This window comes from Phascolarctos cinereus, unplaced genomic scaffold (assembly GCF_003287225.1).
Source record: "Phascolarctos cinereus isolate Bilbo 61053 unplaced genomic scaffold, phaCin_HiC Scaffold_4;HRSCAF=312, whole genome shotgun sequence".
Classification (NCBI taxonomy): domain Eukaryota; kingdom Metazoa; phylum Chordata; class Mammalia; order Diprotodontia; family Phascolarctidae; genus Phascolarctos; species Phascolarctos cinereus.
Window position 1 is genome coordinate 433,960,401 of NW_027555847.1, and position 72,089 is coordinate 434,032,489.

The 72,089-nt window shown below is 34.3% G+C and overlaps 1 pseudogene; it reads right to left on the minus strand.

Annotated features, from left to right (window-relative positions):
- Positions 1-16,041: 16,041 nt before the first annotated feature.
- LOC110217949 (heterogeneous nuclear ribonucleoprotein D-like pseudogene) lies at positions 16,042-45,516 on the minus strand (annotated as a pseudogene).
- Positions 45,517-72,089: the final 26,573 nt, after the last annotated feature.

Here is a 72,089-nt window from a genome sequence, read left to right on the forward strand (position 1 = left end):
GTTTAAATGGATCCAAATAAGTGGATCAATCTGATCTTAGAAAAGTACTGAGAAAGGAGGAGGCAGACAAGGGTAAATTACATTACAGGAAAAGACACAAAATCCTATTACAGCAGAGGGAAAGGGGGGGGAGCATTGTTTGAACCTTACTCTCATCAGATTAGGCTCAAGAAGGGCATAATATAATCAGTTAGGTATAGAAATCTAACTATAGGCAGTAGGAGGGAAAAGGGGAAAGAAAAGGGAGGGGGAAAGAAAAGGGGGGGGGAAAGAAGGGAGGAAGCAGCAGTAAGAATAAAGGGGAAGAAAAGGGAAAGGGATAATAAAAGGGGGAAGGGACTGAAGGAGGTGGTGGTCAAAAGCAAAACACTAGTGAAGGGGAGAAAGGAAAAAGGAGAAAGAAAAGCATAAATAGGGGGAAAAGGATGGAGAAAAAGACACAGATAGTAATCATAACTGTGAATGTGAATGGGATGAACTCTCCCATAAAACGGAAACAGATTGCAGAATGGATTAAAAACCATAATCCTACAATATGTTGTTTACAGGAAACACATTTGTAAAACAGTGACACATACAGGGTAAAGGTAAAAGGCTGGAGCAGAATATATTATGCGTCAGCTGAAGTAAAAAAAGCAGGGGTAGCAATCCTGATCTCAGACAAAGCAAAAGCAAAAATAGATCTAATCAAAAGAGATAAGGAAGAAACTACATCCTGCTAAAAGGCACCATAGACAAAGAAGTAATATCATTACTAAATATATATGCACCAAATGGTATAGCACCCAAATTCTTACAGGAGAAGCATTATATGTAATAGGGACAGGATAGAAGCATTTCCAATAAGATCAGGGGTGAAACAAGGATGTCCATTATCACCACTGTTATTCAATATTGTACTGGAAATGTTAGCTTTAGCAATAAGAGAAGAAAAAGAAATTGAAGGCATTAGAATAGGCAAAGAAGAAATAAAGCTATCACTCTTTGCAGATGACATGATGATATACTTAGAGAATCCCAGAGAATCAAGTAAAAAACTACTTGAAATAATAAACAACTTTAGCAGAGTTGCAGGCTATAAAATAAACCCACATAAATCATCCGCATTTCTATATATTACCAACAAAGCCCAACAGCAAGAGATAGAAAGAGAAATCCCATTTAAACTTACTGTAGACATTATAAAATATTTAGGAGTCTACCTCCCGAAACAAACCCAGGAACTCTATGAACACAATTACAAAACACTTTTCACACAAATAAATTCAGATCTAAATAATTGGAAAAACATCAGTTGCTCATAGGTAGGCTGAGCTAATATAATAAACATGACAATCCTACCTAAGCTAATTTACTTATTCAGTGCCATACCAATCAAACTACCAAAATATTATTTGATAGAGTTAGAAAAAATAATAACAAGGTTCATTTGGAAAAACAAAAGGCCCAGAATATCAAAGGAACTAATGAAAAGAAATGCAGGGGAAGGTGGCCTAGCAATTCCAGATCTTAAATTGTATTATAAAGCAGCAGTCATCAAAACTGCTTGGTACTGGCTAAGAAATAGGGAGGTGTTTCATTGGAATAGGTTAAATATGCAAGACACAGTAGTCAATGACTTTAGTAATCTATTATTTGATAAACCCAAAGACCCCAGCTTCTGGGATAAGAACCCACTCTTTGAAAAAAACTGCTGGGAAAACTGGAAAAGAGTATGGCAGAAACTAGGCATAGACCCAAATCTCATACCATATACCAAAATAAAGTCAAAATGGGTTCAGGACTTAGATATAAAGGCTGATACCATAAGTAAACTGGGAGAACAAGGAATAGTTTACCTATCAGATCTATGGAGAACAGAAGAATTCATGACCAAACAGGAGATAGAGAACATTATGAAAAGCAAAATGGATAATTTTGATTACATTAAATTGAAAAGTTTTTGCACAAACAAAGCCAATGCAACTAAGATTAGAAGGAAGGTAGAAAATTGGGAAAGAATTTTTACAACCAGTCTTTCTGATAAAGGCCTCATTTCTAAAATATATAGAGAATTAAGACAAATTTATAAGAACACAAGCCATTCCCCAATTGATAAATGGTCAAAGGATATGAACAGGCAGTTCTCAGATGAAGAAATTAAAGCCATCTATAGTCATATGAAAAAATGCTCTAAATCATTATTGATTAGAGAAATGCAAATCAAAACAACTCTGAGGTACCACATCACACCTATCAGATTGGCCAACATGACAAAACAGGAAAATGATAAATGTTGGAGAGGATGTGGGAAAATTGGAACGCTAATACATTGTTGGTGGAGTTGTGAAATGATCCAACCATTTTGGAGAACAATTTGGAACTATGCCCAAAGGGCTACAAAAATGTGCATACCCTTTGATCCAGCAATAGCACTTCTAGGGCTATATCCCAAAGAGATCAAACAAATGGGAAAAGGACCCACATGTACAAAAATATTCATAGCAGCTCTTTTTGTGGTGGCAAAGAATTGGAAATTGAGAGGATGCCCATCAATTGGGGAATGGCTGAGCAAGTTGTGGTATATGAATGTAATGGAATACTATTGTGCTATAAGAAATGATGAACAGGCTGACTTCAGAAAAACCTGGGAAGACTTATATGGTCTGATGCTGAGTGAAGTGAGCAGAACCAAGAGGACTTTGTATACAATAGCAGCCACGTTATGCAATGACTAAGAATGTTAAACTGATCCCTTCTCAGCATTACGAGGATCTAAGACATCTCCAGAGGCCTCGGGATGGAAAATGCTGTCCACATCCAAAGAAAGAACTATGGAAGTCGAATCGCTCTCACTTATTTTTACCTTCAGTTTGAGTTTTGTTTCATCTTTCTGATGGTTCCTCCTATTGATTTAATTTTTACTTACAACTTCACTAATGTGAAAATATGTTTAATGGGTATGTAAATGTAAAGCCTATGTTAGATTGTGTGCTTTCTTGGGGAGGGTGGGGGGAGAGAAAAAGGGAGAAAAAATTTTCAACTCAAAAGCATATGGAAAAAAAATTTAAAAAAATTAAAAAAAAATTTTTGATGGGATGGGGATGAGGGATTTTAACAATTTTAACAGTCTGAGGATGAAGTTGTCCATGGAGAATCAGAGGCGTCAGATGGAATCCCTGGACAAATATCAGGGGTCTTTTGGGCATTCTGAATGAATATAGGGAATAAAGAGGGAGTGTCAGAGAGTTGCAAGGACAGAGATCCATCAAGAAGCAGGGAATAGTGGCTCTACGTTTGCAAAGATCACAACTTAAGAGGTTGATAGAAGAATTGGGCATAAGGAAGAAAAGAATTCTCTCCTGAGAGATAACCAACAGTTTCCACACAGGAAAACAATTTGCGTAAAGCCTGACACCAGTTAGAGATACAATAAAAATACAATTAGTATCTGATTTGTACATCAAAACCAAATTAGAAGCTCAGGTATCTAGTAATCATAAATCATGTCACCAACTTTAAGGGAGACACAGGTTCACCAGTGCAGGAAGAGGAAAAGACTGAGATAGTTGGGACAGAGACATTTTAGGATCAAGAAAAATGAAAAGACCCTTATCAGTTTGGTTCTCACACAGCTGATACTTTATTTACTTCATATGGGCATATAACTATATTTAAACCCATAGGGTATTTTTTGATGGTGCTATAAATCTAAGTGATAATACTAAACATATACAATTATCAAGTATATAAAAATAAAAGGTTGTAAAGCTGTCCTAAACTTTTAGAAAGAAAATAAAGCTCTGTGTCTTTTAAAAAAAATAAATAAAAATTAAGTCTTGGAAATAGATGTCCTCTGAGGTTCTTTTCCCTTCTAGATCTATAATACTATGTGCTCTGGGATCAAACAAAATATTTATGTACAATTCCTCTTTCTCTCACCAACCAGTCAAATATTTGAATAAACTAATCTTGTTCCTTCTCCAGGCTCAACATCCCCAAATCTTTCAAGTGACCCTCATTTTGCAAGGTCCTGAATCTCCTCAAATTCCTGGTCGCCCTCGTCTAGACACAGATCAACTTTTCACTGCCCCTGCTAAAGTTTGGTACACAGAATTGAACACAGTGCTGCAGATGGGGTCTGAATAGAGCACAATACATCAGGATAATCAACTACCTCATGTTTTAAACTCTTCCAAACTGCAAAGATAACACTAGAGTTGTACAATGTCATATTAAACTCTATCCAAATTTAGCTACCAATACATTAAAGCCCTCAGGTTATTACTGCACACAAGCTGTTATGTAGCTAAGTCTCCCCTAATATACTTTTGAGACTATTTATCCCAAGTGCACATCTCTACATTAATCACCATTACATTTAATCATTCAATTCAGCCTATAATTTTAGCTTTTCAAGATGATCTCATTTTTTCTCTGTTTCCCTAGTACCTTTAAAAGGCAAACATTAGGTACTAAATAAATATTTATAGAATTTCATTTGTTGATTGAATAAAACATATGCTTCATCTTGTCATTAAAGGCCCCTTATAATTAGGCTCCAAATAAACTTTCTTCCCCTTTATCATACTACTAATCTTCATATTTTCTCAATTCCAGCCAAAGTAGAGTACTCACCAGCCTGCTTCTCATACTGCCTTTTCCCAATGCCAACTCCTTTAACACAATGTCCTCTGTGGGTTGAATTCATTCCTCTCTCCCTGTTTGAAATTCTATATTTCCTTGATGGTACAACTAAGCACACAATTTCTCCATGAGAATTTCTTTTATTGTCATAGTTTAAGTTAATCTCTCCCTTTTCAAACTTTTTTTTGCCATTTATTATAGTAATATGTTTATTTCAAATTAGTCTATGCCTTCTTTGAGGTTATGAGTTGATAAAGGGCAAGGATTTGTTTTTATCAGTTTATTCAAATGCTTATAACAATGGAAGATAAAAATATGTGCTTAAAAATGTTTGTTGAATTGAACCTCAAGATTGAAAGAGATATGAAAAGTAATCCATTCCACCCCATGCCCATAATATAAACCCAACAATTTGATATCAGACCCCACTTGAAGATTTCTAGTAAAGCCCCTTAAGGCAGCCAGTTTTATTTCTAAGAAATCCTAATTTGTAGGAAGTGTTTCCTTTTATCAATTCTAAATTTGCCTTTCTGGAACTTTTATTCATTACTCCTAGTTTTGCCCTCAGGATATGAGCAAATTGAAACCTTCAATACATGACAACCTTTCAAATTCTTGAAGACAGCTAACCAAGTTCCCCCTAAATCTTTTTCTCCAGGCTAAATAACCAGAGTTTCCTCAACTTATTACCATAAGTTGTGTTACTCAGTCTTCTAATGACTAGAGTCACCTTCCTCTGGACCACTCATCAAGGTCCATCCCAAGCTGTAGCACCAAGAAGTGAACACAATAATCCAAATGTATTATGGCTAAAGGGGAAAAGGAATAATCATTTATTAAACATTTATGATCCATCTGTCAGGTACTCTGCTAAGTACTTTGAAAATATTTTCTCATTTGATCCTAAAGCAGAGGATGGTAGGACTACCATCTCCTTTTACTTATCTCATACAAATATTCAGTTAGTTGGACCTAAAGTTACACAGGAGAAATTGGCCTAGATTATATAATGAAGATAAATCAAATAAATTAACATAAAGAAGTCAGATATAAGGGATAGAATTTCGTCAGAAAAAATTGATTAGATAATGGATCCGATGAAAGTGAACCTAAGGAGACAAGGGAAGGTACAAGAGAATTTCTTTGGAGAACATCATCTGTTAGCGAACAACAAAAGGAAAAGAATTCAGCAAGGGGAGACAAAAGAGAGGCCAGATGTAAGAAAAGAGTCACCAAAATTCAGTGTCACAGAACTCAAGAGAGGAAAGATTTTGAAGGTCAATAATATCAAATACCTCATCTCATGTCCAACACAGAAAAACCTGTATACTTTGTCTGATATGACTTCCTACTCTTTATCCATCTCCACACTCCCACCATATTTGCTTAGAGAAATCCTAATCATTCATTTCCCCAGTTGAAATGTCATTTCTTCTGTGATTTTTGTAATCTTACTCTTGTATGAAGTTTTATAGCACTTTGTATCTATCATAGATTAGCCTTCTTTGTATAATGTAGGTTTTTTTTTCTCTAGTTTCACCTGCAAGTTGATGAGTTCCTTGAAGTTAAGAAATAATAATTTATACACTATTGGATACTTCAATCTTATATGGTTTAATAAATAAATTAATTTAATGAATATTGAATTCATGGATGAATTTAATGATTTTTTTTTTGTGGCTCCATTACCTGGCTTAGGCCCTTGATTCCTATATCTATAAAAAAGCATGTTTTGAAAGTAAAACTACCAAATATATTCCTAAAACAATTATGTTAAGTACCTTTCTTTGTATATTATTCTCTTTGGGGTAAACACAACTAGGTAGCATTTTAAGGGTTATAAACCACTCTCATTTGATCTTCTCAATAATCTTGTCAACTAGATGCTATTATTATCATGATTCTATAGATAAGGAAACTGAGATGTATAAGATTAAATGACTTGCCAAAGAATAATACCTACCAAGTTTCTAAGAAAATGTTTTGAACTCAGTTCTTCCTGACTTGAAGTCCACCATTCTATGTACTATATCATGTAGCTGCTTCTAGTATAGTCTGCCTAAGTTTATGTCTGCCAGTGTTAGATCATAAGTAGAGCTATATTGAATACCAAAAAAAAAATCAAATCTAGTGGATGTCTAATTTTTCAATTATGTTTTCTTCATTGTATTACTTATAGTTACAAAGAAGTTATGCTTTTTTCTGATTAGATTTGCTTCCATGCCCCAGTAAGACATTTTCATAATAAATAAATGTTAAAATCAGATTATTTTTTATTATAGCACAAACATCAATTCTTGCTGATTATCACAGGATACTGGAGCAAAATTCATGACCCTTTAGCTATTACTCTACAGAGATAAAGGCTGATAAAATTCATTAAGCATAGGTTAAGTTTAGTCCTTATGTTTTACATCAATAATAAATAGGGTTTCAGGAAATACACTAATTAGTAAGTGTCAAATACCACACTATTGATATTTAGTTTGCCTCTTCCATGGTTGTTTATTTCTAATCGCTATACATTGTAAACGAACCCAGAAAGAATATTTTATTTTTTCCCATATGTTTGGGTTTATTCAATATCCCTTGTACAAGATAAATGCTTAATTGATGAAGAAACACTATATGAAAATACACATGTTTGATTTGATGTTTGCCATTAATTAGCATATAGAGTGCTTCTTAGCAAGAGATATTCTTGAAGAATGGCATTAAATCATTTTATATATAACAGCGTATTAAATAGCTATCTATATAATGAAGGATCACAAGGAGAAATTCAGGGGAATAATTAGATTCCTACTTAGGGCCTAATTATGCATTCCTAATGGGCCTTTTAACCACCTACTGAAGTTGATGGGAACCACACCTGCAGAAAGGGATATGTTAAGTATGGCTCTACTATAGTACTAACTGGTTGGTAAAGATTCTACATTTGCAGATTTTTTTTTTGTCACTTAAAGTATGGAAGCATCTTCATTGGGCTAGATTAGGAAGCAATAGAAACGAGAACGGGAAGCATTCTTTACAACCAAGAGTTTAGATTTATATTCAAAACTATAATACCTTTTTGCATTTATTATCCCTTCACAGCTTGGTTTTGCAATTAAAAGGGAAGAGGGTTTACATCTCTAAAAAGATTCTCTGTATTTCATATACAATCTCCAATGTTACCCATTTTGGGGGTCCAGTTCCTCAGTGTCATAGTCAATAGAGAGCAAGACTCAGAATTAGGAAGATCTGTTTTCATATCCTGAATCTGACATTTAACCTCTTTGAGTCTGTTTCTCGATCTGGAAAATGGAGACACACACACACACACACACACACACACACACACACACACATACACACACACACATATACACACACACACTGGGGCAGGGGTGGGGAGAGAGACAGACAGACAGACAGACACAGACATAGAGAGAAATAGCACATAGAAAGCTTCTCTTGAGGTCAGGAAGAACTAGGTTCATATATGTTTTCTGGCTGTTTGATTCTGGGCAAAGACATGTAACCTAGGCAACTCCCTAAGAATATAAGTTTCAGAGACGATGCTAACTTTTATTGGTAGAGAGTTTCCGGAAGTGCCTTACAGAAATGAAATTACAAGTTCAGTACCTTCCTTCCTATTCCTTTGCTTCCTCACTATTTGTAAATTCTACTTTACAGTTTTGTTCTGAGGATTAATTGAAATTATATATGCTAAGTGCTTCACAAACTTTAACATATTTTAAAAATCACAATTATTGTCTTAATTTAACTAAAATAATTTTTGTTTTATTAGAATGTCTCAGTTGGTCAAGATTTTTGAGGAGGGAGGGAGGGAACTACATAAAGGCACCAAATTGCTAATGAGAGCTACATTCTTCAGTGGGGAATCATCAGACAATTCTTGCTTTATGTAAATTGGAATTAGGCAAATTTGACTTCACAGCAGGTAAGACCTTGCTCTCACAGCAGCAGAAGAGGGAGCAACAGTGGCATCCATCCGTTGCTCTGTGGGAAGGTCCGTTTGCGCTAAAAGAAACATGTCTAATAGGGCAAAATTGGATCTTGTTTAGGAGTGATGTCTGGGTATGCAATTAGGAAATCAATAAGGTCCAACTTATCTAGGTATTAACTTTAAACTTTCAAACTGTAGATATGACAGCTATGACTTGAAAGGCGATATTTATAGGTAAATTTAATTTTCCTCTCATAATTAAAGATATCCACCTTTCTACAATCCCAGAATTCTAGAATTTATCTAGTTCAGTTACTATTATTGATAGCTGTTGTGCTTGTAAGAATGGGTGAACTGTCAATATGCTTTGGTCAGGGAAAAGTACATTCAGTGTCCTTCCTTTGAAGAGCATTTTCTTCTTTCAGATCCATTTTCTTTTAGGATAAAGCTTTTGTAATTTTTTTTTTTTACTCTAGACCAAAAAAAAATGACAGCCATCAGTGATTTGAAAGTGAAATTAAAATTACCTTCTTTTTCTCCTCTTGTAAATAGGGGATTATAATTAGTTTACATCTTAGGAAGAATCTGGCCCTGTACATTATTCCTTTCTTCTATTTAATAAAATATATTACTAATTAAATATGTGACCTGAGACTGTAGTCAGTCATAAAAGTACATCCAAATAGGGTTTGTCAAACCTCAATACTTTCAGTTTGCTTCTCTAACTCATTTTTTCTTCACTCCATTCCCAATCTAATCTTTACCATTCCGGATAGAAGAATTGGCACATATCGAGATGGTTGTCAGGATTTTCATTCATTTATTATTACACATATACTGAGAAAACAGAGCAATTTAAAAAGATTGCAATTTTAAGTAACCATAGCCTATAGACACATGCGGGGAGAAGGAAATAGGTCACAAGCTTCCATTCTTGCACAGCAGTGCAGAATTCACCCCAAACAAATGGATGATGTTTACATCATCCTCATTACGTTAGTTCAGTACTTCCCACAGTAGCTCTTGACTTCTCATCTGTCACCAGACAGGTCTCTCTTTTTTTGCTTTTTCACATGTCCTTTGCATAAGCTTGATTTCATTTATTTCATCCAACTCCTGCTTATGTTGAGATCAGTTACTCAGAGTAATTTGACCTTAAGTCAAGTCAGAACATCCTCAGAACTTAGCAAATTCTGGAAGGTGTCTGACCAGCAAAGAGTCTTGTATAGCTTTTATTCCATGTCCAAGACTTTTGGGAGAGTTCCAAAAGGTGGGTTGTATAAGTGGGATAGGAAGAATTTGCAATGTTACATTAGCAAATTTAGTTTTGTTATAATAAACAAGTTAATGTTCAATTGTCTGCAGTCATAGAATTATTGAAGTTCCCAATTAAATCTTTGCTACTCTTTCTGGTCAAAGTTTCACCTTGCTTACCTAAAATCATCAGTACCTGTTATTGATTAATGTACTGTTTACACATCACCACTCATTACAAATTATTCATAGCCTATTGTTGTCATTTTGGAATTTCTGCTTCTTGGGAATTTCCCAGTAATTCATGGAGTCCCCATTTTGTTTTTGTTTTTCTGTTTGTTTTTTCTTGAGGGGAGGTTACTCCCACATCTGATTGGGAAATCGACAGAGAATTTGCATATAGAAAGGTTTCAAAAAGTCTTATATCACTCTGATATCTTAGAATGAACCCAAATGAATGTCAATGTCAGCCTATGTTACAATGTTACAATATATATGAAATTCTTCTCATTGATTTTTAATTTCCATTGCTGGAACTATTCTCAGTAGCAAAACATTCAATAGAAGTTAAGCACCACATTCTTACTCTTCAAGAGAAATGGCATTTTAAAAAACGGGAATAGCTGAAAATGTTACATATAGATATGCAAACACATCTACATTCATATCTATCTATATCTAGCTTTATGTCTCTATATGTAGACACACACATACACATGTATATGTACAAATATATCACACGTACATATGTATATACATATGCTTATACATATACTTACACACATACTCACGCATATCCAGATTTCAAAATACCTTCTAGGTAATTACAGGTATATTCCACCATGCCTGGCAATAAAAATGTTTCATGCATGCTCTCTCTCTGTCTCTTTCTCTGTCTCTGTCTCTCTCTCTATATTGTGTGTGTGTGTATATATATGTATATATATATACGTATATATAATGTGTGTACATATATATACACATATATACACACATATATAGATATGTACACAAAATTCATACATTTTATAAAAAATTTACTTGTATATGTATAATTATTTCTAATAATAATAGCATTTATGTAACCTCTAGTATTTAGCAAGCACTGTGCTAATCACTTTACAAGTATTATCTCATTTAATCCTTACAATAAACCCTAGCTTTAGAGGGCATTTGACAAGGTGAGGAGAAGGTGGCAGGGCACCTGAAGACAAGTCTGGGTTGATTCAGATTGCCCCTTAGAGGATGAGAGTAGGAGGCATCTATCTACTCCTTAATCCCCACTTCTAGAGCCCCTTCTATGCGAATCACTTAGTAACCCTTGAAGTTTACTCTATCTATATTACCTCATCCAGATTCTTGTTTCTCTCATCTATAGTGACTTCACTCTAAGGACACTTTTCCTTTTTCCCAAGACATTCAGTATCTAGCTCACAGATTCCCTCTCGACCCCAGTCCTTATGCTCATAGTTGGGAATCATTGTTGTATCTTCAAATCTTATGGCCATATAGATCATCATATTCCTCAACTGCCATGATATACATTTTCATTCTACTAGAAGGTAGAGGTTGGATACAGAACTAGGCTGAAATTAGTCAATCAAGGATGCACTAAATAATTATTAAATGCCCCAAACTTCTAGAAATAAAATGGGATGTTTCATGAGTCAAGACAGGGATGTTCTTGGCTTGTTGGCTCTGAAGCAGAAATGAATAAAGCTACCTCAGAGAAGCACAGATGCTTCCCTGGCCTTAGAGTTCCCAGCCTCCTTTCATCAGAGTCTATGAGAAGGGAAGAACTATAATAGGGAATATGTGCAGAAGCACTTCTAGTGGGCAAAGAAAGAAATGGAATTAGTCAGTTAGTCATGTACACTTCTACTTTCTAAGACTTGCCTTTTGTTTCTCAAACTTCCCTTTGGTTTAGAGAGTAGCATGTCTGGGGCTATGGTATACAGGGATCAGGCACTATCTACTCTCCTTGCCCAGCTGCTTTGTTCTCAGGCATGATACCAAGATTTGTTACTCAGGATGGACTAGGCCCATAGAGAAAGTCTACTTCTCAACAACTCTACTGAAAAAAGAACTGGACTCTAAATAAATAAACCTGGGCTTTAATTAAGGTTTTGAAACCAACTCTTTTCTTCTTTCTTTCTCTATTAAAATGAGAAGATTTAACAAGGTGATCTCTAAGATCCCTTCTAGCTTTGTCTGTGCAGCTATGAGTATTAGACCTATCTCAACTTTGCTCTGATCTGTGACCTGGGAGAAATCACTTTAATCATCTGGGGGTTCAGTTTCTTCCCCTGTAAAATAGAGTTAATCTAAATGATCCCAAGTTTTTGCCCATCTCTAAAATGATACTTAGAGGGTATGATGAGGGGATGGCCTAAAGTTCTCTTTTTGTTTGTTTGTTTACTATGTTAAAGCATGTATCTGTTTGGTATAAGAATTACCCTTTTACCACTTCCCTCCCAGAAATGTTCTTGTTACATTTCAGTTATAGGGGAAAATGATATGTTAGTCTGTTAATCAACAAAAATTAATTAAAATAGGAAATCAGCATTTGTTTTTCCTCTGACATGGAGTGGGCATCCTCTCTAAGAACAAACTTGTACTGTTTTATGTTCCACCCATTGGTCAGAGCGTCCAGGGCTCTCAGAGTCCAACCCTCCCACCCCTACCCCTTCTCTGAAAGAGCCTCTGAACTGCCCATTTTCGGAGAGTAGTGTGTAGTACTTGCCCCAGATGCAAAAAAAAAAAATTGTTACAACTATGCTTTCCCTTCTCTCTGTCATTTAAGTTTCTTGAAGTAGGGGCTTTTTGTTTGTCTGTTTGTTTGTTTGTTTTTATATTTGTACCTCTAAGAGCTAGTGTAGCATTTTGTTCAGGGCAGATATTTACTAGATGTTTGTTGATTTGAATTGGAGAACATTGACAATGGTTATGATTATCCATTTGTCTATAATATTAGAATCATACTATAAAATATCTCAAGTTCTCTGCCACTGTTGATTTCAGATTATACTGTTACATCATAAACCTCCTTACTCATCTTTTTAATCAAATTAAATGACGTTATCACTTCATAAAGTAATTAATAAAGATTGTCAATTGGCCAATGTCTTAAACCTTGGTGTGGAAGTGTTGTCCAACTAAGATACTGCCGGAGTAATTCATTTTATTACTATATTTTTAAGATACCCACTGTACTATAACTTCAAGTTTTCTGCCATAAAGAATGCTTTTTATAGAAAGTACTCCATTACCAAATGATGAATGTCATAATCCTCTTGTCACATGTAGAAAAATGGCAATTCTTTTCAGGAAAGTAATGAAAAGATATTTCTGCCACAAGGCTTAACACAGCTGCCTCCTTCCCTTCTCCAGGAAATAAGAAGATCAGTTAAGTCCCAGTTGAACAGGTCAGAAAACCATATCCATTTACTTGGAATAATTGATTTTGATAGTCAAAAGACAATAAAAGAGTGCAGCATATGATATGCTGATGTATACAGTATAACTTACCACATCAGCCATTTTTCTATGAGAAATGACCAAGAAATCTCAGTCACAATTATGTATTGATTCTATAAGACTATCTCAAGAAAATAATTTGATTTTTTTGAATCTATGCCTCTACTTTTCAGTTCTAAGAAACATCCAAAGAAAAACTGTAAAGAAAGCAACAATTTCATAACCACTGGTACTAGTGAAGTGAAAACACCTGTTATTTCTTTACTCCCTAGCATCATAAAGACACAGTTTATCCAAAGACACAAATTTATCCAATTTATCCATCAATAGTTAAAAGACAACATGAACTAAGTAAAAGTTGTGATGTGAATGCCAGGGATACTATGGTGAAATGTTAATATGTTTGCTGTTTGCTTGTTTGTTTTTTAAGTTTTCTTTGGAATTTCTGTTTGTGTTTTTTTCCCAAGCCAAAGTCAAAAGTCTTTTTATCTGGAGCTGCACAAATTGTACCCTAAAATCTATTCATTTTGCATTTAGATTTGTATGAGTACAACAATTTCTCCCATTAGTAGTCAATCATATTCATAAAGTGAAGAGCATTCTCCAGACACTGTGCTAAGTGCTAGGTATGCAAACAGGTTTAAAAAAAAAAAAGTGCCTGCCCTCAAACAACTCAGTCTAATAGAGGAAACAATATGCAAATAACTGTGCTGATAAGACAAATACAAGATGAATTAGGGGTAGTTTAAGAAAGAGGGCACTAAGATTAAAGAGGACTAGGAAAGGCTTTTTGCAGAAGGAAGGAATTTAGCTTATGTGTTTTAAAATGTAAGATCTTTGAAGACATATTTTGTTTCTATATTTGCATCCCAGGTACCTAGTGGAGTGCTTGGCATATCATGGGCACTAAGTAAATGCTTGTTGAATGAATAAAATAAATGTTTTAAGATAGGGAGAGCAGGGAAGTGCTTCTGGAACAGGCTCATCAAATGGCATTATAATTCAGTCTCTAGGGCAAGCCTGCATTATCATGTCTTATTTTTTTTTCTCCTTTCTTAGAGAGAACATCGGTGCACATAATTATTCAAAGATGACATCCATTCAATCCTGTTCAGTGACAGTTTGTTAAGAAAACACTCTCAATAGCTTTGTGCTCTAGAAGAGCATCCCAGTTCTTTAACATATTTCATATTTGTAGATTTTTTCATCGTATCTTTTATTTAATTTCATAATCATATATGTTGTTCTATCACAGAAGTGAATTTCTTGTTTCCTTTATATACTTTCAGATACCAATAGTTTGAGATTATTTAATGACCTTGCCTACTTTAGATTTTTTTCTTTAATGAGGTCCTTGAATATTTTTTCAGAATGACTTTGAGTTAACAAATTATTTTGTCTATTATAAATATCCAAATTAACTTTAAAGGACATATGAAGAAAAAATGACATCTACATCCAGAGAAAGAAGAACTGATAAATAAAAATATGTTTAGAATAATTTTACATATATATAAATATAAATATATGTGTATGTATGTACGTGTATATATATATATATATATATATATATATATATATATATTTGAGTCTAATGTAGCCAATTCTAGGTGAGAGGGAAAAAAGAAAAAAAGAAATTATGATAATTTTGTGGTATATTTGAAAGAAATAGAAAGTTGTACATAGTAGATTTGAAGTTTCATGTGCAATCATATTTTTCATTGTATTATGTTATGGCAATGCCTGTTTTATTCCACTTAAAAATAAAGTAAAAAAAAATCAATCAATACATTTAAAAAACAGGCCTTTGAATACTATGTGTAACATCTTATTTTTCTTAATTGTCTTTTTTTCAATGTGTTCTAGTATCTTAAACTAATATTATAATTTTCCCTTTTCCAGAAATTATATTATGCTTTACATATATAAAACCACTTAGTTCTAAGTTGAGCATTCTTTTTTAATTTTTGTTACTTTTTACTCTTGCTTTAACTTCAGCTATTTTATTTATTTGCCATATTAATATTTTTGTTATTTGGATATAATTTTATAATTTTCCCCAATCCCTCATCTTTTTTGTGCTTTTTCATCAAACAAAAATTAAATTATATGATAAATAAATCACATATCACAAATATCAAAAGAATCTTTTTATCTTCTTTTAACATTTGCAATACAATTTAATTTGTCATTTGGCACTTCTTCCATCATATCCAGTGATATTTCAATGTGATCTGAGAGAATTCTCCACCTTAGTTGTCTATTATTGAAGAATTTCTTTAATGAAAATTTTGAGTTTTTGTATTTGTTTCATTTCTTATGCATTGCACTGTGCTGGGATGGGTAAGGTGTAAAGAGCAAGTTAGAAAAAAACCTAAAAACTGCTGTTCCCCTTTAGTGAACCATGCAAGACTTTTTTTTCTCAGTTTCTTTCTTTCTTTTTTAAACAATCATAAGTAATTTATTTTTGAGAATCGTTTAACATGAATTTATATAAATAAAATTTATATAAACAAATCCACATTTGTCATAACACAGATGGCAAAGGACAAACCAAAAACAAGAAAACCAAATCGGCCGCTATATACAACTGGACGCAGTAGTGTCACATACACTAAAAAAATCTTTTACAAAATAGTCATTCCAGATCAATAGGAGATCACTCACCATTGAACATCTTCATCCTGCGGGATAGGCTGCAGTAGCATCTGCACCTGTTTTCTCCGCGGCCTTTAATATGGCTAGTAATTGTTTTGGTGATCATCACCCTCTTGGGATGCTTTGCCATACGTGCTTTGCTGACCTTGGCCACGACCCCTAGTCCCACCTCGTCTACCAGCTGCAGCACCCTTCCAAGCCTTTCTGTTGTTGCTGTTGCTGCCTGTATACCTCTCTGGGTTGGGCGACTTTGATTTCACACTTCCCAGAAACAATCTGATGATATCTGTTGTTTTTTTTTTTATTAATTTCTTTATTGGTTCTTCATCTGTATATGTGATAAAACAAATTCGTCTTCTTTCGTTTGTTTTTGTGTCCATAGGAAGGTTGATATTCTCAATCTCGCCAAACGCTAAGAAATACTCTTTGATTTGTTCTTCAGATGTTATCTGGGCTCAGTCCGCCGACAAACACTTTTCTGGGGGGCTCCTTTCCCCTTAAAGCTTTGGCACTCTTGGGGTGTATCAACTTGCCATCCAGCTTGTGTTCTTTCAGCTCCAAGACCTTGACCACATTGACATCTTTGAAAAGCACAAACCCAAATCCCCACGATCTTCCTGTGACGGGATCTGTTTTTACTGTGCAGTAAACAACCTCTCCAAAACAAGAGAGGTATTCAGCGAGATCTTTTTTGCTGGTATCCCAGCTTGGTCCTCCAAAAACATTTTGCCATGGTCCTGCTGGTTCTTGCTCTCGCTGATTTTGGAGCTCTTAGCGAACTGCTCCATGTTGCCCCACTCATTCACGTCCTCCACGGCAGCTGTGCTGTAGGCTGGGAGCAGGTGGCGCGGAGAGCAAGGCGCATTGGCAGCTACTTGAAGAGTGCCCGATTTAAAATGGCAGCAGAAGAGACTTTTTGTCAGTTTCAAGGAAGGCTATGGAGCTGGGTCCCTTCTTTTCAACTAATAATATTAGGGAATAGAGATAGAAGGAGGTTTGGAATCACCTTAGCACAAGATGAAGGAGGGCTACAAATATCTTAGCTCAAGGTAGCTTTGTCAAGGGTGATAGAAGGGCTAGAAAGATCTATTAATTTCTTACATCCAGTCAAGTAAAATAAGAGAAAGCAATAGTTTTGTCTCTAGATAGTCAACATAAAGTATCACCGGGCACTCAAACTATCATCCAAATTTCTAGATGATGACATATTTTACAGAGAGCTACAGACAGACTTGCCTTTAGAGAGTTTAGAAGAGAGGCTGATTTTCAGCTGAGATTTGTATTATGGCTCTCAGGGAATCTGAGGAATTCCTAATGACTATGAGGATTCATAGGGCTGAGTAACAATTGGTGAAGAGTAAGTAGGTTCAAACATAAGGAAACAATAAAGCGAGGGGGTTGTAGAAGTGAGGCTGAAATGTGGGATTTCATATAAATTTTCTTGGGGGGTAGATGGAATTTTCAAGACTTTATTTAGCCAGGAAAGAGGAAAATGGCAGAGGGTATCAATCAAAACTTCTGTCAGGTAATGAGATTAGAGAGTTGGAAGAAACTTCTTGGTTGTAGCACCTCAAGAAGAAGAAGAAGAAGAAGCATGGACAGTGGGTAATGATCAGAGCCAGTATAATAGGAAAGAAATTATGTGGGAGACAACTGTAATGCCTTGACCCACTGCAGCAGTGAGGCCTGGTTTGGAGAACCATTATCCAAACAGTAGACTCCTTGAAAATATAATGGATCAAACAAAATTCAATGGCTACATAAGACAAGAAATATTTTTTAAAAAATAGCATTGAAAAGATTGAAAAATTAAGCAAAACTTAATAAAGAAAAAACTGACTCAGTAAACTGATTGAGAAGACATTTTAAAGTGATCATGTTTTTAAATACCGTTAGTAAATAAAACAAAAAGAAATTCGATAACAAATTTTAAGCAATCACGAAACTGCCCAGATCTATTAGAACCAAATGGCAAAGAGCAAATAGGAAGAATCCATTGATCGCTGTTTGAAAAAAGAAAAGACAAAAAATCTCCAAGAACGATATAGGCAAAATCGAGAGCTTTGAAGAAAATAAAAAAAAATACTGAAAGCACATAGAAAAATAATTTAATATCAAGAACCATTCTAGAATTGACTTTGAAGCAGTTGATTTGGGAGTGTATGTCAAAAGGCAAAATGTAAAGGAGTCCAACCAAGAATAATTTGTCCTGCATGACATTCCTAAAGGAGAAAATGAATGAACTTTTAGAGGAAGAGAGGATTTTATGGCATTCCATGTAAATAACATAATGAGGCAGAATCATTTAAATGAAAACACAAGAGACAAGAGAATCCTAGTCAGATAAATATACACTTGAAAAATCAGAAGTGACTAATTGATGAAGAAATATTATAATAAAGAAAAAAGCATCCCATCAGAATTCCACTGATTTCTAGGGTCAGAGAGGAAAATATTGTGAGACAAATGTAGGCTTAAAGGTGAGGTTGTTTTATATTATGACTTTTAAGAAGGGAAGGAAAAGCAAATATATTAGAGAAAATGAGGATGAAATGAGAACTTAGCTTCACATAATTGACATATAAGAGAAGAATATCCTAATACAATAAATGAAATTTCATGAATCTTAGTCCTATCAGAACTTGGGAAAGAAATGTTGAACATACAAATAAAAAATTTTCAGAGAAATATGTTATAGTCAAAATCAAAACATTCAGGGACAAAGAAAGAAGAGAGTGAGTTTAAGAGTCAGGAAAAAGTAAAGATGGGAGGTGTGATAGTCACAGACAAACATAATTTAACTTTTGAGGGTGAATTATAAGGAGGAAGGAAATTGTCAAAAGGAGAGGAGGAATTAAAAAATATAGATAAGGCCATTTATCTCAACTAGGACAGGTAGAACAAGGGAATAGGATCAGACCAGTATAGTCATAGATTTCTAATGTTCATCACAATCATACTTCCTTTTGTTTAAAGAGTGGGTTGGTGGCAAAGAGGAAGAAACTATATAAACTAATATGGTAGAGGAAAGTTTCCCCTCCCCCCAAAAAAAAGCATAATTGTAAATGTGGATAAGATGAATTTACCCCAAAAACAGGGTGGGATAGTATAATAGATTATTTCTTTGGTGATTATTCAGCAGTAGCTTTGCGAAAAGAAAAAAAATGACTATATGATGGAGCACAAAAACTTTGTAAGCAAATAGAAAACAACCTAAAGTATTAAACATACCCTTTATTGACTATAGTATAATGCAAAATTTAGTCAATAAAGGGAATTTGAAGAAAGGGTTCAAACTAAAAAGAGGACTAAATAATTTTAGACTAAATAATTGATTAGTCAAAGGACAAATGAAAGAAGCATACAATTAAACAATATGTCAAAACTTTGGGTATACGATGAAATCGTTCCAATGAGGCAATTAAAAAAAATGAAAAAGTTTTCTTCAACAAGAGAGGACCTTTACGATATTAATGAATTTGGTATAAAGCTAAAAAAAGTCTTTAAAAGATACAAATCAGCAGTACACAACAACACAAATCAGTTTGGAATATTAAACAAAAGATGAACAACTGAAAAGCTATTGACTTATAAATAAAACTTGAAACTGTTATTTTGAAATACCTGCTAAGTTAAACAAAACATTATCAAATCTTAGTTTTTTTAATTTTTTTTTTGCCAGAGGAAAAATAAAAATGGAAGCCTCTAAAAAGATGCATAAGGACTCAAGAAAATTATTAGAAATTACTGTATCCAAATATATGTCTTGAAAATTTTAACTTTAAAAAAACATATATTTTAAAAATAAATATATAAAATATGTAGGTTATCTGAATAAAAATGAAGAAATTAAATATGTAACCTGGGCACAGAAAAATCAATTGAATAGGCCATAAATGAATTGCCAGTGGGGTAGGAAGGAAACAGGAGTAAATGGTATTAAAAAATGAATTTTATTAGAGAATAATTAATCCCAAGTTTATATCAATTCTTTGAAAAAAAAGGAAATATGACATCTACCTAAACATTTTATGAATTAAGGAAACATTTATTAAGCACTTACTATATGCCAAGCACTGTGCTTAGTGCTTTACAAGTATTATGTTATTTGATCCTCATGACAAGCTTGTGAGGTTAGTAATATTATTATCTCCATTTTAAAGTTCAGGAAACTGAGGGAGATAAACTTTAAATGATTTGCAGAGGATCACACACACAGATACCTGAGGCTAGATTTGAACTCAGGTCTTCCTAATTCTATACCCTGTCATTGATCCACTCAGCTATCTTTTTCAGACTTCAAAGTTTTGCTTTCTTCAATGAAAAACATAAGCTCCTGATATGTAAAACAGGGACAGACAAATCAGAAAAAGAAAATTATATACCAAGATCTCTAAAGAATAGTTACAAAAATATTGATATGATACTTTATATAGAAAATATAAAAATACAACTAAAATAATAGAAATAATTAGTAATTTCAATAAAGTATCTGGTATAAAATAGGTCCCAGAAAGAAAAAAAAAAAGAAATACCTCTCTGAATTTGCCAAGAAGAATAAAGAAATTGAAAGGGAAATTTCTTTCAAAATAACTATAAAATGTCTAAAATATCTGAGAGTCCACTTACCCCAGCACTCATAGTCAGTCAGTCAATATCCATTTATCAAGTACCTCCCAAACATAGGAATTATTGTTGTTGTTGAATAATAACATGGTTATTCAACAACAATAATAATTCCTGTAGTTTTAGCACAGTCTTTACAAAATAAAGACAAACAGAGATCAATCAACTGGTTTTTTGGAGGGTTAAGTTAATATAATAAAAATGACAATTTTTCCTAAATTAATTTACATTTTCAGTGCTGTACAAATTAGAAAAATTAACAAAATAATGTTTTATGTAATTATAATAAAGGTCCAATTCATTTAGAGAGGCAAAATTTTATGACTCGTAAGAGAATTAGTGAAAAAAAAAAGTGGGAAGCAAGAAAACCAGATGTGAAATTATAGTATGAAGCAATAGTCATACAAAATACATAGTACAGGTATATAATTTGTAAAAGCAATTGAGCACAGTTGAATTGCTTTTGGTAAACCCACAGATAAACATTATTTTAGTGAGGATACACTATTAGAAAAAAAAATGGAAAATTTGGGATGCATTTTGGCAAAAAAAAAAAATTAGGGTTACATTAACCTCACACCATACACCTCAGTTAGTTCCAAAAGGATATATTATCTTACCATAAAAAGTCTTTTATAAGTAAATTAGAAGAAAAAGGAAGGAAATACTTTTTATAAATATGTAAAGGGAAGATTTTCTGACCAAAGAATATGAATGTTCACAAACAAATAAAATTTAAAATTCTAAATACACAAAAATGAAACTTTTCACATTGTTTTGTTTTGTGGAAACAAAATCTATAGTTAAATGAGAAAGGAAACAAGTAATTGGTAAAATATCTTACAGTTAAGTTATCTTTTAAAAAAAGCTGATATTCAAGGTATATGGGGAATTTGTTAAAATGTAGAAAAGGAAGAAAACTCTATAATAAATAAATGGTCAAAGGTCATTAACAGAAAATTTTAGGAGAAATCTAAGTTATTTCCAACCATATAAAAATTTTCCCAATCACAAATAAAAATGGAACTGCAAATGTAAATAAATTTGATATTCCATCTCACCCTTATCTAATTGGCAAAATTGACCCTAATTGGAGAGATTGGAGGTGGATATGCACGTTAATGCAAAGTTGTGAAATGATTAAAAAACAATTTGAAACTATAACGAAAATGTTACTAAATTGTCTGCTTTTGATGCCATGAGACCATTACTAGGTATATACTTCCAAAAGGTCAAAGATAGAGGGAAATAAACCACATGTACAAAAACAGATATAGTAACAATTTTTATTGTAGAAAAGATCTAGAAACAAAGTGGACGCCCATCAATAGTGGAATAACTGAAGAAATTATGGTATATGAAAGTTAAGTAATATTATTGGAAAGGATTCAAATAATACTGGTAAGACCTGTATGAAGTGATGTGAGTAATAACAGAATATTCATACAGAGATCACAGGAGCATAAAATAAACACCTCTGAAAACCTAAAGAATTTTTGTCAGTACAATTATCAATTAATCATATCTTCAGATCATTAACAAAGAAGCAAGCCTCCCATATCTTGATGTAGAGGAAATAAAATGAGGGGTGGAATGAGTTGAAATTGGGACATGAACAATAAAATGCAAATTTATTTTGTTAGACTATTCTGATTTGTTATATACGATGGGGCACTTTTAATTGTTGGGTTTGTGTTTGTAGATAGTAGAGGGATTGTAATAGCAAAGATTAAAAAAAAGATCAACAAACAATAAAACACTGAATAGTGCAGAATAAAATGGGTCAATATTAGTACTGCCATGTGAAGTTTTAATATTATATATGTGCAATATTTAATAAATATATTTGAATTTTATAGTAAGATCTCCATTAGATTTATATACATATACAACCTAAATTATAAGTTTTATTTATATTATAAATATATGTAAATATACTTACAAATATATATATATGTATATATATATACATATATAATATATATATATATATATATATATCAAGCTGTGTAATTCAGTTTCCTATGTAATTCTCATTATATGCCTTTCTGTATGTTTAAAAATGGTCATGTTTTTGATGTTTCTAATTCATTGGAAAAATATACACACACATCATTGCTCCTCATGTTGACTTGTGTACAGATTTATAAAGAAGGTTAAAGAAGTGATTTCCTATTTTTCACCTTCCAATGCTAACTTTTGCCTTATTTAGAATTGGAAGATGTAAAATACAGTCATCTTAGGCAAGGATAGTTTACAGATGTAATTGAAAATTAGAGAGGAAATGGAGAAAAATTAACACTAAAGAGTTGTTGGGAGGTATTGAGGATATTTGAAAAAATAATTATGGGTAAATTGATATTTTTAATCTTATTTCTTTGCTCAGCTCATTTTATCCCTCAACGTAATATAAAAAAGCCAAGAAATTTGTGTTTAATTATTTGCAAAATTAACTAAATCTATAAAAAACAAATGGACTTTTTATGAAATTCATGTACTTTTTATAGAATTCAAGGCTTATGCATGTGTTCAAACAGGATCGTTATGGTTTGATTCAGTGTTTGATAGGTTTTTTTTTTTTGTTTAAGTGCCAAGTACTTCTATCAGTAGTTAGTCCTACTCTCACTATCATTTCCTTTCTTGGCACTTTTTAGCAACATTAACATCTCTTGAATTTTCCCTTTTTATGTTTGAATATCCAGCTGTTATTTTAATTAAGTCTGCCACAGGCAAGGATTTGGCTTCCTATACCTGTGGAGAGACTCCTCATGGCATTTTAATGACTTTCTGTGCAGCTAGAGGAAAGGGACTTTAGAAATAGCATAAAACCATTAGTTCAAATAAGAGCTGAAACTGTCAATTTCTAATTAAGATATTTATTTTTTTTCTACTATAGCTTACCCCTAGAATTTTGTTTTAGAATTATTCACTAATCTTCTCTCATCTACAAAGAAAAGTAAATCAAAAGAATTACAATTTTCTCTTTCAGAATACAAAATTATTAATTATTGGATTCTATCAAATTTTGATATAAAGACCTATGTCAAACAAAAACTATATATTTTAGGAGCAAAATATGTGGGTGACCCATGATACATCTCAGACAAACAGAAATGTATGATGGGAGATGGAGTTACAGAATAGAGTTTTTAACTTAGAGTCCGAAAGAACTGTTCAATTCCAATTCAGACAGGAAGTCATTTAAACTCTCTGGTCCTCGGTTTATTCATGTAGACTTGATGTTTTAATTTTTTTTTCATTATCTTCTAGCTCTAAGTCTGTGATCTGTGACAGAATGAGTTCTGATGTAAGAATGGAATCTTTTAACTTATTATGATGAAGATGAACATTAGAAACCCTGAGGTAGAAGAACAATGGGGTGAAGGTGAGATAAGTAGAATTCCTGCAGAGGAAGGCTGGAAGAATAGAGGACAACTACAAGTAACTTCAAAAAGAATGAAGTGGCTGGGCAAAAGCTGAAAGGAAGCTTAGATGTTGATGTGTCTGGTGTTGAAAGCAAGGTTTGATGCTGTAAAGATCAATATTGCATAGGAACCTGGAATGCAAGATCTATGAACCAAGGTAAACTGGATGTGGTCAGACAGGAGATGGAAAAATTAAACATTAAACATATATATGTTGGGTGTTAGTAAACTTAAATGAATGAAAATGGATTAATTTAATTCAGGTGATAATTTCATGTAGTACTATGGATAAGAGTCTTTCAGAAGAAATGAAGTAGTCCTCATAGTCAATGAAAGGGTGAGAAAAGCAGTACTGGGGTATAATCTCAAAAATGACAGAATGATATCTGTTTGAATCCAAAGAAAACCACTCATCATCACAGTAATTCAATCCTACATTCTAACCACTGATGCTAAAGAGGCCACATTTGATCAGTTCTATGAAGATCTACAATATCTTCTAGAAATCACACCCTGCCCCCCCCAAAATATCATTTGTCATAAGGGATTGGAATGCTAACAACAAACCAGGACACATAAAGAGTATTTTTTTTTCACTTTCCATTTCAGTGGCAGACGAAAGGAAAGAGAAAAAGCCAGCAAGAGTGAAGGCCTAATATTAAGTTTGATCAGGGGATTAGAGATTGGGTAGGGGGTTGCCATTCAAACATATCTCTCTATTGCTAGCAGGACATATTGGGATCCAAGAGAAGGTAAGGCTAGAATGGATTAAGTTTTATAGGATTTCTCTCAGAGAGATCTGAGAAAGAATGTTAAGTGTCTTCTCTCCATAGTCCATCTCTTAGAGATGGCAGATATTTACTCCAAACCTTTACTATTCTTCTTTTCCTCCATTCTTCTCTCTTCCTTACCCCTTTTCCCCCAGTTCCCACCCCAAAAGAAAGGTCTCTGGGAGTGTAGAATTGAGGACTGTGACTAAGGAAAAGGAAGGAAGAGAAAGGTATTGTTTAGACAATATAGGTAACCCCTGAATTCTAAGCTTGGGGGTCAGAAGAAGGTGCACGTACATGTTCCTTTCACTTTTACTTTTAATCTAAAAATTCATTACAAAGTCTCCATATGACAGTAATGCCACCAATTTATCAAAACTTAGAGACCTCAAACTATGAATCTGACATCCCCAATGTCATATTCAATGAGACAAAGGTGTTTTACTTTTTTGTTAAAGAAAGAAAAATAAGAGAGAGGGATTTTTACATTTTTATGCCCTGACATTTAGAACTGTAATATTAAATATTCACAAATATAGCTTTTAGGCTTCCTGATTTTCCATAAGATCATTAAGGAAAAGTGGCATCTGGCACTATGTGCATTTCATGGGTAAGGTGGTGAGGAGAACAGGGAAGGATGGAGCAGTAAGAAATGAAAAGGAAATTCAATGTTCCAATGAATTCCATGTCATCCAATTAGTTCTTTAACAATCCCTTGGAATTCAGGAGTCAATTTAAGACAGTGGAGTCTGAGAGTAAATGAGGCATGGAGTGAAGTGACTTCAAGACACCTATATCACACTGAGTGGCCTCACAATAGCACTAAAAATATTAAATATCCAAGTTCTTACTAAATTTTGCATAGAGTTATTATAGGCCATTACTCTAATACATTGGCTTAAGCACTCAGCTATAACACATATTCTCTCTCCCCCCCCCTTCTTCCCTTTCTGTATGTATATTCCCACACATGACAAGAGGCCTAAGGACCATTTTCATACATGCATAGTGTATTTCCATAGCTGTCATCTTATTCAATTTTTATATAATTATGGAAAATAAATTACTATATTTTTTAGATTTATAAGGGAAAATGCAGCAAATTGAGATATAATATTTCTCCTCCCTTCATAATAAAGATCCTATAAGTGTTCATATCACAATTAATATTTTAAGTGATAAAGTTGAGAGCAATTACCAGTAGAGGCTGAACTTATTGAAAATGTTTTCAGATCTTAAAAATTATTTTTGCCTAAATGACTTCTAGGCAGGGTTTTTACAAGAAAATACATCTTTTCTAGGAAATTAATTCCCTCTCCAAATAACATTAAGTCGATAAGGTGACTGGTAAACCTTACTTATGCTTCTCAAGCTTGACCATTTTTCTCCATGCCTTCTTTCTATTTTAAGGAATGAAAGCTGCTTAAAGGGAAAAGAAAATATTTTTCCCTCTTCTAGAGTTGTAGGGCAGTTGCTTTCTTCTTTTAGGTATGAATGAATCTTTGCTGCTGCAAAGGCTTATGCCTACACTTCATATAGGAAGTTTAACAATGATTTTCAGGTTCCCTAGGACAGAAGACCAAGGTACCTCGATTAGTTATTTTTAAGTTAAATTTCATTTTTTTCTCCAAATGACAAAAATCTATTTTTTTCTAGCCCATCCAACCCTACCCCCAACTAAGCACAAAATAAAAACAAAATTTTTATTATACACATGTATAGCAGAGAGCAAATTTGTGTTTTTACCATGCACAAAGATATGTGTATATAAACATGTATGCATGCACATGCACGCATATATATGTATATATACACATATACACACGTGTGTACATTTAGGTGTGTATATCTCTGTGTTTACATACACACGTGTGTGTGTCTCTATATATGTGTCTGGACTCATGGTTGGTAATTACCCTGATCAGAGTTCCTAGGTCTTTCAAAGTTCTTTGTCTTTGCATGACTGCTGTCATATAAATTCTTCAATAGGTTTTAATCAGTTGATGCTGCATCAGTTCATAAAGGCTTCCAGTTTCCCTGAACTTACACCTTCATGATTTGTAATGTCAATAGTATTCCATCAAAATTATATAGCATAGATTGTTCAGCCATTCCTCAAATGATGGGCATGAAGAAAGAGTTGTTATAAATATTTTTTGTTGCATTCCTAGAATTTATTTGCTTAGAACTGATCATTCTTATTCTCTCTGCTTCTAATCTCCACTTTCCCTCCTATTTCCCTGTTGAGCAAATTCAGTTTTTTTAGCCAATATTGTGTTTGTGTGTGTGTGTGTGTGTGTGTGTGTGTGTGTGTGTGTGTGTGTGTGTATTCCTTAAATCTTTGAACCACTTTAGATGAGAATGGGGTTAAACTATCAGCTGTGTTCCCCATCACTTCCTCTGTGTGTGTTGTGTGATATTTTTCCCTAATCTTCTTTTTACTTCCTACCCTAATGCAGTCCTCCTTTGCATTCTTCTTTTAAGATCATCAAGATGGAAGAATATAACTCTGATGATTTTTCTCTAATTACATGCACCACGTTTCCCCATGATTCCTTATGATGATAGGCCTCCGAGGGAACACTTGCACCATTTACTGATAGTGGAATATACCCAGTTCAAACTTCTTTTAGTTTCTTATGAGTGTTCATTCAATTTTACTTTTTTATGGTTTTCCTTATTTTTCAACCCCATTTCAATGTTTCTATGCAAGTGTGTTCTTTTCATTAGGAATACTTAGAAATACTTGAATTCATTAAAAATCTACTTTTTCCCGTAGTACAACTATATTCATTTTTTCTAAGTAAGCTATTGTTGGTTGTAAGTGGAGTGTGTGTATATATATATACACATATATATATATGTATATATATATGTATATATATATACATATATATATATGTATATATATATATACATATATATGTATATATATGTATATATATATGCATATATATGTATATATGTATATATATGCATATATATGTATATATATGTATGTATATACATATATATGCATATATATATATGTGTGTGTGCATGTATGTATGTATGAATGTATATGTGTATGTTTTGTTTTATTTTTGACCTGGATACTGTTTTTCTGCCTATAATTTTCCTAAGAGTTTTCATTTTAATATTTATTCAAGAGTGAACTGTGGATTATATTTCTTAAGGTGGACAGAACAATTTATTTCATTTAGCATTTTATTTTCCCAGTTAGATGTAAAAACAATTTTAAATATTCATTTTCAAAACTTTGAGCTTCAAATTTTCTCCCTTCCTACTTCCCCATTCCACCCCCCATTGAGAAGGGAAGCAATTCAATATAGATTATACATATGTAGTGATGCAAAACATTTCCATATTAGTCATATTGTGAAAGAAAACATAGAAAAAAAACCTCAAGAAAATTAAAGTTAAAAAAAAGTTGCTTTAGTCTATATTCAGACACCATCAGTTCTTTCTCTGGAGATGGATACAATTTTTCATCATAAGTCTTTCAGAGTTGTCTTGGATTGCTCAATTGCTGAGAATAGCTAAGTCATTCATAGCCAGTCATCTTACTTATTGCTCTTATTTTGTATACAGTACATTTAACTTTGCATCAAATCATATATGTTTTTTTTTAGTTTTTTTTTTTTCTGAGAGCATCCTGCTCATCATTCCTTATAACACAACAGCATTCCGTAATAATCACATAACACAATTTGTTCAGCCATTCCCAATTAATTGGCATACCCTCAATTTCCTATTTTTTGCCTCTGGAAAAGAGCTGCTATAAATATTTTTATCCTTTTCCATTTTTTTTATCTCTTTGGGAATACAGACCTGGTAATGGTATTGCTAGGTCAAAGGGAATGAGCAGTTTTATTGCTCTTTGGGCATAGTTACAAATTGATCTACAGAATGGTTGAATCAATTTACAACTTCACCAACAGCACACTGTTATTTTCCTTTTCTGTACTATTAGCCAATCTAATAGATATGATTTAGTAAACAGAATTGTTTTAATTTGCATTTTTCCAATCAATAGTGCATTAGAGCATTTTTTTTCAATATGGCTATATCTAGCTTTCCTGACTTCATCTGAAAACTGTTGAATGCCTATTTTTTTTTATCAATTTGACTCAGTTTTCTATCCATTTGAGAAAGGAGGACTTTATTAGAGAAACTTGTTTCAGATTTTTTTTACAGTTATTATAAAACTCTATTTCCCTCCATCCTATTCCCCCATTTATTCTATTCACTCTCTCCTTTTACCCTGCCCCTCCTCAAAAGTGTTTTGCTTCTGATTCCCCACTCCCTCAATCTTCCCTTTCTTTCAGTTTCTCCCCTTATCTTATCTCCTTCCCCTCCCATTTTCCCATAGGGTAAGACAGATTTCTGTAACCAATTGAATGTGTGCATTATTCCTTCTTTGAGCCAGTTCTGATGAGAGTGAGGTTCACACACTGCCCCTCATCTCTGACATGTTCCCTTCTACTGTAAAAGCTTTTCTCTTGCCTCTTCTATATGAGATAATTTACCCCATTGTACCTCACCCTTTCCCTTTCTCCCAGTGCATTCCTTTCTTAACTGAATTTAATTTTACTATTTTAAGTATCATCCTTTCATATTCAACTCACACCTGTGTTCTTTGTCTATATATCCTCTTTCTAACTGTCTTAAAAATAAGAAAGTTTACATGGATTACAAGTATCTTTTTCCCATGTAGCGATGTAAACAGTTTAACCATATTAAATCTATGATGATTTCTCTTTCCTTTTTATCTTTTTATGCTTCTCTTGAGTCTTGTATTTGAAAGACAAAATTTCTATTTAGCTCTGGTCTTTTCATCCATAATGTGTGAAAGCAAATTTTGCTGAATGTCTATTCTTTTCCCCTAGAGAATTATAGTCAGTTTTGCTGCATAGGTGTTTCATGGTAGTAATCCTAGCTCCTTTGCCCTTCATAATATCATATTCCAAGCCCTCTGATCCTTTAATATAGAAGCTGCTAAATTTTGTGTTGTCCTGACTGTGGCTCCATGATGCTTGAATTGTTTCTATCTGGATGTTTGCAATATTTTCCCCTTTACTGGTTGTTCTTGAATTTGGCTATAGTGTGGCTGGTAATTTTCATATTGAGATCTCTTTCAGGAGGTGATTGTCAAATTCTTTCAATTTGTATTTTAACTTCTGGTTCTAGAATATCAGGATAGTTTTCCTTGTTAATTTCTTGAAATATGTCTAGGCTCTTTTTTTCATCATGGCTTTTGGGTAATTCAATAATTTTCAAATTCTCTCTCATAGATCTATTTTCTAGGTCAGTTATTCTTCCAATGGGATAGTTCACATTGTCTTCTATCTTCTTTTTTCCCATTCTTTTAGTTTTGTTTTATTGTTTCTTGATTTCTTACAAAGTCATTAGCTTCCATTTGATCAATTTTAATTTTTAAGGAATTATTTTCTTCAGAGAGTTTTTGTGCTTCCTTTTCCATTTGGCCAATTCTACACTTTAAGGATTTTTTTGTCCTTCAGTAATTTTTTGTGTCTCTTTTTCCATTTGACCTATTCTGCTTTTTAAGACATTCTTCTCCTCTTCGGCTTTTTGTAGCTTTTTACCATATAGCTAAGTCTGTTTCTTGAAGTGTTGTTTTATTCAATATTTTTCGTGTCTCCTTTAACAAGCTGTTTTCTCATTTTTCATGATTTTCTTCCATTACTCTCATTTCTCTTTCCAATTTTTCCTCTACCTCCCCTACCTGATTTTCAAAATCTTTTTTGAGCTCCTCCATGGCCTGGTAGTAATTCATATTTTTTCTTGGAGGCTTTGGATGTAGGAGCTTTTACTTTGTTATCTTCTTCTGAGTGTGTGTTTAGATCTTTCTTGTCACCATAGTAACTTTCTATGGTCAGAATTTTTTTTCTGTGTTTTTGCTCATTTTCCCAGCCTTTTACTTGACTTTTAACTCTGTTAGACTAGGGTTCTGCTTCCGGGGTGGAAACCACACTGTCCCAAGCTTCAGGGGTTTTGTCCAGCTGTTTTGAGGTATTTCTAAAGGACGTTTAAGTTTTCAGTTCTTCCAAGGTGATATGATCTAGGGAGAGGTGTGTTTACTACTCTCCTTGCCTGTGCTCTGGTCTGTGAGTGACACAGGCACTCTTTTCGGCCTTGGAACTGGGAGGAGGGTTCCCACTCCCTTGTGGCCACAAGCTCAGATGTGCTAATGTTCCTAATTGCCCTGGGACTGCCACCCAGAATTACAATCTATGTTTGAGTATGGGCAAAGCAAGAGAGTCCTACCTCAGTGCTAGAAACAGACCCCTGTAATCTTCTTCTGACCTTGCGTTCAACCCTCTTACCATCTGTCAGGAGAGAGCTCATAAAGTAGCCACTGCTGCTGATTCAGTGGCTCCCAAGGCCTGCTCCTGGCTTTCTGGTGCTGCGGCTATGCTGGTGTGGTCTGTGGTAGACTATGTTCCACACTTACTCCAATGTGACAAACCTTTCCTACTGATCTTCTAAATTGCCTTTGTTGTCTTTGGGTTAAGAGATCTGTAAACTGCCATTGCTGTCACTGATTTAGTTGTCCTCAAGACTGCTACAGGTTTGCTAGGGCCTAGTGTGCCCTGATGTGGCCTTCACTCCTCTCTCACCCTGGTGCACCAGACCTTTCCTGCCAAGCTTCCAAGTTTTCTTGGGCTAGAAAATTATTTCACTCCATCTTTTTGTGGCTTCGGCTACTCCAGAATTTTATAGCCATTATTTAAAGGCATTTGTAGGGGTTTGAGAGTGAGCTTAGGCAAGTCCCTATCTTTACTCTGTCCTCTTGGCTCTGCCTCTGTATTGTATTTCTACTTTGCCTTCTGGATCTAAGCAATCTAGGCTTTAAAAAAAATTCTTGAAATAAATCTAGGGTTTTTTTTTTTAATCATGGCTTTCTGATACTATAATGATTCTTAAATTTCTGTCTACAGCTCAATTGTTCTGAGTACAGATTGAAGCATATTTCAACAACAACAGCACTTCCTCTGTGTGCTATGGTAAAGAAGGAAATGGCAAACAACTGCAGTATCTTTGACAAGAAAAGTCCATAGATAAGATGGGCCATGGGGTCAGGAAGAGTCAGACACAACTGAATGACTGAACAACAACAGCAACAACAACATGGTCTATGCATCTGATTCTTCAGACTTTGTCAGCTGAATTCAGCTGCTTACTTGACCTGGAATTTCTCTCAGCACATAGTAATGATTCACTGTAGAATATCTCTTTACTATGCAGTCTCCTTTTGTCTAGGGATATTTTCCTTCTGGTGCCTCCATTTTTGGGGGTGAATTTAGGATAGCCTGCTTCATTTCCCTCAGGCTGTACTTCTTACTGTCAGTACTTTATCTCCACCCAAGGCACCTGGCCTACCTCAGACTACTTACAACTCCTTAATTCCATGGGATCTTTTCACTGTCCCTCTTGGGTAAAAGCATCAGTGTCATTCTCATTAGTCTGCAGTTTCCCCAAGAACCTCACCCACTTTATTGGCATTACAATAAACTTTGCCACTTGAGTGGAAGATGGTTTGAGTGCATGAATTAATTCCAGGAAGAAACCACCCTTTTCCCTGACATTTCCTGATTCCCAGCAACCCTAAACTGCATCACATGTGTTTGTATATGCATAAAATATGAGTGTTCAAGTTTATGTATCTGCACTGCATATATATGCAAATATGTTCATAGGTAACTGTTCAGTAATACATGCAAGCACATATGTAACATGCACACATACATATGCATTTCTCAGTACCTCTCCTCAAATAATTTTAAGAATACTTCTGAATATATTTGTATGCCAGGTGTCATACAAATATATTGTGTAACACAGATTTCTCTGGTCGTACTGAGGGCCAAGATTATTATATTTTGCCCCTCCCTAAGGGTTTTCAAGTATCTGGTGGTGGTTTCATCTGTGATATTAGCTTAAACTCTCACCATTTGTATTCAATTTTAGGTACCTAATGAATACCTTTCAATTTCATTCAGCAGTTTTAAATCTGGTCAACTTTTACAAAGAGAATTTAGGTGGCTCAGTGAATAAAGTGTTGGGCTGGGAATCAGGAAGACTCACCTTCATGTATTCAGATTTGCCTCAGACACTTACTAGCTGCATGACCCTGACCAAGTCACTTAATCCTATTTTCTCAGTTCCTCATCTGTAAAATGAGTTAGAGAAGGAAATGATGAACCACTTTAGTATCTTGGCCAAGAAAACCCCAAATGGGGTCAAAAAGAATCTGCTATGATTAAACAGCAAAAATGCTTAGGCCGCTTTAAAGATGAAAACCATTCAAGCTACGCAGCTAATGGAAAAAATGCTGATCCCAAATACATAATAGTTGACACTGGAACTAGGTCCCACTAGAGGTTCATGGGATGATGCCATCTTAGGTGTCCTAAGTATGTATTAAATCTTCATTACATATGTATGCTTGTATCATTTAAACTCACATGCATTTGTAAATATATATGAAATGCATACACCAAATTAAATTTGTCACTCTCTTTTCTCAAAAAACATTATATTCTTAAATTTTATCCAGTAACTATAAAGCAGGAAGGCATTCACATAGATTTAGAAGGCTTCTTGGATCTATCAACCTCAATATTTCCAGGTAATATGTATGGACATTATATAGCTTTATTCAGAGTTCTCAGTTCTCAAATTTCACTTATATTTCTAAGTATTAGATGTAGTTTTTTTTAATCCTTGTTTACATTGAATATCTGAAACCAAATTTCCGTCCTTTATGGACAAGATCAGGAATCCAGGAATCAGCCAGATGTCTGCTTAAATTTAATATAGGATTTTCATAATTATTATTAAAATAAAAAGACTTAAAATAAATGTAATCATATTGTATATGTACTCCTAAGAAATTAAAAAAGAAAACTAAAGATTTGAAAGTCATGGCTATTTATATCATAACCATACAGGCTATCTTGAAGAATGTGAGAAAAGAAAAATAAAAATTTCCATGGGAACAAAATGCCTCATCTCACAATGGAGAATAAGACATTGGAAGAGGGAAAAAAATGATGGCTCTTTAATAAAACCTTTCTTTATTATAAAAAAAAAGTGGAGTAAGTTTCATGCGTGTGTTTTTTTAGAAAGTTCCATGAGTTCCATTAATCATATTAATCCATTCATTAAAATCATCTTACGGGTTTTCTAAATACAACCAAGTAAACCCACTTGAATTAAAAAAAAAATGAGGCATGGATTACTTTTAATAAAAAAAAAAAGACTCTTCCTACATATGACTTCCAGAGCAGAGTGCAATGTGTTAGGAAGGTGTAATTAACCAGTGTATTATGCCTCTTTGACAAACTGTTCATGTCATGATAGATGGCTATGCTGGGATACTGCTTTCCATTCTTCATTTACTCACTGACTTCCTATATTCCATTCAGGTTTTTGTATCATTAAGTAAGAATCTGTAACCTATTATTGGTCTATCTTACAGATATCATGGACCATGAATACTGAAAATGAAGACATTTAAAATAAGTTAAACAAGGAAATAATGCTATAATTTGCATTAAAATATGCACACCTATATGGAATTCAGTTACATTCAGCAAACCATTTCATTTTTCCAAATACTTATTAATTTTTTAGACAAAAAAGTCAGTGTTAAGTGCTGAGGAAATAAAGATAAAATGGCATAGTCTTACCCTTCCAGGAGCTTATATTCTACTCAGGATTGGGGTTATAATAGGGAGCAATGACAAGATTGAAAGTGCTTAAAAAAATTAAAGTGGGACAAAATATTTTCACTGGGGAAGAGACAGGATAAATGAAGGCTCCCTGTAAGCCTTAACATATGTACTCAGTTTCAAAATAAGACAGGAGTTCAAAAATACAGAAATAAAGGGGAAATGAATCCCAGTCACCGTGGTCAACTCCCATGAATGCAGGAGGCAAGATGTTACATGATGAATTCAAGAAACATTTAGCACTGATTTAGCTAGGATTCAGAGTCTGTGAAGAAGTCTAATGAGAAAGTTTGAAAGAGAGGTTGGAACCAAATTGTCAGCAGTGTTTACCCAGTTAGTGAAGAAAAGATGTAAACAATATCAAAGTCAGCGAGCTAGGAGATATATGTGATAAATAACTTGTTCTCAAGGAAAAACTAATGAGGAGGGAGTAATTTACATAGTGATTAGGATACAATGGAAAGTCTAATATATATGAAAAGACACATCTATTTTTTTTTAGTTTTAACCTTATTTTGACATGAGGGTGTCATTAGGGGCCATAGAAAGAACTATTTCAGTAGCAAAGCTCAGAAAAATCAAGGTTGCAAGGAATTGTAGAATATCTGGATGGAGGAGGACAGCACGTAATAGGTGTAAGGCATTATTTTTATAGTTTAGGTAGTGAGAAGTAGAAAAAAAAAGTCATGAAGATTTAGATCTAGACCTAGAACAGGACTCAAAGGCCATCAAGCCCAGTTCCCTCATTTTGCATATGAGGAAACTAAAGCCCCGGTTATGTTAAGTGACATCTAAGGTTACAGAGGTTTTAAAAGGCAAAGATGAGGTGTGACAACAGATTGATAGGGTAACAGGGTCAAGGAAGGATTTGTATGTGTGTTGGTATGTGCGATTGTGTAAGTACATATGAAATTTTAGGATTAGAGACAATCAGCTTTCAAGTTATAGGGAAGGTCATATAAGAAAGTAAGAGACCTCAGATGAATGAGAAGAGTGATAGATGGACCAAAGTCAGGTAGGTGTGGATGACATAGGAATAACAAGACCCTAGAGTATCAAACTTGTCTTGGGGGTTTATTAAGTCCACCAGAAAGGGAGTCCCACCCACAAAGATGGGGGAAGGCTTCAGCAGAAAGAGATTGGGAAGATTGCAAGATTGGATAAGATATCTTGACCTAGCTGATTACGTTATCATACAGAATGTTCTTATAGAGAAGTTATTGGAGGTGAGGAGTATAGCAAGGAGGTCCTTCAATTGGTGAGCTGATGTTGGACAAGAGATAGAGGGAGTTGTGCTCAGTTTGTGATCCAAATAGACAATGGAGAAGGATGGGATCCAAAATACTTGTGGAGGGATTAGCATTACCAAGGAAGATTGCTACTTTCTCCAAGATTAGAGAGTATGAGGAAAAAATAGTAAAGGAAATAAGGATGTGTACAGGAATGGAAGACAACTAAGATAGTTCCTATCATATACCTTCACATTTCTCAGTAAAAATGGGTAAAGCTGGTTTTGTAATTTTATGGCCTTGAGTAGAAAAGAAAATATTAGCATGAATTATGATAGAAATGAGATAAGCAAGTTTAAACTGTCAAGATGGATTAACTAACACATGGTCAAACAAAACTCGTATTGCTTCCTTACAAATGATATCTTAGAATAGTATGAGCTATTTTAAGCTGATTATTCCATCATATTGGTGATGATGATGGGATTCCAAATGAATAACTAGCAAAAAGGCAACTAGAAACAAAACAAAACACTCTTTTATTCTGTGAACTAAAAACAAAACAAAACAGCCCATTAACTTTTAATATTAATGAGACAAACAACACAAAAAGAAGAATCACTGGAGACAAATATCAAATAGATAAAGTACCATGTGATTATGGATGTGACAACATAAAATTAATGGAAGATTAAGTATTGAAAATGTTGCTGCTGGAGGTGGAGCCAAGCTGGCAGAGAAAAGCTAAGAAGTTGTCTGAGCTCATTCTAATTTTCCTCAAAAACAACATTAAATCAAGTCCCTAAACAGATTCTAGAGAGACAGAATCCACAAAAAGAAGGAGTGAGGGGGCAGCTAGGTGGCACAGTGGATAGAGCACTGGCCCTAGATTCAGGAGGAACTGAGTTCAAATCTGGCCTCAGACACATAACACTTACTAGCTATGTGACCTTGGGCAAGTCACTTAACCCCATTGCCTATCCGGAAAAAAAAAAAGAAACAAAAAAGGAGTGAAACAATTTTCCAGCTTAAGATAACTAAGGACTTCAAGAAAATTCTGTCTCATTTGAGTGAAAGCAGAGCATAGCCCAGTGCAGAGATTGTGTCTAGTGAAGTCAGCAAGATGCTTTTAGCCATAGCGCACATCAGCAACTGAGGCCTATTGCTCCTGGCTCAGCTGGCTAGTGAAACAACAGAGCAGCTGTGACACCTCCAGCCCCAGGGAAAAAGGCAAATTACCAGGCCCAGATCCCAGGGAATAACAGGTGAGACTAGGCTAGGACACCTTAGTGCAGTGGGCAGGCCAACAGCACCTGAGGCCATGGTGCAGAAAGCCAATTGACGAGGCCCTCCTCCCCCCAAACAAGAAGTTTAGGACAGTGCCCCCTGTGCCATAGGAGCAGAGCTTAATTTTTAAAAATGAGCAAAAAAGAAAAAAGTGCTGATCATAGAAAGCTACTATGATGACAGGCATGATCCAAACACAAACTCAGAAGAGGAAAACAATGTAAAAGGCCTGTATGTTAAGTCTCAAAGGGGAATATGAATTGGTATGAGGCCCAAAAGTCCTCTTGGAAGAGCTCAAAAAAGTATCTCTTAGTTTTCAGTCTTTTAGACAGAAAGGAAGAGCTCAAAAATTAAGTAAGAGAGGCAGAACAAAAATTGGGAAAAAGAAATGAGAGTTATACAAGAAAATAATGGGGGGAAAAGAGCCAACATCTTGGAAAAGGAAACACAAAACTTGGCAGAGGAAAACAACACCTTAAAAAATAGAATTGGCCAAATAGAAAAACAATCCACTGAAGAAAACAATCCCTTTAAAAGTTGAATTGGTCAAATGGAAAAGAAGGTACAAAAGCTAACTTACGAAAATTATTCTTTAAAAATTAGAAAATTGGGTAAGTGAAAGCTAAAGACTCTATAAGACCTCAAGAATCCTTCAAACAAAATCAAAAGAATGAAAAAAAATAGAAAAACATAATTTACCTCATTGGAGAAACAACTGACCAGGAAAATTCCAGGAGAGATAATTTAGGAATTATTGGACTACCTGAAGACCATGATTAAAAAAAAGAGCCTGGACATCATTTTTAAAGAAATTATTAAGGAAAATTGTCCTGATATCCTGGAAACAGAGGGTAAAATAGTAGTTGAAAGAATCCACTGATCATCTCCTGAAAGAGATTCCAAAATGAAAACTCCAAGGAATATTGTAGACAAATTCCAGAATTATCAGGTCAAGTAGAAAATATTGCAAGTAGCAAAAAAGAAACAATTCAAATGTCAAGGAACCACAGTAAGGTTTACACAGAATGTGACAGCTACATTACATTGAGGGGCTTGTAATTTCATATTCCGGTAGGCAAAGGATATTGGATAACAACCAAGAATCAACTATGCAGCAAAAAGGAGAATAATCTTTCAAGGTAAATGATAGATATTCAATGAAATAGAGGACTTTCAAACTTCCTTGATGAAAACACCAGAGCTGGGCAGAAAGTTTGATATTCAAATACAAAACTTAAGAGAAGCATAAAAATTAAACAGGAAAAAAAAAAACACATGATATTCAATCAGCTTAAACTGTTTATATTCCTACAAGAGAAGACAATATTTGTAACTTTTGAGAAATGCATTTGTATTAGGGTAGTTAGAAAGAATATAAATAGATAGAGTGTCTGGGTGCAAGTTGACCTTAATGTGATGATTTAAAAAAAAATGGGTTAAAAAAGGGATTTTACTGAAAGAGAAGGAAAGGAGAGGCAGAATAGGGTAAATTTTATCACACGAAGAAGCACAAAAAATTTATTAGAGTGGAGTGAAAGAAAGGAGGGGTGAGCATTGTTTGAACCTTATTCTCATTGTATTTGGCTCAAAGAGGGAAAAACATACATATTTAGTTGGGTATGGTTATTTATCTTACCCTATCAAGAAACAGGAAGAGAAAGGGAAAAGAAAAGGGAGGGGAGTAGGATAGAAGGAAGGGCAGAAATAATAGAGTAAAGGTGAAAGAAAAGGGAGAGGAGCTGATAGAAAAAAAGGCAGACTGAGGAAGGTGGTGCTCAGAAGCCAAACACTGGTGAGGAAGGATATGGTGAAAGAAGAGAGAAAAGTATAAAAATGAGAGGGGAAATAGAATGGAGGGAAATACACAGCTAGTGTATATAATAACTGTAAATGTGAACGGAATGAACTCTCCTGCCAAAATGGAAGCAAATAGCAGAGTGTGTTAAAAACCAAAATCCTACAATATATTGTCTACAAGAAACACCTCTGAAGCAGAGAGATACACATAGAGTAAAGGGAAAAGGCCAGAGCAGAATATATTATACTCCCGCTGAAGTAAAAACAAAACAAAAAAAGAACAAACAAAAAACCAGTGGTAGCAATCCTGATCTCAGAAAAAACAAAAGCAAAAATATATCTAAAGAAAAAGAAAGGGAAGGAAGCTACATCTTGCTAAAAGATACCATAGATAATGAAGTAATATCAGCATTAAATATATATGCACCAGGTGGCATAGCATCCAAATTCTTAGAGATGAAGTTAAATGAGTTGCAGGAAGAAACAGACAGCAAAACTATATTAGTGGAGGACCTCATCCCTCCACAGAACTAGATAGATCTAATTACAAAATAAATAAAAAAGAAGCTAAGGAGGTGAATAGAATTTTAGAAAAGTTAGATATGATAGACCTTTGGAGAAAACTCAATGGAGACAGAAAGGAATATAACTTTTTTCTCAGTGATACATGGCACCTAGACAAAAATTTACCATGTATTAGAACATAAAAACCTCACAATCAAATGCAGAAAGATTGAAACATTAAATGCATCTTTTTCAAATCATGATGCAATAAAAAATTGCAAGTAATAAAGGCCCATGGAAAGATAGATTAAAAAGTAATTGGAAACTAAATAATCAAATCCTAAAGAATGAGTGGATCAAATAAAAAAAAATCATAGAAACAACTAACAGTTTCATTAAAGAGAATGACAATAATTAGGCCACATGCCAAAACTTATGGATGCTACCAAAGCAGTTGTTAGGGAAAATATATATATCTCTAAATGCTTACATTAACAAAATAGGGAAAGAAGAGATCCATAAATTTGGCACACAGCTAAAAAAGCTAGAGAAATTACAAAGTAAAAATCCCCACCTAATTCTGAATTTAAATTTCTGAAAATCAAAGGAGAGATTAATAAAATTGAAAGTAAGAAAACTATTGAACTTACAAAGAAAACAAAGATCTGGTTTTATGAAAAAATAATCATTTGGCTCATTTTATTTAAAAAAGAAAGAAAAAAATCAAATTACCAGTACCAAAAATTAAAAGGGTAAATTCAAGACAAATGAAGAGGAAATTAAAGCAATAATCAGGTGCTATTTTCCCCAACTGTATGCCAATAAATCTGACAATCTAAATAAAATGGATTATTATTTAGAAAAAATTTAAATTGCCCAGATTAACAGAAGAGAAAATAAAATACTTAAGGTTATTTTAGAAAAAAAAGAAATTGAACAAGCCATCAATTATCTTCCTAAGGAAAAAAAATCTCCAGGGCCAGATGGATTTATAAGTGAATTACACAAAATTTTTAAAGAACAATTAATTCCAATACTGTATAAACTATTTGGAAAAATAGGCAAAGAAGGAGTCCTACCAAATTCATTTTACGACACAAATATGGTGATGATACCTAAACTAGGGAGAGCCAAATCAGAGAAAGATAATTATACACCAATTTCCCTAATGAATATTGGTGCAAACATTTTAAATAAAATATTAGCAAAGACATTACATCAATTTATCATGAAGATAAATTCACTGTGAACAGGTGGGATTTATACCAGGAATTCAGGGCTGCTTCAACATCAGGAAAACTATCACATAATTGACAGTATCTAACAGAATTGACCAAAACTAACAAAAATTATACAGATTCAATAGATGCAGAAAAAAGCTCTTGACAAAATACATTACCCATTCTTATTTGAAACACTAAAAAGTATAAAAGTAAGTGGAGGTTTCCTTAAAATGATAAGCAGTAACTATCTAAAATCAACAGCAAGCATTATATATAATCAGGACAGGCAAGACACATTCCCAATAAGATCATGGTTGAAACAAAGATGGCCATTATCACCACTGTTATTCAATATTATACTAGAAATATTAATATTAGCAATAAGAGAAGAAAAAGGAAATTAAAGGAATTAGAATAGGCAAGGAGGAAATAAAATTATCAATCTTTGCAGGTGATATGATGATATACTTGGAGTATCCTAGAGAATCAACTAAAAAACGACTTGAGACACTTAACTTTGGCAAAGTGGCAGGATATATAATAAACCCACATAAACCACTGGCATTTCTACATATTGCCAAAAAAGCCCAGCAGCAAGAGATAGAAAGAGAACTTCCATTTAAAATAACTGTACACAATGTAAAATATATGAGAGTCAACTTGCCAAGACAAACCTAGAACTATATGAAGACAATTACATTCAGACCCAAACAATTGGAAATATATATATATATATATATATATGAATTACTCAAGGGTAAAAAATAAAAATGAAATTCTACCTAAATTAATTTACTTATTTAGTGCTATATTAATCAAACTACCAAAAACTGTTTTATAGAGCTAGAAAAAAGTAATAACAAAATTCATTTGGAGGACAAAACATCAAGGATATCAAATGGATTAATGAAAGAAGAAATGCAAAGGAAGGTGGGCTAGCTGTACCAGATCTACACCTACATTATAAAGTGGCAACCAACAAGATTATTTGATACTGGCTAAGAAATACAGTGGTGGATTTGTGAAATAAGTTATGTCCATAAGACACAGTAGAAAATGACTCTACTAACCTCTCTACTTGATAAACCCATAGGTCTATGGAGAAGGAAAGAATGTATGACTAAACAAAAGATAGAGAACATTCTGAAACGCAAAATGGATAATTTTGATTACTTTCAATTAAATGTTTTTGCTGAAGCAATGCCAATAAAACCAAAATTAGAAGGAAGGCAGAAAACTAAGAAACACTTCCTACTGCTAGTATTTCTTATAAAGGCTTCATGTCTCAAATACATAGGGAACTGAGTCAAATTTATAAGAATATACATCATTCCCCAATTGATAACTGATCAAAAGGTCGAACAGGCATTTTTCACATGAAGAAATTAGAACTATCTATAGTCACAAAAATGCTCTAAATCACTATTTCTCTAATCAGAGAAATGCAAATTAAAACAACTCTGAGGTTCCACCTCATATCTATCAGTTTGGCTAATATGACAGTAAAGGAAAATGATAAATGCTGGAGAACTTGTGGGAAAACTGCAACAGTAATGAATTGTTGGAGGAGTTGTGAACTAATCCAACAATTCTGGAGAGCAATTTGGAACTACTCACAAAGGGCAATCAAAATATGCCTATTCTTTGATCCAGCAATACCACTAGTAGGTCTATATCCCAAAAAGATCCTAAAAAAATGGAAAAGCTCCCACATGTACAAAAATATTTACAGCATCCCTTTTGTTGGTGGCAAAGAATTGGAAATTGAAAGCATGTCCATCATTTGGGAATGGCTGAACAAGTTGTGGTGTATGCATGTAATGGAATACTATTGCTCAATAAGAAATGATGGGCATGAAAATTTCAGAAAAAAAACAAAACCTGGAAAGATTTACACGAACTGATGTTGAGGAAAGTGAGCAGAACCAGGTGAATATTGTACACAGTAACGGCAACATTGTGCAATGATCAAATGTGATAGATTTAGGTCTCATCAATACAACGATTCAAGACAATTTTAAAAGCCTCATGAGGGAAAATGCTATCCACAGCTAGAGAAGGAAGTATGGAGTCTTAATGTAGATCAAAACACACTATTTTTATTTTTTATTCTTTTTTTGTTGTTTTTTCTTTCTCAGGTTTTTTCTCCTTTGGTTCTGAATCTGCTTTCACAACATGACTAAGAAGGGAATATGTTTAACACGATTGTGCATGTATTACCGAAATCAGATGTTTGCTGTCTTGGTCAGCTGAGGAAAAGGACAGAGGGACAAAAGTTTGAAATGCAAACTCTTAGAAAAACAAATGTTGAAAACTACCTTTACATGTCATTGGAAAAAAATAAAATATTATTAATTCAAAAAAAGAGAGAAAATGTTGATGCTATTTCACTTAAAATAGACAGCCTGTGAATTTTAATTGGTGCAAGTAAGGCAAGCAGGTTTTCTTCAACAAATTGAAAGATTGGAAATTTTGATACAAGTTGGTTGTTCTGCCCCTAAAAAACACTTTAGTACCAACAGTCTTCTTCTCAGAAAGTTCCTACCTGACCTGAGAAGAAAATTCATATATTTTTGTATTAATTGACTGCTCATAGCCCTTCAGGATAACTTCAAGGATTTGAAACTATATGAGCTTGAGGATGGATTAAGAGCTCTGAGCAACCCAGACAAACCATAGATTAGAGAGATGTGTAAAATTTATTTATTTGTTAACCTCATTCAATGTAATGATATTAATTACTAATTAGACTCTTATAATTTTTATTGGGCAGAGAGGTGGTACAATGGATAGAGCATTAGTCTTGGAATCAGGAAGACTCATCTTCATGAGTTCAAATCCAGCCTCAGACACTTACTAGCTGTGTGACTCTGGGCAAATCACTTAGCCCTATTTTACTCAGGTTCTTCAACAACAACATCAACAGAATTATAGAATTTCTACTTGAACATAAAGCCACAGGAAGTGATACAATTTGTGAAATAAGCTTGCAGAGATAACAAATAATACTATTTAATGACATATAAAATGATCTACATTTAATTAAAACTTCATCTGAAATATCCTCCCTTACCTGGTAATATTTTTCTATTTAACTGGCTAAGAAATGACACCTTGCAAAGATGAGCAAGAAGGAATATTTTGGAATTTTATATAAGTACTTTTATATCTTACATACAGTACAGCACTGTGACCTCTGAGGTTTTCATTTTTTTCACTTTGGTAGTGCTTGTCCGAAGCCCTTTAAAAAATGCAAAGAACAAGGCTTTGCTTTTACTATTTTTTTAAGGAGCTCAAGCATTTCAAAGGAAATTCAAGAAAAAGGGTGGCTGATTTATTACTTAATTAATTTTATATATCTCTTATCTCAAACCAGACATTGGCAGAGTCTAGAAGTAATTGTAAGTATAACTATTTAAGAGTAATTTTCAAATTCAAGATTTTCCATTTTCCATTAATTAAAATCATCTAAGTATGCTATGAGGTAATTATATTTTTATTATGTTCATTAGTATTATATGTATTTCAGAGTTTGTTATAGATCCATCCATTTTAAATAAGGGATAGATAACAGAGTGGAAATTGCTTATAGTCTCAATGTTTTAGATGAACTATGTTAAATACCATTTTAATTATGAAATAAATGATGGATTTTTGTAGCTATTAGCACGCCAAAGTGGTAAGGGAAAAAAAAGTCTGTTTATCAATTGTAATATAACACTTATTTTTTAAAGTCAAGAACTTCTCTCTCTGTGTCAATTATTACAGGCTTTAATCATTGCTCTCATACGTGTAAATGTAATATGTCAAATTATTATACCTGGTTTAATGTTGGAATTCTATAGATAAAATTCAAGATGTCTTCCTACTTGAATAAGGGGGGGGGAAGAAAAGGAATAACAGAAGTGCTGTTTCCATAGGGAAAGCTTTGTTTCATGAAAAGTGATGGCTTGTCTGACATTTATCTTTATTTTTTAAAAGAACAAAATAAGAAAATTGATTAATTCTAAAAGATTTAGTGTTAGCAGACTAGCTAGCTAAAAAGAACTTCACACCATATCTCTCTAGCGGTCTTCTTTAACTCCACTTAAGGCCAAATACAATATCTATCTATAATTAAGAAACTAAGAGCTTTAATTGTCGCTCAAAATAAAACAACCTATTTAGAATCACTTTTCTTTTACTTTTGAATATAAGAGATGAAGCATTGTTGCTCACTGGATAGACACATATAGTTCATGTGACCCTAGGAAAGTCACTTAGCTCTCAGTGTTCCGGGAAATTCTCTAGGACTATAGGAAGCAAAAAGTTGCCAGTCTGTATTGGTAGAGGTAGTTTTTTCACCAGAACTTTCAGATTTGTTGGTTGTTCTCCATTCTCAAAGAGGACCAAAATGACATCAACATGTTGCAGTCAAAGTACTAACTGACTGATCATACCAATACAGGCTTGGATTGCTATACCACAGGCTGGGCACAAATATTCCATACAAATATTTGATATGGAGATGTCTCTCAGTTGGCATATTTCACCTTTGTTTTGAGCTACTGCAACTATGCTTTGCTTATAGAGCTTAGCACCTTCTTTAATCTGGTCTTTTGGCAGCATCTCCCAAGGCATGCAATTGAATCCAAAGTCCTTCAGACAGACCTTGACAATGTCCTTTTATTGCTTCTTCTGACCACCATACGAGCACTTTCCTTACACAGGTCATCTGTAAAATAGTCTTTTAGGCTAATGTACATTTGGCATTTGAACAACATTTACAGCCCAGCTGAGTTGCACTCTCTGCAGTAGAATTTGAATGAATTTTCCATAAGCCCTCGTGACTGACCATATCAAAAACCTTGGTCAGATCAACGAACATTGTGTATAGACTCCTTTTCTGCTCCTGGCATTGTTTCTGAAGTTGTTGGGCAGCAAACGCCATATTGACTATTCCTTGGCCCTTTCTAAAGCCACACTTGCTCTCAAACAGATGACCATCTTGCAGGTGAAGAATCAGCCTATCTAGGAGGACTCCAGCAAGAATCTTGCTGACAATGACTATTAAAGAGATCCCTCCCCAACCCTGTACTTGTCAAAGGGCAGTCTATTTTCTTTACCTTTATAGAGATGGACAATGGAGGCATCCTTGAACTCCTGGGGGATAACCTCTTCTTGCCATATAACCCAGAAAGTTTCAGTCAGCTTTTGCATGAGCAAAGAATCCCTCACCTTGGAATAGAATCACCAAATTTGCCAAAGGAAAGGAGCCTAATGGCATTCAAAACCTGTTCTTCACTTGGAAATTTGATAAAAGAGGAAGTGACTTAAGCCTGAGGTAAATGTTCATGTTCATTGATTAATGACAGTCTGTTAAGAATACTGTGGAAGTATGCATTCCATCTCTTCAGATCATGTTCTTATCACTACTCAATGTGGCTCCATTAGCAATGTGTAGTTGAGATGCAGCATAGATAATTGGACCATACAGAGACATCAGGGAATCATAAAAACACTTTGGATTGTTCTTATCAATGAAAAACTGAATTTCATCTGCTTTCTTAATGAGACAAGAATCCTGCTTCTCTCTAAGCTTTGCTTGCACTTTACATTTAATAGACTAAATGCCACCTTTTTAGAAATGGATGTACAATCCTGCTGGTAAACTCTATTGGTTTCATGTTTTTGTTTATTTGCTTCTGAATTTTCCCATCATTTTCATTAAACCAACCTTGATATTTGTGAGTTTAATGGCCTTGATGAGTAAATGTAATGCTGTGTACCAAATCTCTGAAAGTTACCTACTCCTTTTCTGCTACATAGCTGACAAATGTGTGTTGGGTCAGTTTTCCCCCAAGTTAGCAAGAAGTTATTCCCACTTGGAGAATTGCTCTAATCTGTTGACATTAAATCTTCAGGTAGTTGTCTTGCCTTGGAGCCATGCTTTTGTTTAATGCTGATATTTAGCTTGGAGAGGATAAATCTATGATTAGTTCAGCATTCTATACCATACATTGCCTTTCTCACTCTCACATCCTGTCTGTCTCTTCTTCGTACAATGCCATCATTTATTAAATGCCAATGTTTGCTGTGAGGGTGCATCCATGAAGTTTTATTACATTTAGGTAAACAGAAGACAGTGTTGGTGATAAGAAGGTCATGAGATGTACAAATCTTTAGTAGTAAGTGACCATTGCTCTTGCTTTTTCTGACTTTATTCCTTTCAAAGACTCCCTGCCATATCTAGTAGTCTATGGCTACACTTGCGTTAAAGTCACCCAGAATTACAAGTTTGTCCTCTTTTAGCACATTGATAATGAGGGTCTCCAGGTCTTCAGGTTTTTTTTTCTTTGATTTCATCAGGGCTCATCATGTGGAAGCATATGCACTGATGATTGTGGCATGGCTTTCTCATGTAAGAGGCAATCACATTGTCATGAAGCTGCCATTCACTACTTGTGGTAGGCACACAAGTTTGTTGACTAGATTACTTTTGATTGCAAAACCTACTCCTGCTTCATGGCACTCCACTGTGGCTACTCCAGAAAGTGTGTATTCAGCTCCAACTTTGGTAAGTTGGCCTTCATTTGCCAGCCTTCTTTCACTTAGGGTTGCTATTTGGATATGATACCTGCTGAGTTTTCTTACAGCAAGAGCTGTTTGTCCTGCAGATCTACTGAATTTTATATTGTGCATAAGCATGTGCATATTCCATGTACCAATGGTGAGTAGAAACATCTTTGCAGAAAGTTTTGTACATTTTTTGTGTGTTTCCTGTAAAGGGTGGCAAGACAAAGTCAAGATTACTGGTGATGGCTCAGGATGCAGTAAATGACCTTTATGTCTTTGATGTCTAGCCAAACTCTAAGTGCTCCACAGGCTGCTTCAGCCATCTTTGTAGCCCTTGGAACAAATTTTTCTCATCCACTCATTCTATCCAGAGAACTTTTCATATGCTTGGCATAGACACACCCTTAACTCACCTAAGGTTTTGAGACCCCTTCAGTTATCTTCAACAGTTTAACAGGTTGTAGCCACTGTACATGCTATAGCTTCTTGGAACAAAATATAGGAGTTGGGTGGATATTATGAACACCAAAAGTAGAAAGCAGTCCTGAAAAAAGCTCAACAGCCCTCGCACCAGAGGTGCTGGTCTTCCATGAACATATCCAGGAGTTTCTGATGCCAATGAAATCATGGGTCCAGATAAAAAAATAAAATAAAATAAAATTCAAAGACAAAAATTCAAAGACAAAAATTCCCAATGTCATCCAAAATTTATAAAATAGAAAATGATTATAATTGTTCTTTACCTTAATTCCTATTTGTTCAAAGAAGAACTATTCTTCACAGTTTTGCTTCCTTGGGATGCTTCTTAGATCCAAGGTATGGTGATAGACACAATAACTGTAGCTGTGGTAATTTCAGCATTTTTTACAACATTTCTGATTTGAATCATTTTAAAAATATAACACAATAGAATAGATACAAGGAAAGTGTGGATTCCAATGAGTTCTGTACAGTACATTTTATAGTATGATTATTCCTTGCTATCTATCATTTTTATACAAAAATATATTGTTACCAAGTGAAAATAAATGAACATGCATATTTTGTAATGTGGATCTTTCATTTTCATGGCTCATAGATTCTGAACCATAAGAGACCTCAGACAGAAAACCAACAACCAAAGAGGAGAGATAAATGATTTATCCAAGATCATACAGATTGTATATAGTAAAACCATGACTTGACCCTAGGTCATTTGGCTACAAACTAAAGTTTTGCTGTCCACTACACTGCTCACAAATTAAGCAATAGTAGAGAAGGTACAAACCTATCTCTTCAAAGGCATAGTAATAACAAAGATATCAGAATAATTCAATGTTTTATAAGAAAACTTACACCATAACAGTGTATGGATTTAATGAATATGGGTTTCTTAAAAATTAACTTATACGTTGAATGAATTTTTACTAGAAAAGATTCATAATCTGTTTTTCTGTCTCTCTCTTTTTCTTTTTGTCTCTTTCTATCCCTCCATTCCTCTCTAACTCTCTTCCTCTCTTTTGCTCTGGCTCCACCTTCCTGTCTCTGTCTTTCTTTCTCTTCCTCTGTCACAATTGCAATATTTCCAAAGAAGAAACAAATAGTTGAGGAAATTTCTACCAGAATATTGCCACATTATTTGATTTCCCCATTAGTTCACTTTTAATTAAGGAAAAATAATAGCTTAGAAAAATAATTTAATACGTTTAAAATTTAGAGGATATAGCAGGGAGAAGGTGAACTTTTTTGGTTGTCCATACTGGAAGTGTGGGAATAGCTTTTGGCACAATGCTAAGGGACATCACAAACTCTGAGTGATCCCTTGGTCTTGAGTCTTCTCCATGACAGTGACACCAGGGTGCTGATCAGTTAAGAAAGTTTTTTGTTCACAGTTTTGATTGGACTCTCTAGTGTGTAAGGTTTGCCTGCAAGAGGTGGGAGGGAGGCTGGACTCATATAACTTCTATAAATCAGGAGCCTGGATCTTTCTGATTTTGCTGACCTCTAATCTCACATCTCCAATTGCCTTTCGTACATCTTAAATTGGCTTCCCAGAAGACATCTTAAACACAACATGTCCAAAATTGAAATCATAATATTTTTCCCTAAGCACTCTCCCTTTCCTCAACTTCTCTATTACCTTAAAGGGCAATGTCAACCTCCCCTCCCTCTTGTTTTAGGTGTTATCTTTGACTTCACTATTTTTCACCCTCCAATCCCCACATACAAATCTTTTGACAAGCCTTTAGATTGCAGCTTCACAATTTCTCTCAAATTTGCACCACCCTCCTTTTATCTGACACTCACCACTCTGGTACATGCCCTAAGTACTTCACACTTTGACTGTTAGAATAGCTTATTGGTGGGTCTTCCTGCTTCAAGTTTCTCCCAACTCTAATCCATACTCCACTAAGCCAACAAAGCAAATTTCCTGAAGACAGATAGGACCATGTTACTCCTCTACTCAATAAACTGTAATGGCTCCCTATACTTCCACTAACAAATATGAAGTTCTCTCTTTGGAATTAAAGTCTTTTACAAACTACCTCTTCCTGACATTTCTGGGCTTTTTGGAACATACTTACTGATTTCATACTCTGATACTGTGACACTGGGTTCCCTGCTATTCTATGAACAAGATACTCCATCATGCTAAATAAATATTTATAGTGACTATCATCAATTATACCATAGTAGCTTTCCAAAAGATGATACTGAGTGCAATTATAACAGTGAAAATTTGGCATTTAAACATGATTCTGATTATAACATTTCTTATAGAATTTTAGTTGATATAAAAGAATTGCCATGACAAGCAATCAAAACTAACCGTAATCCAATTCAGCTAGCAATTATTTTATTTTGCCAAGAATAAAGTCTTGGCAGACAAAAAGAAAAACACCTGTAAAGAATTTAAGATCATTTACAAATGTTATGGAGGAGATGGTTAACAATTATGAACAATATGATATCACAAAAAATCAAAAGGCAGAGCAGGGAAAAATGGGTCTTTAGTGTGGTTTACATTATCCCTCTACAATTTTTTACCAATCTAAGAGAATTTGTAACTAACTAGAAAGTTTTAATAAAACAATGGAATGGATTTGCCAATTGTTTTCCTTCAAAAATATTGAGGATGAGTTAATTACCACAATTGACTCTGCTATTTCAGTACCCAGTGTCCTACACAAGGAATTGGAAATGATATTTGAGAAAATGACTTTTGGAAGAAATTCTAGAAATGATTCTACATTGGAGACAATAAAATTTTAAAGGCACTTATTTTGAGATCTCCAGAGGAGATCTACCAAAAGAATGAGTAAAATCATTACCTGAATTATAAACAACAACAAAGAAAAGTAAGCAATGAGAAGAGGACATATCAACCCATATGTATAATTTTCATCTCTAAAGTATTTTTACTAGACTAATCTAGGTACGTATGGAGGATATCCTTGAAAAGAATCTGATGAATGTATATGCAAGCTATTTCATTATCTAACAGTCATATTTTTCTTTGGAGATGAAGAAAGATTTTTCTGGTTTAGGGTAATAAAGGAAAAGAAACACTGGAAATCTATCTGTCTGTCTATTTGTTGCATAACTATGCAGGGAAAAAAAATAAATACATAGATGCAATTACCCTAACATAATTTTCTTATTTCTTTATTATATCCAAGGGTACTTCCAAGGAAGTAACCTTAAGCTTGTTCTCAAATGAAAAGATTAAAAGGCTTTTGTTCAAAAGACTTTTAGCTTTAGTTTGGGATTTTACAATGTAAGGTTGAATTAGAGGTTGGGGTGGGGTTTCTTCAAAGAAATATAGAATTCTACTATTCAATCAACCAATGTTAGAAACTTCAAATACAGAAGAAACATGAATTTAGGTGCGTGGAGTTATTAACTATCAATATCCCTGCATATTACCCTGGGAAAGTAACTTAATCCTGTTTTCCTCATTTTCCTCATCTGTAAAATGAGCTGCAGAAGGAAATGACAAAACACTCTAATGTATTTGCGAAGAAAATCGCAAATGTGGTCATGAAGAGTCAAACAGAACTGAAAGGACTGATCAAATTTAGATAGATATAGATGATATAGATACAGATATAAACACATGTATGTGTGCATACACATATATAAATTTACATATACTTGTATGCATTTTCTCACAATTAAACTCAATTCACTTATACTTGCAAAGAAACTAAAACTCCCATTTAAAAAAAGAAAACCTAAATAAAATTAAAACAGACATATTAAGGGAAGTATTTTAGTAGCTACAAACTGGGGAAAAAAATATAAAGGTGTAAGTAACCTTAGAGGATATCTAATCCAACCTACTCATTTTGGGACTTAATAGTCAATAAACATTTATGAAGCACCAATTATTTGCCAGGTACTGTGCTAAGCCATGGAGATACAAATTAAAAAAAAAAGACAATCCTTATCCTCAAGGAGCTTACAATCTCATGAGGGAGGACAGTGTACAAAAGGAAGATAAAAGCACTCAGCCAGGATTCAGAAGTTTCTTGACGTAAGAGGTATGGTGGAGAAGTAAGAATGGTACAAGTACAGTCAGGTGAAAAATAACAAGATGTCTTATCTGAGTTCTCTCTTAAAATGAAAGTTTTGGAGTTCATGGCTTCACCCTCCAGTCAGAGAGGTATTGATTAATGATGTGGAGTACCAAGGCTGATGGGATTTTTGCATAGTGATAAGGTTTTTCAAAGGAACAGCTTCCTGGGAGAGAAGTATTAAAGAAGTGAGTCAGAGAAATCCCAGATTAATATAGCAAGATAAGAAATGAGGAGGAAACTAATTTCTACAGGTGTTAATTGAGTTAAGCAAGTCAGAAGACAATAAATGACAGATTTGGGATTTGAGCTCAAGTCCTCTGACTCCAAAGCCCATGGTCTTTTCTACTGTACCATACTGTCTCTCCAGTGGACAACAACATTCACTGTAGCATTCATAATTTGGCTGGCATTAGTTCATAGCAACATCACAGACATCACTAAACATTTTAATCTTCCTCACCCCACATATCTAATCATTTCTGAAATCTTATCATGTATAATTCCATAACATCCCTCTCAATTCATACAGTCACCTTCCAACTTCAAGTCCTCCTTTCTGCTCACCTGGACTACTGCAATATTCTTCTAACTTGCTTCCCTACCTGGATTTTCACTGAAATTCAATTTATTTTCCACATAGTTGCCAAAATGATTTTCCTAAAGCACAAGTTTGCCTATGGTCAATTCTCTAAATTAAACAAAAACCAAATAAAAAAAAAAGCTCCAGTGGCTCACTATTACCAAGAGGATAAAATATATACTCTATTGGCATTTAAAATCCTTCAAAACCTGGTCCCAACCTGTCTGTCCAACTTTTGGATACTTACCTTCACACACAAGCCCAGGTAGCAAAGAGTGGCGACTTTTCCTATGGCATGACCAGGATACCGAAAATCTAATTCTACAAATGAATCAAAACTGTTAATCGTCCAAATCAGTAGCTAGGTTGTGCAGTGCATAGAATGGCAACCTGGAGTCTGGAAGACTCATCTTCACGAATTCAAATCTGGCCTCAGATACTTATTACTTGTGAGACACTGGGCAAATCACTTAATCCTACTTACCCCAGTTCCTCATCTGTAAAATGATCTGGAGAAAGAAAAGGCAAACCAGTCCAGTATTTTTGCCAAGAAAATCTCAAATGGGGTTGTGAAATGTCAAACATAACTGAAACAAGTAAATAACAAAAAATTCCTAGGAATTGTCATTCCTAATGAAATGTTCCTTCCTTTTGCTTTTGGATACTGTAGAGAGTAATTCATACACCCAAACCATATGCTAATTCATTAAAGTGACATAAACTATAGTTGGTAGGAAAAGAATTATTCCTTCTTACTGATATTTATCAATGGCACATTTTCTTATTATAATCACCTAGTGTCAATGAAAAGTAAACCAAATGTAATTAATGCCTCTTAGTTAACTATAATTTATTTTTGGCACAAGACATATACTAACTCTGACTGTCTTACTGATCCTTTCATCATAGCTCCCTTCCTTTGCTACCACTACCAACCAGAAAATTGTATTGTGTTTTAATTCTGGAATACATTATTTATTGGAATGGGAAGAGACTCCATCACAGTTACAGCATGGATGTAGTCTCCACCATGTGAACTTCTAGAGAGAAAGTACTGTTGTTGTTGTTGTTGTTGTTGTTGTTTGTTCAGCTTTATTTATTTGGTAATTTATTTATTTAGCTTTTGTTGTCGTATACATAGCATTTAGCATAATGCTTGAAACATAATAAGAGCATATTTAATGCTTGTTTAGTTGGCTGTAAAAATATCAGCTAATATAACCCTGTGATCCACAATTAGACAAGCCTATTTGAACACATACATAATCTACACAGTGGAGAAAAACACACTGTATATATGGGAGTCTGTTTTCAGGAATATAGAAGTAATTTCAGATGGCTTATTTTTGTAAAGTTTTTAAGCTTTGATCATTTAAAAAAATTGTCCTTCAAAAGTTTTGGAGTATTTGCATCATAAATGGCTCATTATTTTATGAGTGTCTATATTTAAGGAGATCCTTCAACTAATCACTGTGAGCAAGGCTGTTGGTAAAGAGTGTCACCAAAGCCATAGGCTCCAATTCTAGAAGGCCCTTTGTTTTAGCTTCTTTATAGTTATGCTTATCTTGAATGAGTTTAATTTGGATTGTTTTCACTTATATTTTAGATGGGTTTATGGTTCAAAGTTGTCTATCTTTACATTTTATTTTTTTTAATAAAAAACTTTGAAGGAATGGGTTGGGTTTTTTTGTTTGCTTGTTTTGTTTTTTGCCTTTTTTTGGGTTTTTCTTTTGTGAGGCAATTGGGGTTAAGTGACTTGCCCAGAGTCACACAGCTAGTAAGTGTTCTGTGTCTGAGGCTGTATTTGAACTCGGGTCCTCCTGACTCCAAGGCCAGAGCTCTTATATACTGCAACACCTAACCGACCCAGGAATGGGTTTTTTAAATACTTTTTTTCCTTCTAATATTAATCTTGTCAATATTTTCTTTCCTTTCATTTGTTACCTGACCTTTTTATTTATTTAAATATATTTTATTTTTCCGTAATTACATGTTAAATCAATTTTTTACATTTTTAATGTTTTGAGTTCCAAATATTCTCCCTTCCTCCCTCTCCATCTACCCTCACTGAGAAGCCAAGCAACTCAATACAGGTTGTACTTGTGTAGTCATGCAAAATGCTTCCATAGCACTTATGCTGTGGAAAACTAACTATAGTTCCCTTCATCTTATCCCACCCCCCAGTTATTCTGTTCTCTCTTTTGTCCTGTCCCTCCTTAGAAGTGTTTGCTTCTGATTACCCCTTCCCCTAATCTGCCATCCCCTCTATTTCCCCCCCTTCTCTTATCCTCTATTTTCCTATAGGGTAAGATAGCCTTCCATACCCAATCAGTGTGTATGTGTGTATGTTATTTGCTACTTAAGCTAAATCCAATGAGAATAACATTCATTCATTCCCTCTCACTTTCCCCCACATCTCCTCCACTGTAAAAGCCTTTTCTTGTTTGTTTTATGTGAGATAATTTACCATATTCTACTTCTCTTTTTCTCCTTCTCCCAGTGCAATCCTCTCTCATCCCTTAATTTTATTTGCCAGATATCCAGGTATCACCCATTCATCTCACCCTATGCCCTCTATCTATCTATCTATCTATCTATCTATCTATCTATCTATCTACACACATACATACATATATAAATTGTATATACACATATAAACATACATATGTATATATATTTTTCCTCCTCCAACTACCCTAATACTGACAAAGATCTCATGAGTTACAAATATCATCTTTCCATGTAGGAATGTAAGCATTCAACCTAATAAGTCCCTCATGATTTCTCTTTTCTGTTTATCTCTCCATGTTTCTTTGAGTCTTGTATTTGAAAGTTAAATTTTCTATTCAGCTCTAGCCTTTTCATCAAGAATGCTTGAAAGTCCTCTGTTTCACTGAATGTCCATTTTTCCCCTGAAGGATTATACTCAATTTTACTGGGTAGGTGATTCTTGGTTGTAATCCTATCTCCTTTGCCCTCCAGAATATCATATTCCAAGCCCTGTGGTCCATTAATGTAGAAGCTGCTAAATCTTGTGTTATCCTGATTGTGTTTCCCCAATACTTGAATTGTTTCTTTCTGGCTGCTTGCAATATTATCTCCTTGACTTGGGAACTCCAGGATTTGGCTACAATATTTGTTTTTTGTTTTTGTTTTTGTTTTTTTGGGGGGATATCTTTCAGGAGATGATTGGTGGATTCTTTCAATTTCTATTTTATCCTCTGGTTCTAGAATATCAGGGCTGCTTTCCTTGATAATTTCTTGAAAGATGATGTCTAGGCTCTTTTTTTTTCATCCTGGCTTTCAGATAGTCCAATAACTTTTAAATTATTTCTCCTGGCTCTATTTTCCAGGTCAGTTGTTCTTTTCCCAATGAGATATTTCATAATGTCTTCTATTTTTTTTTTCCTTCATTCTTTTGGTATTGTTTTACGTCTTGATTTCTCATAATGTCATAATTGCTCCATTCTAATTTTAAAGGGAGTATTTTCTTCAGTGAGCTTTTGGACTTCCTTTTCCATTTGGCCAATTATGATTTTTAAGGCATTCTTCTCATTGGCTTTTTGGACCTCTTTTGCCATTTGGGTTAGTCTAGTTTTTAAGGCATTATTTTCTTCAGTAATTTTTGTGTCTGTTTTAGCAAGTTGTTAACTAGTTTTTCATGATTTTCTTGCATCACTCTCAATTCTCTTCCCAGGTTTTCCTCTGCTCCTCTTATTCGCTTCTCAAAATCCTTTTTCATCTCTTCCATGGACTAGGACGGATTCATATTTTTCTTGGAGGCTTTAGATGTAGGAGCTTTGACTTTGTTGTTTTCTTCTAATTGTATGTTATGATCTTCTTCGTCACTAAAGAAAGATTCTATGGACTGACTTTTTTTTTGCACAGTTTGCTCATGATCCCAACCAATTATTTGAGTTTTAAACTCTTTATTACAGTAGGGGTCTGCTTCCAGTGTTAAGAATTTATTATGTCAAGCTTCAGAGGTTTTGTGCAGTTATTTTCAGAGATACTTCTAGGGACCTGTAAGTTTTTAGTTCTTCCAAGGTGATATGATCAAGGGCAAGGTACTTACTCCTTTCTTGGCCTGTGCTCTGGTCTATGAGTGACCACAATCACTCTTTTCTGCCTTGGAATTGTGAGGAGGAATCCCTTTCTGTCAGTACTACAAGCACTCCTCCTTGACCCAGGAAGGCTACCCAGAACTGTGACCAAATCCAATCACAGGCAAAGCCAGATAATCCTGCCTCAGCACCTGCAAAGAGATCCCTGCAATCCCCCTCTGATCAGCCACTTGATTCCCCCACAGACTGTGGGCCAGAAGCTCAGGAGGCACCAGCCACCCCACAGTTGCAGCTGGGATGGGGGCTGGGACCAAGCATCTCTCTCACCACAGCCACAGACTTTTCCTATTGATCTTCTAAGTTGTCTTTGTCATTCATGGGTTGAGAAATCTGGAAACTGCCACAGCTGCTTGTGATTCAGTCCTCTGAGGACTGCTCCAGGTACGCTGAGGCCTGATCTTTCCCTGTGTGCCCAAGCTGAACTGAGTTTCTTTCTCACCCCCAGTCAATAGACCTTTCTAATCACCCATCCAAGTTGTCTTGGGCTGGAAATTTGTTTTGATCTGTCTTTTTGGGGTCTGCTGCTTTAGAATTTTTTAGAGCCATTTTTTACAGGCATTTGGAGAGGTTTGGGGGAGAGTTCAAGCAAGTCCCTGTTTTTACTCAGGCATCTTGGCCCCATCTCCTTGTTATTTTTTTATAGCACAATAATATACTATTACAATCATGTAACATAGTTTGTTTAGACATTTACCAGTTAATGGGCATCCCTTAGATTTCTAGTTCTTAGCCATCATAAAAACAGATACTACAAATAATTTTTGTAAAAATAAGTCTTCTCTCCCTTTTTTTATGCCATTAGGACATAGACCTAGCAATGAAATTACAGTATCAAAGGGTAAGCACAGTTTTATATCCCTTTGGGCATAGTGCCAAATTACTCTCCAGAAAGGTTGGATCAGTTCACAACTCCACCAACAGTGCATTAGCATCCCAGTTTTCCTACATTCCCTCCAATGTCCATTATTTTCCTTTTCTGTCATATTAGCCAATCTGATAGGTTTGAGGCAGTACCTCAGAGCTGTTTTCATTTATATTTCTCTAATCAATAGTGAGTTGGACCAATTTTTATATGACTATAGTTTTTATTTCTTTGTCTGAAAACTGCCTGTTCATATCCTTTGACCATTTATCAATTGGAGAATGATTTGCATTTTAATAAATTTAACTCAGTTCTCTATATATCTAAGAAATGAAGCCTTTATCAGAGATACTTGTAATTTTCCCACCACCCTCACTTTTCTTCTTTCTTTTTAATTTTAGTTGCATTGGTTTTGTTTGTGTAAATTTTTTTAAATTTAATATAATCAAAATTATCTACTTTACATTTTGTAATGCTCTGTATATTTTCTTTGGTCCTTAGTTCTTCCCTTATCCATAGATCAGATAAATAAACTATTCCATGCTGTCCTAATTTGCTTATGGCATCACACTTCAGGTGTAAATCATGTACTCATTTTGACCTTATTTTGCTATGCATACATGTTGCACTATACCTAGGTTTTGCCATGCTGTTTCCCAGTTTTCCCAGTGATTTTTGTTAAATGAGTTTTTGTTTCAAAAAGTTGGATCTTTAGGATTATCATGTACTAGATTACTATGATAATTTATTATAATGACATGTGCACTTAATCTGTTCCACTGATCCACCATTCTATTTCTTTCCAGATTGTTTTAATAATTTTCTAGTATGGCTAACCACCTTCCTTCACATTTTTTTCATTGTTTCTCTTGATAGTCTTGACCTTTCTTCCAGATAATTGTTATGGTACTGAATAAATAGATTGATATATGAAGAGTCGTCATTTTTATTATATTGGCTCAGCCTACCCATAAGCAATTAATATTTTTCCAGTTGTTTAGATATCACTTAATTTGTGTGAAAAATAGTTTGTAGCTGTGTTCATGGAGTTCCTAGGTTTGTCATGGCAGGTAGACTCTGGAGAATTTTATATTGGCTATAGTTATTTTAAATGGAATTTCTCTTTCTATCTCTTACTGCTGGACTTTGTTGGCAACATATAGAAATTATGATGATTTATGTGGGTTTATTTTGTATCCTGCAACTTTGTTAAAGTTGTTAATTATTTCAACAAGTCTTCAGTTGATTATCTAGTGTATTCTAATTATACCATTATATGGTCTACAAAGAGTGATAGTTTTGTTTCCTCACAGCCTGCTCTAATTCCTTTAATTACTTTTGTCTTCTCTTATTTTTATAGCTAATACTTCTAATACAATATCGACTAGGAGAGCAGATAATTGGCATCCTTGCTTCACCCTTGATTGTATTGGAAAGGTGTCTAACTTATCGCCATCATACATAATGCTTGCTGATGACTTTATATAAATATCACTTATAATTTTAAAATAAACTAAATGTATTCCCGTGCTCCCTAGTTTTTTTTTTTTATGTGAATGGATGTTGTATTTTTTTAAAGCCTTTTTCTGCATTTACTGAGATAATCACATTTCTGTTACTTTTGTTATTGATATGGTCAATTATGCTGGTAGTTTTCCTAATACTGAACCTACATTCCTGGTATAACTCCCACCTGGTCATAGTGTATTATGGTCATGATAAATTGTAGCAATTTTTTTGTAGTATTTTATTTAATTTTTTTGCATGAATATTCATTAGGAAAATTAGTATGTAATTTTCCTTCTCTATTTTGGCTCATCCTGGTTTAGGTATCAATACCATATTTGAGTCATAAAATCAATTTGGTAGGACTCATTCTTCATCTTTTTTTTTTTTTAGTTTATATAATATTGGTATTAGTTGTTTTATAAATGTTTGGTAGAATTTGCTTGTGCATCCATTTGGCCCTGGGGAGTTCTTCTCAGGAAGTTCATTTTTTTTTCCAAGATTGGGTCATTCAAGTATTTTGTTTTTCCTTCTGTTAATCTGGATAATCTATATTTTTGTAGATATTCATCCATTTCATTTAGATTGCCAAATTTATTGGCATATAATTGGGTAAAATAGACTCTAATTTTTTTTTTTTTAATTTTCTCTTCAATGATGGTGAATTTACCACTTCCATTTAGGATACTGGTAATTTTGTTTTCTTTTTTTCTCTTTTTTTAAACAAAATTAAACAATGGCTTATCTATTTTATTCTATTTTTTTCATAAAAGTAGCTCTAATTTTATTTATTCATTCAATGTTTCTCTTACTTTCAGTTTTATTAATCTCTCCTTTGGTTTCCAGGATTTCCAATTTGTTATTTAATTGGAAATTTTTGATTTTTTTCCTAGTTTTTTTGGTTGTTGTTGCATACCCAATCCACTGAATTCATCAATCTGATCTTTTTCTATTTTATTGAGGTAAGCAGTTAGTGAAATAAGTCTCCCCCTAAGAACTACTTTGACTGCATCCTATAAATTTTAATATATTGTCTCATTGTTGTCATTTTCTTTGATGAAATTGTCTGTTGCTTTTATTTGTTCCTTGATCCACTTATTTTTTAGGATTAGATTATTCACCTTCCAATTAGTTTTAAATCTTTTGTTCTATTGCCCTTTATTGAATATAATCCTTATTACATCATGATCTGAAAAGGATGCTTTTAATATTTCTGGTTTTCTGTATTTGGTTGTGAGGTTTTTATGTCCTAATACATGGTCAATTTTTGTTTGGTGCCATGTACTGATGAGAAAAAGGTATATTACTTTCTACACTCATTAAATTTTCTCCAGAAATCTATCATATTTAACTTTTCCAGAATTTTATTCACCTCTTTGACTTTTTTTTGTTTATTTTTTGGTTAAATTTATCTAGTTTTGAGAGGGCAAGGTTGAGGTCCTCCAGTAGAATACCTTTAATGTCTGTTTCCTCCTATAACTCATTCAACTTCTTCAACAATTTAGATGTCATACCATTTGTTGCACATATGTTTAGTACTGATATGACTTTGTTTTCTATGGTACCTTTCAGCAAGATACAATTTCCTTCCTTATTTCTTTTAATTAGATCTATTTTTCCTTTTGCTTTGTCAAAGATCATGATTGTTAACTTTGCTTTGTTTCAGCAGAAGCATAATAGATTCTGCTCCAGTCCCTTAACTTTACTCTTTGTACGTCTCTGTGCTTCAAATCTCTTTCTTGTAAGCTACTATTTTAGGATTCTTATTTTTAATCCATTCTGCTATCTACTTCCATTTTATGGGTGAGTTCATCCAATTTACATTTATAATTATGATAACTGTGTATTTCCCTCCATACTATGTTCTCCTTGTATATTCCTGTCTTTATCTCTTACCCTCACCCTGTGCCTCCTCATGAGTGTTTTACTTCTGATTACCACCTCCTTCAATCTGCCCTCCCTTTTTTCAAGCACCCCTTCCTTCCATTATCTCCATCACTTTTTACTTCCATATAGGGTAAAATACATATCTGTTTTCAACTAAGTGCTTATGTTATTTCTGCTTTGAGCCAATTCTGATGAGAGTAAGGTTGAAGCTTTGCCTGCCTACCCCCCCATCTTTCCCTCTATTATAATAGCTTTTTCATGCCTCTTTTATGTGAGGCAATTTGACCCATTCTGTCTCCCCCTCCTTCTTCCAGTGCAATTTTCTTTCTCACCCTTTTATTTTATTTTATTTTATTTTATTTTATTTTATTTTATTTTATTTTATTTTATTTTATTTTTTGGGGTATGATCCCAGCAACATCATCTTGTATCTGCACCTTCTCTGCCTACGTATATGCCTTCTAATTGCCCTTGTAGTAATAAAGTTCTTAAGTTACAAATATTATTTTGCCATATAGACATATAAACATTCTAACCTTATTGAATAGCTTATGTTTTCTCTTTCTTGTTTACCTTTTTTATGTTTCCCTTGAGTCTTGTATTTGGAAATCATTTTATTTTTTAATTCAGCTTAAATTAAATATCCATTTCCCCCCTAAAAGATTATATTTAGTTTGTTGGATAGGTGATTCTTGGTTGCAATGCTAACTCCTTTGACTTCTGATATATATTATATTCGAAGCCCTCCAATTTTTTAATGGAGAAGCTGTCAAATCCTGTGAATCCTAACAGTAGCTCCAGGAAATTTGAATTGTTTCTTTTTGGCTGCTTGCCATATTTTCTCCTTCTTCCGTGAGCACTGGTACTCGACTATGATGTTTTCATTTTGCAATCTCTTTCAGGTGGTAATCTTTGAATTCTTTCAATGTCTATTTTGCCCTCTGATTCTAATATATCAGGACATTTTTCCTTGATAAGTTCATGAAAAATATTGTCCAGTTTTGTTTTGTTTTGTTTTGTTTTGCTTTTAATCATGATTTTCAGGTGCCTTGATCCTTTCTGTTACCATATTGACTTTCTTTAGTCTAGGTTTTTTGTTTGTTTGTTTGTTTGTTTTGTTTTGTTTTTCTGCCTATTTTGTGACTTGGTATTTTTATGTGAGAGCTGGACTCTGGTCCTATCGTGTCCTAAGCTTTTTATTTTTTTTTACTGGGGCTCAAGGTTTTGCTGTTCGCATTCATTGGGCTTCAAGGCCTAACTGCTTGCTTGCACTAGAGAGTAGGTTTTACTTCTGGCTTGTACTTTGTGTGGGACTCCCTGTTGGCCTCCCCCCAGTGTATGGTTTTGCTGCTGACCTATGGGTGAGGTCTTGCTGCTGAGTTGCTATGGAAACATTTTTCTGCTGGCTGGCTCTAGGGGAGGGATCTTGTTGCTGGTTTGCCCCAGGGGCAGAGTCCTGCTTCTGTGTTGCTATGGAAACAGGACCTCTATGCTTGAGGGCCCTGTAGGTTTGGTTTCACTTATGGGCAGCCCTGGAGGTGAGGGTCTTACTGCTGGAAGGTTCCAGGAGTAGGGTCTTGCTGCTAGCCAGCAATGGGGTTAAGGCCTCACTGGTGGACTGTGCTAAGAGTGGAGCTATTGGGGTGGGGCCTTGCCATGTTGCAGAGAATTCTGGCTTGCCTAGGGGCCTGCTGGCTTGCAGGAGGGTAGGGTCTCACTGGAGGATTGCCCCAGGCTTGGAGCCTTGCTGTAGGCCCCCCACTGTGAGGCCAGAGGCTGCCGTTGCACTTGGACTTTGCTACCTTCCCATTCAGTGAGACAGATTTTTCACAATGTGCTGGTAAGCTGCCTTCCGTTGCACCTCCACCATCTTAGCACTAGAAGTGCTGCCTGACCTTTTGTACTTGAATAGGGACTGTGTCAAATTAGTAATTTTAATTACAGTAAACATTTTTGACTTAGAAAATTTCATATATTATTCTATGGTTGTTTTTCTTTTCAATTAAGTTAATAGAAGCAAGCTAGGTCTTAATGTGGTGGCTATTCAGTCCTGTTAACTGTCTTTGAACTGTAAACCTCAGATAAGCTCCATACCTGAACCCGAAGACCAGCAAAACACCAGGAAATTTGTTATGCTAGTGGACTAACACTAAGGTCTTCAGGTAACTTTGAGATGATATGGATATGTTAATAAATTGGGCATGGATAAGTGTTAGTCTGTCCCCCACTATCAAAATTCTATAAAAACGAGATCCCAAACTCCTGTCAGTGTTCTCCATCTGGTATGAGGCAGGCTGCTTAAGTTCCCCCAACTGCAATCTGTGTTTACATAAATGACTGTCCTTTTTCCCCTCTTCATTCTCTTTCCCAGTGCTGCCTAACTCCCTCCACCTCCCCATCTCCTATTCTCATGCTGTCTCTCTGAACCTCCCTTCCCCAGCCCCATCATGTGCCTCTGTACTTTTTTTTGGCTTACTAACATACGATTAGCATTAGTCCCAGCTTTCTGTCATCACTGTCTTTCCTAGTGATCATCCCCCCCCCAAAAAAAAGGTCCTGCCCCACCTCAAACTAAAGAGATTCCCTGGCAGTCTCATTCCCTTACACATAAACTGGGAATGCTAGGTCTGAGACTATACATTACTCAAAGTTGTACCTACCTCTGTCGCAAAGAATTCATGGGGCTAAAGCAAGGGTGTAGAGCTGATCCTTATCTCCTCTCTCAGGAGGAAAAATTTTTCCTTCATTTGGGGTTGCAATGAATTAATTAATAATTCCATAAATCAATTGGTAATTAATATTGATATATGAAAATGTCATTAGTACTATTTTTCTGATTTGAATTATCTTTTGTGCTATCACACTGTTTGAGCACATTATATTAATCCATCAGACCATTGTTGTTATATTATTGAATATTTATTATTGCTATTATTTGTATTATACTATTTTATATCAACACGGGCAAACATTTAGCAATCTTTTTTTTTAATGTGAACTAAGGTGGTTAAGTGGTACTATCTCATTTTTACAGATTAAAATCAAAGGTTTCATAATATGAAGAATAGAACAAGAATTTAAGAATGAAGACATTTTAAGCATATTAAGTTTCTAAAATGACAGAATCTAATGGCTCCTTCTACTGCTGATGTCTGAGCAAACTGGAAATATATGTATAGGTGTAAATTACCAGATTTTTGAAGATAAGAATTAAATTGATTCATACAGCCTGCCCAAAGGTATAATCTTGCAAGGTTGTTTAGTAGGCAGCAAATGACTTTTAGTATTCAAGTTGTGTGATGGATAGATTCAGAATCTGAAGAAAACAAAGAAACTACTTCTTTCATCTTTTCACCTACACTTTATCAGAGTCAGCTAATGCCCCAAGAAATCTTGGGGGCATCTAACAGTTTCCAATGACAAATGGAGAAAGTAATTGGGGAAAGTATAACCTGTAAAGACTAGTGTACTTTAATGACATCAATGTCTTTGGCAAGAGAAGGGAGGACTGATGAAAGTGTTAGATCAGCTGTAGTAAGTTAGTCTAAAAGCTATGACTCAACCAACACCAATTGTGCAGGGCTTTTCTTGAGTATGTGGGTCACATTGTATTAGAACAAGACATGAGCCCTAATGCAGAGAAAGTAAAAGCACTTCTCAAGTGATCAGAAAATTTTAGAGACAAGAAAATTTCTGGGATTTGGTAGTTAGTATTTCAATTTTGTTAAGAACTGTGCTTTTCTTACGTGAATATGTGCAAATGTCATTGAAAAGACAGTGAAACAAAAAAGCAAGCAAGTCAAATTTGTCTTGAAACCTACTAAAACTTTTGAAGTTAGATGGAAAGACAAAAGGTGAAAAGCAACTTTCAACGACTTAATAAACTGCCTTACCATGATCTAGTATTGACTTATGCAGATCCAAGTAAACTTTTTGTTCTCCACACAAATGCTACCTTAGGAGGTTTTGAGAGCTGTCCTTATTATACAGAGTATATGAGAGCAAAAATAGCACAATTATTTTGTGATATTATTATGGACTAATGCCTATTGAAGGATAAATAAATATTAACAAACTATGCAAGGACATGGTAAAGCAGATGATTTCTAAAACTGTTATAACAACTACTTCCTGCTTTTGAATAAGAAAACTTGCAGTTTTGTCCCAACAAGACTTATTTCACAAATTATTTGAAAAGAGGGGGATCATCGTTCCCTTTCTCCTTCATTTTGAAAAATGTTTTCTTATTCTGATAAGTCAGTTGCATTTCAAGGGCTCTTCTTTTATCCCTGTCCTTATCTTTTGAAATGGTGTATTTACCTATCCTAACGTTCCATATATCACTGATGATTGGCCACATACTGTGCTTTGTCCTGAAAGATTATAAGAACAAGATCTGTACCTTAGAAACCTTAATTTGCTATTACCAAAAGCAGCATTCTTTAGCATGCTAGTGAAATCCTTTACTTTTAATTTCACTTCTTTGCTTTCACCCAGAGTCATAAGCCTACCATTGACAAATATGTCTTTACCAAAAATTCCCCTTTTTTCAGTCAAGAGAATTCCTTGAAAAGAGCAACGGTCACCAGAGTCCAACTGAATTCTTCAGTAGAAGTTTGACAAGGTTTTTTGCTACACTGTCCATAAACTTGAGTTTTTGGCTTTGAAGTGGGCCATCATTAAGAAGTCCAAAGTACATATATATATATGGAGCAAAATTATTATGTTTGGATTGACACAAATCCATTGCTCACATCATGATCAGTGTCAAGTTGAATATGCTTGCCAAAAATGGGCAGGAACATTGGCCAATTATGATTTCAGCTAAAATATAGCTAAAAATTTGAGGGGAAATGCTATAAAGATTAATGTGAATGCAGATACGTTGTCCAGAATGCCACAGAACACTAAACAAAATGAAGGCATAATTGTTTAAAAAAAAGATCCAGAGAATGGGAGGAAGGGGGTATGTGTCTAATAGGACTAGTCACCATAGCTATCTGTTGCCCGTAGGAGTGTTGATTGGGCTTTCTAATAAACAGGTAGTGAAAATTAATGGACTTACAACTTAGTCAAGGCTAGGTAAAATAGATTGTTGTACAGTAACTTTTTGACCAAGCTATGGCCACTAAAATCGATAAATCCAATTAAGGAGACTATGTGCATAATTACAGACTAGAATAACGGAATCAGGATGGTTGAATGATGCCAGGGAAATAACCCCTGATGTTTTAAAGTGCTGATTTTGTTGTTGGTGATGATGTTGGTGATGATGATGATGATGATAATGCCGATATTATATAGTTACAACCTTTCCCCAGATGATTTTTCAAGGGACAGCAAAAAGTTTCAGCCTAAGGGAAGAATGTGAAACAGGGCTCAAGCTTATTTGCATAAGACACTCCTTATTGGTAGAGAATTATTACCTTATGCTCTATGTGTGAGAAGCAGAATTAGAGAAAGCTTTAGAGAATTGACATCTTAGTTTTCAAGGGTTTCAGCCTTGAGAGAGGACACATGATGTTCTAACATTTTTTCAGGGAAAGGTATCTGGAGGGAGAGAAAGATCTGTCTATGAATAAACATTTATTAAGCATATCACCACCACTCACTGTGCTAAATACTGAGGATAGAAGTACTGAAAAGAAAGACAGTCCCTGACCTCAAGGAATTCATAATCTATTGAGGAAAGACAATACACATAAGAGCAGTGAATGAGAAAGGTATGATCTGGATGGAGTCCAGTTCAAAGAAATGCAATCAGATAGGAAATGAAGGGCTAGATGCCCCAGGAGGCTTCTTAAATGGATGCTTTGGGAGGACCTCTTTGCCTCTACCTTCTCACCCCTCTAGAGGAGGATCATGTGGTCTTTAAAGCAATCTTACGAAGTAGCAGGTGTTATAATTATCCCCATTTTGCAGAAATATTGATATTTCAGTAAAGATGATTCTGGCAGTTATGACATTACCAATGAACTAAAGTAAAGCTCAGGAAAGCATGATTAACTCCAGTTCAATCAATTCATTTCAACAAATATTTATTTAGCCATATCTGGGACAATGAACTATGATAGGTGCTAGATAAACAAGATAAAATAATTATGTGGTCGCTTCCCCCAAGAAGATTATAGTATGATGTGGGTGTTTTAGCAAATATCAATAAGACAAAAAAAAAATAAACACCCATAACTTTTACATAAGGGCAGTCCATTCATAGTGGTTTGAATAATTCAAGTAGAGATGAAATAAAGTTACTTAAAACTGGTCAGGGAAGGATTAATTGTACAGATGTTAATTTAATGTATTCTTGATGGGAGGAAAGAGCATTAGGAAGTATACATGTAGGAGACCACTTCAAATGATAGGGAAGGCAGAAAAGTGAAGGATGTTATTAGGGAATGGCAATTCATGCCACATAGAGTACATGAAGTTGAATTATATTTTAGGTAATAAGGCTGGAAAATTAGGTTGAAGAACTATTATGAAATGATTTGAAGAACAAGAAGAGAATCTCAACTTTTATTCAGAAACCAGTAGGAAATTATGGAAAGATTTTTTAGCAGAGATTTGAAATCACTTTTAGGGACTGGGAGGAGGAAGAAGATCATATGAGTTCAAATCCAGTCTCAGACACTTACTAGATGTGTTTACATGGGTAAATCACTTAACTTCTGTTTGCCTCAGTTTCCTCAACTGTAAGGTAGTGATAATAAAAGAAACTATCTCAGAAGGTTGTGGTGAGAATCAAATGAGATAATCTTTGTTAAAAAAAAAAGTGCTCAGCGCTGTTCTTGACACATAGTAGGTGATAGATAAGTGCTTATTTTCCTTCCCTTTTCCTAGGATAGGAGAAGAACTAGAATATCTTCAAAATCAAGGAATTAAAGGGAAGGAGAGCATGGATGAGAAAAATAGGCTCAAAAATCTGACTCATATATATATAAACAAGCTATGTTATTTCATGCAAGTCACTTAATGAATCTGAAATGAATTATTAAATATTTGTTGAATATGTGTGACTTTGTGCTTAAATTAAATAATACATGTGAATTATTTCTTAAAGACAATAGGTTTTTAAGCCTTTCTTTAATGATCAATGTATATGAACATAAGAATGAATACAGATATGGTAACAGTCTATATTTGGGACATTCAACTAGTTAGACACATCTATGAATAGCCAGATAGGGTATGCCCAAGATTAGATAATTATTTTGTGCAAATTATCTCTAGATAGAGGTCAGGTAACTCCTTTTCAGCTAAGAAGAATAAATAATCATTTGTTCAAATGGGAATGAGTTTTCCGACTTTCAAAGTTATAAAATTTATTTAACGTCTTCATGATGTCTCCTAGTTTAATTGTAAGATGTATTCTGTATACCACAAGATAGATTTAACTTTATTTTACAATATTAAAAGCCAAGTTTCAAAGTGAATCAATTTTTTATTTTTGAAATAATATCTGCACTTAGAGTAAGCCACTTCCAAGCTTTCCAGTATAAATCAAAACATGCATATTTATATATTCATACTGGAAGTAATTCTGTATGTGCATAGTGTGGTTACAGAATGTTTATTTCACTCATGAAATGGAATTGTGTAGTGTGTATGTTTTGGTTTGCCCTCTCAACAACAGGAGATATACATCTTCTGTCTGCAGTCCAGGGTACATTCACTGCTCTGCATGGTAGCTTTTTTTCAATTGACATTAATTAGAATATGCACAAGTTGTGTTTCCCTCATTGTTAATGTGGCATGAAGAGAATTTCAAGCAGATTTATCCACTTAACATTTATTAGCTTTTGCAGCAGGATATTTACTTCAAAAAACAGGAACAGAACAGAGAATCATTTCCCCTAACCCTTCTAGAGCATTCTCTCTTCTACATCACTTTGGTTCTTTGAGAGTAGTTAGTCTGTCTAGCTGAATCCCTATATAGTATTAGGTCCAAGAAGTTCATGCCAAAGGCAGCAGCTTCTCTGTGGGATGTGAAAGATGAGAAGAGGACCTTGATGGCCCTCTGGAAAATCATCCTTTGCTTTTTTAGGGCTGGCTTCAATGATCGACTTGATCCCTTGATCTCTGTTTACTTTTCATAAGTCCCAAGCATTTTGCAGAGGATGTACTCCCTTTACCAGACATCTTAAGCATGAATAAAGGAGTCACTGAGTTCCCCCAGAAGCAAATGAGTCAAAGAGATAGTACTTGAAGGTGATAGGCCTCTTTGAATGCTTCTGTAGCCTGTCAAAGAGTTTCCTTTTCAACATGTCTTTAGCCAGAAGACATGGGTTATTTTTTTGCATTCTCCGCAGTCTCTCCTAAGCACTTTCTACTCAGCACTGTTTTCCCAAGAGTAGGTTGCCTGGTTCTTCAAGTGGAAATATGCTTTTACAGGCACTCTGTTGCTCATGTACCAGATCTACATTACAGCAAGAATATTTTCATGTTGTCTCAGTCAACACTGTTAGTTATAAGTGGACTGCCATCTGAGTCCCTGCAGGGAATTGTCATGCCTTATATATCACAATTCCATGGCAAGTCATTATATTCTACATTATCTCTTGAACTATTGGAGTACAATTATATTTATCAAGAGATTTAAATATATGATGTAGGAACAACAACATACCAAAACATTTGGATTCATGAATTGTAATTAGAGATTAATAAATTATACTACTAACAATAATGCAATTACTGATAGCAAATAATTGTGAGCATATTTGGTGCATGTCAAGTAGAATTAAAATTCCAGATTCATATTTAATTACTATTTTGACCTGAGTGTTACTTTTTTTTAACTTTAAATAAAATAAACCTTGTCCTCTTCCTGTGCTTTCCATTCCCAATAAATCTCAGGAGACTTTTTGTTGGAATAGGGCAAATTACTTACATTTGACCATTATGATAGTGTAGCTACATTTTTTTTTCTTGGAATCAGAAAAAGGTTCCAGTGATCTTAACTAATTAATGAACGTGTCCATTAGTATTTTCCTTTGCTCCCTTAAGATGTAGAGCTTGTGCCATTAATATGTTCTCCATTTGAACTACAGGAACTTGGTATTCAATCATTTCTTTGCTGTAAAGAAGACCTACACCACTCTCCCTTTCTTAGCATTGTAAAGGAGAAAAATCAAACAAGCTTCTCAAAAGTTTAAAACTACACAAATATTTCCATGAACAGATATGTGGTGCTGGTAATCATGTGCATTGCTAGAGTTAATGTAACCTGTCACACAAGTCTAAAGGTATGTGTAAAATGTCTATGGGTTATCACTGAGATGAGAACATAGGAGGAGAATATATAATGTGCCATCCAATTTGGATAATATGCATTTTATAACCTTTAGAGATATTTTTAAAATATGAAAAGATTTTATGCACTCAAAACAATATTTAAGGCCTTTTGTTCAGTTGATGAGAGCAAAGAAATTCATTCTCTGGAGCTGACATTCTTAACTCCTATGCTGACTTGTTGATTCACAATGGCTTTTTAGAAGGATGTCTGCTTTAACCTATCTTTCGTTAGTTTAATTCAAACCCTTGATGTTATTAAAGTGTTTTCTTTTTATTCAGATTTCCTTTCCTTTTGTTATTGAAATGAATAGCTATGACATTTTATGCCACAGACACTATGGTATTGTCTGCAAGAAAGGGGAAAAAAAGTTTGGGGAAAGAAATAAATAATGGAATAGCAGAAATATTCAAACTGGTAGTCTGACTGCGGTGCTCATAAAGAGCTGATATTCTTCTATTTTGATTGTGAGGTCAATATCACTTCAATGTTTGCTCATTTATTCATGTTTTCCTGACGTAAAGTTAGAATTACAGATCATCTAATCTACGTCTTACTTGAACAAGAATATCTTTATAGCACATCTGGTAAGTGATTCAGCCTTTGAATCCTCCAAGTTAGAAGGAAGCCTCCGTATCTTAATATAACCTATTCACTTTTGGAAATCTCTAATAGTTAAGAAGTATGTTCTTAATTTTTCCTGATATCAACAATAATTTCCCCCATTTGCAATTTCAACCCTTGCCTTTAATTTGGCCCTTTGAGGCCAAGCACATCTTCTACAACTTCCTAAATATCACTGAGGGGGAACAATGCTTTCAGTAACATAGAATTCAGTTCATCCATGTCTAGTGACATGCTCATCAAAGAATACAGAATGCTCTCTTACACTCTCCTTACTTATTTGGGATATCAACTTCCCATTTGCCTTTTTTGTTCTTTTCTTTGACATCTAAAGATCAGTCTCTTTTTCAGATATAACTGAAAATAACTCAAGAGCTTAGTTACTCTTCCTCTTTTACATAATGTTATCACTATAATCTATTCTAAGATCCCATATTCCTCTACTTTCTTTAATTCTCTTTTTTCTTGATATAGCTAAAAATATAAAGCAAAACCAAAAACAAACAAGTTAAAAAACAACATTTTCCATTACCCTAGATTTTGTAGCCTCAGCTAATTCTGAATTTAATGCTTAGAACATTATATTCACAGATCTGTGCCATGCTTTTCATGAATCCTTCTTACCTAACTTTGTATCTTTCTTTTTCATATTTATTTAAAAACAAATGAGGTATTTTCTGAAATTGCTGGGTATCAACATTTTCCCTCCTTTGATAGGTATTCTTTTTAAAACCTATATTTTGCTTCTTCTGTCTTCAAAATTTCATTCTTGGGGCAGCTAGATGGTGCAGTGGGTAAAGCTCCAGTCTTGGAGTCAGGAAGACCTGAGTTCAAATCTGGCCTCAGACACTTGATACTTTCTAGCTGTGTGATCCTGGGCAAGTCACTTAACCTCGATCACTTCACAAAAAACAAAAACAAAAACAAAAACAAAATCATTCTTCAGAAACTCTCTTCCCTCTGGACCAGTTTCTCTTAGAAAAATTGCTGTTTTGATTTCCTACCTACACTTTCTCATAACCCTTTGAAATCACTTCTTTCCAAAGGATACACATCAAGCTATTAATTGTTTAATTTACCTTTATTATCACCAACTCTATAATACAACACTCACTCAAGGTTTCAATAATTTTCCTTCTCAGCTTTCCAGTCTTCCCTGTTGGTGAAACTCAGAGTGAAAATAGAATTGTTTTCTCTTGTTTGTTCATCTACCTTTTGTGAGATTAAATTATCATTGAGACAATTTGAATTTTGCAGAGAGAATGTTGGTAGATATATGGAAAATTGGAAATGCCCATTACTACTATATCATCAATTCCAGGAGTGTTGTTTGTTTTCCCAACACTTTTCTCTTTCCTCTTTCGGCACAGATGGGTTGCATTTTCCCTGATGATAGTGTTATCAAGATTCTGATTTCATTGCTTTTCATTCAAATGCTGTCCATTTTATTTCTCCCTGCCTTCCCATTCCAGTCCTATTATTTGGCTTTCTTCTATGAATATTCCTTCTTA